This window comes from Nelumbo nucifera, chromosome 1 (genome assembly GCF_055504915.1).
Source record: "Nelumbo nucifera cultivar China Antique chromosome 1, China Antique-T2T, whole genome shotgun sequence".
In the NCBI taxonomy this organism is placed as follows: domain Eukaryota; kingdom Viridiplantae; phylum Streptophyta; class Magnoliopsida; order Proteales; family Nelumbonaceae; genus Nelumbo; species Nelumbo nucifera.
Window position 1 is genome coordinate 95,765,629 of NC_142649.1, and position 71,863 is coordinate 95,837,491.

General features: G+C 38.1%; 5 protein-coding genes and 1 long non-coding RNA gene across 8 annotated transcripts; 4 read left to right on the forward strand and 2 right to left on the reverse strand.

The window, feature by feature from the left end:
• Positions 1-1,508: 1,508 nt before the first annotated feature.
• Positions 1,509-2,651, forward strand: LOC104605570 (gibberellin-regulated protein 1-like). Its single transcript, XM_010270389.3, has 3 exons — positions 1,509-1,862; positions 1,954-1,996; positions 2,104-2,651. The coding sequence occupies exons 1-3, from the start codon at positions 1,767-1,769 to the stop codon at positions 2,283-2,285; spliced, it is 321 nt and encodes a 106-aa protein (XP_010268691.1). The 5' UTR covers positions 1,509-1,766; the 3' UTR covers positions 2,286-2,651.
• Positions 2,652-5,428: 2,777 nt separating this feature from the next.
• LOC148803581 (uncharacterized) lies at positions 5,429-18,469 on the forward strand. The gene is made up of 2 exons (XR_016077144.1): positions 5,429-10,093; positions 18,252-18,469. It is a non-coding gene; the product is annotated as an uncharacterized LOC148803581 (long non-coding RNA).
• A 14,765-nt stretch (positions 18,470-33,234) lies between these two features.
• On the forward strand, positions 33,235-34,778 carry LOC104605571 (uncharacterized). Of its 2 annotated transcripts, none has more exons than XM_088889319.1 (3): positions 33,235-33,439; positions 33,545-33,963; positions 34,067-34,778. In XM_088889319.1, exons 1-3 carry the CDS (start codon positions 33,250-33,252, stop codon positions 34,601-34,603), a joined length of 1,146 nt encoding a protein of 381 aa, XP_088745445.1. In that variant the 5' UTR covers positions 33,235-33,249; the 3' UTR covers positions 34,604-34,778. The 2 variants fall into 2 exon arrangements, with proteins under 2 accessions (XP_088745445.1, XP_010268692.1); XM_010270390.3 differs by having other exon boundaries at positions 33,278-33,443.
• Positions 34,779-34,919: 141 nt separating this feature from the next.
• Positions 34,920-36,908, forward strand: LOC104605573 (uncharacterized). Its single transcript, XM_010270394.3, has 3 exons — positions 34,920-35,686; positions 35,804-36,255; positions 36,343-36,908. The coding sequence occupies exons 1-3, from the start codon at positions 35,605-35,607 to the stop codon at positions 36,784-36,786; spliced, it is 978 nt and encodes a 325-aa protein (XP_010268696.1). The 5' UTR covers positions 34,920-35,604; the 3' UTR covers positions 36,787-36,908.
• Positions 36,909-37,036: 128 nt separating this feature from the next.
• LAP5 (Chalcone and stilbene synthase family protein) lies at positions 37,037-39,439 on the reverse strand. The gene is made up of 2 exons (XM_010270391.3): positions 38,323-39,439; positions 37,037-38,194 (listed from the first exon to the last, which is right to left on the reverse strand). The coding sequence occupies exons 1-2, from the start codon at positions 38,510-38,512 to the stop codon at positions 37,188-37,190; spliced, it is 1,197 nt and encodes a 398-aa protein (XP_010268693.1). The 5' UTR covers positions 38,513-39,439; the 3' UTR covers positions 37,037-37,187.
• A 150-nt stretch (positions 39,440-39,589) lies between these two features.
• Positions 39,590-50,753, reverse strand: LOC104605574 (AP-2 complex subunit sigma-like). 2 transcript variants are annotated; one of them, XM_010270396.2, is made up of 7 exons: positions 50,715-50,753; positions 50,491-50,637; positions 50,308-50,406; positions 50,118-50,168; positions 48,790-48,963; positions 41,128-41,187; positions 39,590-39,988 (listed from the first exon to the last, which is right to left on the reverse strand). In XM_010270396.2, exons 1-7 carry the CDS (start codon positions 50,736-50,738, stop codon positions 39,947-39,949), a joined length of 597 nt encoding a protein of 198 aa, XP_010268698.1. In that variant the 5' UTR covers positions 50,739-50,753; the 3' UTR covers positions 39,590-39,946. The 2 variants fall into 2 exon arrangements, with proteins under 2 accessions (XP_010268698.1, XP_010268697.1); XM_010270395.2 differs by having other exon boundaries at positions 41,090-41,187.
• Between the last annotated feature and the right edge of the window lie 21,110 nt (positions 50,754-71,863).

Here is a 71,863-nt window from a genome sequence, read left to right on the forward strand (position 1 = left end):
CATGGACACTCAACACACTACAGGAGAGTTTGGATCTGCCACCCACAAGGCCTCTATCTCTCCATGCATGACAATCCATAAGGCTTACACTACAGGAGGTATCCTATATTCGAACAGCTAATTGCTATATATATATATATATATATATATATAGATAAAAGAAATGTAATGCTACTGGTGACTGGTGAGGTGCAGAGGAGTTGGTGGTGGGATGGGAATTGGAGTGATTATTGATTACAAGGTGGTAAGTGGGTATCTAGTCAAACTTCGTTGACAAGTTTGATTAGGTTGAACCTTTAAGTTCAACTTTTTGGGCATGCAAGAGCAGTAGTTGGTCATCAAATTGCAAAGAAAAGAGTAGAGACGTAACCCTCACTCTTTTGTTTTGTCATCATCGCAACATTGCTTATGCTTACAACTTCCAACTTTGTCCCTTTCGTAATTTAATTTGATCTTGAGAGTTGTGATGCCATGCCATCCTCCGCGTATGAACATGAAAATAACCCAAAACGTCAAAACTGGTCGTTGAGGTTGAGCCACCTCACCTCTACATTCAGTGGTTGATTCACATCGCATCCAAGATTGTATTAATTATTGGTTGCTTAATTAACAAGACTCAGCAGTCAACACACCACCCGGAGTCTGGACTCAACACATCGTACAAACCTTTCATCAAATCAAGCATCACCTCAGGCTCAGGAGTCCTTACGCATACATTTCATTTTTAAAGGAGTACAAATCGTATGACTCTGAATCCATCGTTTTCAAACCCACGCACGGGCACTTATATTGAAAGTGGGGCCCACTCTTCAATCTCTCAGCTTCACAAGGCAGATCAAATGGTTATGGTTGAGAGTTGCTGTACTGTGCTCCAGCATCCAAATATGGGATGGGAGAGAGAATGGAGCAGGGAAGTGGCAATGGGGCCACCAAACCCCACACACATATATATATATATATATATATATATATATATATCCAGAAATCACACAGCTGGACAGCACTCACTACATTGTTTTTTTTGAGTAAAGTTGTCGGTCAAATCACAGCTGTCTTGAAAGGATCTAGATGATGTGGGTCCCATCATTCACTACTGAGACCGAGACTCGAGAGTTGTGAGTTGAGCTCTTCGGCCCAGGCCCCAGGGCCGGTGGGGAGCTGCCTAAACCTAAACCTAATTCCCACACCACAACGCGAACGGGATATCTCGTGGGCCCCACCCCAGCCCCCGGGTTTGGTCCCGTTGTAGTCGGAACGGGATAAACTAATCCCCACAACGCGACAAAAACTGCACGACTGTACCACCTTGGACTGTGCGTTGGGCCTTAGCGGCTTAGCCCTTTGCCCTTGAGCCGTCGTCGAGACTCGACAATACTGAATGGACTCTGCTGCTTTCTTCTCTTCTCTTCTTGAGCCGTTGCTCCTCATTAAATCTTGATTTCCGCCTTCCGCGTACAACGTACCGGACTACTGGGGGTGTTATTAAAATACGTAGAGGGCAAAACTATTTACATTTGTATTTGTATTGCTTTCGAACTGAGCCTGAGCCTCAGGGATTGGGATGGATGATATGATCAACATATTATAGGGGTATGGAGTACTTTGGGGGGAATTAATGTTGTCGATCGACTTCTGACTTGTCGTTCCTACGTACTCTCTGCCTATGGTGCTATAAATAGGAACCTCTCTCACTCTCATTTTGGCTCACCAAATTCTCTCGTCATCTCAATCTAAACGCAGGTTTCCATTTTCCCTATCTCCATCCCATGGCTATTTACAATGACAGGGCCGTTGTTGCTTCTTCACTACTTGTCATCTCCCTTCTCCTTCTTCATATGGTTGAAGCTGATCATCATCAAATGGTAAATTAATTATGCCTCATCTCATGCAACTTCATTCTGTGTTTCCTTTCTTTTCGTAGTTCTCTGAGTCTGAGTATTAATTTTGTTGTAGACGATGGACACAGAGGGCTATCCACTAACTCCCCCTTCCATAGGTACGTAGCTATAGGTGTACTCATAATATTACTAACAAGTGCAGAAGAAAATATATAGTGAAATGGTATTATTCAATAGTCCAACTTGTTTGTTGATGGATGATCAGATTGTGGTGTGGCATGTGCGGCGAGGTGTAAGCTATCGTCGAGGCCACGGCTGTGCAAGAGGGCGTGTGGAACTTGTTGCTACAGGTGCAAATGCGTCCCGCCTGGCACCTCTGGTAACCTGGAGGCCTGCCCCTGCTATGCCAACATGACCACTCATGGCAACAGACGCAAGTGTCCTTGATTCATCGATCATTCCATCCATTTTCTATCTTACTATCTCTCTATATTTCAATTTCACTTCTCTTCAATCAACAACCGATCAACCAGTCCTACTCGTACGTAGTCGTTCCAGTCTTGTGTAGAAAATAAGAGAGTAACCAGCATCCATCCATCCATCTATATATATCTTCTCCAAATGAAATGTTGTTGCTCTGCTTACAACTTTACAAGAACAACTGTTATAAATGTATAGAAATCAAGTTTCTTTATTCTTATTTCTAGCCTTTTCTGTGTTGTACTACATCACTGTCCAGTATCCGTGCCGTGTATAGGTTGGAATGAATGGTTTATTTATTGAAGCTTCTCTTTTAGTTAATAATAGAAATAATCCATTCATTATTGGGAAAGTTGTGGAGAGGGGGACAGAGGGTTTCGTCCTTTATTGAGACTTGAAGGCGTATAAATAATAAATTGATTAATTTTCATTTCATTTGCCCGTACGTGGTGGGTTTGAAGCCAATAGGGCTTATGGTGTATGAATCAGTGGTCGTCCGTGGTGGAGGCATATCTCTGCTATAGTCTATATAGCCTGTGAATCTGTGATTATCCAAATTAAGTTCTAATCTAATATATTTCACGGTTCCAGCTATTTATTTATTTTAACTAATTGTGCTACTTAAATAGCCTGAACTACCAATATTTGTAAAGCCAGATTTAACTACTCTAACTTGGATCAAGATTTAACAAATGAGATAACAACAAACTAATTAGGTGGTGACACCAGGTCAGAGATATCACTGATCATCCGGGGATGACAACTGTGGCCACACCTGGGGTTTGCTATTTCTTCTCAGGAATCTCCTTTTCCCTACCAAAAAAAGCCCAAACCCACTACCTTTCTCTTATTATTAGAGTTGTATTATAGAATAAACACCCGATTATTGCACTCCTTGACCTAGATGGATGATCTCACATAAATAGATTTACTTATTATTTGAGCAAGGGTAGCGCTGTTAATGGGTTGGGTCTGATTTAGAACAGGGTGGGCCAGCCTCTAATTGGACACTCAGGTCTGACATGATTATAGCCGATTAGACCCAATTATACGGGACATCTATAATTCTTTATCATAATAATAAATTGAAATTTCATTCTATATAATATACCCTCAATAATTGAGAAAATAAGTGGTTTAGCCAAATTTATCTTATATATCTATGGAATTTACCCTTTTGAAAATTAAAAAAAAAAAATCTTATATATTAATCGAGACACAAACGGAACCAATAGTTAAAATTTATTAAAATTTTAATAAATAGTGGGGACCTGTGTGAGGCACATGATTTATTAAAATTTTATTAAAATATCCTTTATAGTTTTATGGATTTACCAAAATCTACCCTATAGTTAAAATTTTACTAAAACACCACTTATAATTTGCAATGGATTTAATCAATCTTCCATTAGATGACAGTGGAAAATGATAGTGTTAACCCTAATATTCATTTAAATAAATTTAATCAAAAGAATATTAAAATAAAAATACCATTTTTGCCCTTTATAAGACACGGGCAACCACTCTATTGGCTATATTTTGTTAATTTTGTTTTCTGTACAAAAGAAAATGTTAAGGGTATTTTTGGAATAAAAAATTATGGGCCTAATGGCAAAACAAACTCATTAATGAAATGATTTAATAAAATAAAACTATAATGTAGGTTTAAGTAAATATGTAAAACTATAAGATGTATTCTAGTATACAATTGTTTTATATTTTTAACTTTTTAAATAATTAATAATTATTCATATTTTATATACTAATTTTAATAATTTTTTATAATACAAAAATAACAATAATTAATTTAAGTTAGGTTTATTCATCAAACTGATGAAACCGACCAACCCGATCAACTCGACCCAAGTTGGTTAGTTTTTCTACTATTTTAGGTTGGCTTTGGTTAAAAAATTTCCCAATTCGACCAAGTTGGATCAATTTCACTTTGGCCATTTGTAAACCAACCAAAATCGAATGACCTAACCATGGATATATATATATATATATATATATATATATTAATGTTTTATATTTTAAATTTAATTTTTAATATGAAAAAGTGGGAAATTTCCCATATTTCTTAGTCTAAAATGTTTTAATATCATAAATCTAATTTTTAAATTTATTTTTTAATAACTGCACTATAATTTTTAAAATTTAATTTAATTTTTAAGTCTAAATCTTTTGAACCGACTGACCAAACCAAAACATTGATCCAAACTGATAAAACTTGAGTGGGTCAGTTTTCACAAAAGGTCAATCGGTTTCAGCTAACCCACTCCCCAACCTAACCAGGTCAATTTTGTTGGCCAAATGGCCTATGACCGAACTGAACCAACCCATGAACACTCATAATTTCAACTAAATTAATAATCTCATCTCTAATAAAATATAATAGTTTAATCTCCAATAATTATTGAAAATTTATAGCAAAAAATACACAATTATTGAAAATATATTGATAATGAAAAATAAAATAATTACAAAAATACAATAAGTATTAAAATTATATTAACTTAGTCAATAAATAGTATAATTTATTACATAATTTTTTTTTATTTTAACTATTTAAAAACTAGCTACGTTAAATATTTTGTTATTTAAAATACCTAGTTATTTAAATACTTAAATAATATGTAAAATATTAGTTAATTATGGAATTTAATTATCCATAAAATCATAATTTATACTATGATTACATAATTTCATTATTAATTTTGTAATATATTAAATTATTATTATTTTCAATATAATGTTATAATCATTTTTCTACTTTAAAGAAAGTTTTTAAATTTATTACATAACTTCTTTATTTTAACTATTTAAAATCTAGTCATGATAAATATCTAGTTATTTAAATATTTAAATAATCTATAAAGTATTTAAGTGTTATTTGAATTTTATTTATTTAAAGATATTACATATTATTAAATGTTTGAAAAACATTTAAATTGATGATTTGAAAAAACATAACTTAAATTGTTAGTACATAATTTCGAGATATATTTTGTAAAAATATAAAATTATTTATTAGATAATTTCATTATTTTAACTATTTAAAATATAGTTATGATAAATACTTAAATAATCTATAAAATATTTAAATTTTTTGTTATTTGAATTTTATTTATTTAAAGCTATTACATATTATTAAATATTTGAAAAAATTTTAATTGATAACCCAAAAAAAATTAATTTTAATTGTTAGTACATAATTTCGTGATATATTTTGTAAAAATATAAAATTATTTTTTGTATTTTTAGTAAATATTTTAAAGTTATTATATAATTTTGTTAGAATATTTAAATAATTCTTAAAATTTTTTAATCCAAACGTTCTTTAGATAGATATAGATAAAAAGTAAGAGAGAGGATAATTAGGAATTAGAGATAATTCTGGAGAAAGTGGGAGAGGTAGTTTAGGATAATTTTTAGGAAAAGAGATTATTTAGGTTATTAGGAAAGTGCATCTCATTGGTTGTTTCAAAAAACGAAATGAAATAAAAAACAAAAAATTCAAAAAAAAAGGAGAAAAGACAAGTTTTGATTCATATTCAGTCGTCGAGATTGAAAGAGTAAAGACAAGTTTTGATTCTATTTGAACATTCAGTAATCCTTATAGGGTCATAATTGGGTAAAACCCTATAGGGTCGGGTTGGGTTCGAGAATCATGTATTTTAAGTCGGGTTGGATCAGGTTCGGGCTGGAGTGCTGGAGGATCGGGTTAGGATTGAGACAAACCCGTGTCAAACACGACCCGTTGACATCCCTATGTATAACCCTTGCATGTTTCTATTGTTTATCTTTAACTTAACAAATCCCGTACATCGACCCCTGCTAGTTAGTATAATAGGATGCTGTCAATTTTAATAATGGGCTTTCACATATTTTAAGTTCTCTTGGAATAGAACTAGTTTTGTCCTCAATCGGGACATATAACTATAAATTGTCTGTCCATTTTTTTAATTTATTTTCATGATTCATTTTTCATTTCTCTGATTTTATAGTCATCGGTTTGAATTGGAAAAAAATCCATTTTATCAACAAACACAAACATTTTTATGGATCATACAGAATTGAATTGACTCATTTTTCAATCTAATACATAAAAATTGTTCTGGAATTCAAAGATTATATTATTTTTACGGTTTGGGTCATGGTTTTGAAAACCAGACCGAATTGGATGCTCGGACTGGTTGACTTGGGAAATGGTCAAGCAATCGGTTTCGTTTCACCCTAAAACCACTCCTGTGCCAAAAACCATTGATTTGGTTAGTGGCTTGTTGACTTGGGCAGCTGAACTATCAACCCGTCTACCCAAACAACAAATTTTGGCTATTTTTTATTTTAATTATTTTTTAATTTTTATATTTTAAATCAGAATGGGTAATCTGTTCAAACCGGATGATCAGATCATTTGACCCAAGAACCGGTCCCCAAATAGTTGCATCTGGTCCGATTTTTAGAACCTTGGCTTGGGTCATAATAAAGTAAGGCTTTATATTATATTTGGGTAAATTACACAGATCTCCCTGTATTATGGGGTTAATGACAAAGGCCCCTACACTTTTTTTTGTAACAAAAGCCCCCTGCAACTTTTGCATTGCAACAAATGCCCCCTCGGTGGTTAAGTCAGGTAACGGAAGATGTTAAATTACTAAAATACCCCATTAAACATTTTAAATTTTCTTTTTTTTTTGCCCTTTTCTTTTCTCTTAAAACCTAGCTGGCCCTAACCGAACCGGAAATCATGTCAGGTAGAGAATCATTCATTCTCGGCATTCAAAACAGCCCAGTCCCTTCTTAGGGCCTGTTCGCTTCCTCTTAACTCTCATCTCTTAAGAGAAATCTTTTAACTTTAAGAGAAAAATTATCGTTCGTTTCCTCTTGTCTCTTATCTCTTAAAGCGCAATCATACAAAGTTTTATTTTCCAATGATACCCCCAAAAAGACAAACAAAAACTCTAATATATAGGGTCAAAATAGATATTTGATAATTTTCAAAATTCAGAATTCAGAGTTCAGAACAACATTCTCTGCATTCAGAGTTTAGAGGAAATAAAAGTTCACCTATACCAATATACCTCTTAATGTAATTATTGCACTTTTAGATGTTAGACTTTAGAGCAAATGAACAAGCCCTTAGCATAGCCATTGGGGATACCGAACACAAGATTAGCTTTCAGTTCGACGGGACAACAGTGTACAAACCTGTTACAAGCAGCACTCCTTCGTACCAAACTGAGATCCTCAGAAAAGTTTCTTGTAATTAAGTTGCTTCAATCTCTATCGTCTTCTTCTGTTTTTTTTTCTTTTTTATTATTTCCAATCCATTACTAAATCTCTTCACGTCAATATTTTGCAATTGTTTATCTATAACGTGCATGAGTTTCTATCGTTTCATGCATCTTATCTAATTGGGGTTCTAGAAAATAAGGGCAACTTTTGAAATCTAATATCAATAAAAATAAACTTTTTAAGATAATTTCTAGCATAGGTTAACTTTTTTGAAAAAAAAAATCCAATAAGGGAAGATACTGTTCACCTCCTTCTTCCTCCTAAACTACCAAACAAATCTTCCCCCCACCTCCGGTCTCTCTTTCCTTTTTTCTTCTTCTTCTTCATCTGAGTTGTTCTAAATTCAAAGCATATTCCCACCATTTATAGTAGGCCAAGAAGAGAGGGAGAGGTAAGGTGATTTCTCCCTCTCCGCTCTGCTCAGTTGTGAACGATGCTTAGGACCCAAATAGAAAAATGTCGTTAAGAGGTGAGTTTTGTTAATTTTGAAAGCTTAAGACATTAAACGACATGGTGGTCCTAATTGTTAGTGGAGGGTCCATGTATGCGAGTTCGAGAACTAGTGTGGAACTGTAGAACTCAACAAAACACATACTTCGTTCCCAATTGTGGGAAAACCCTAACTCCTCCTCTCTCATGCTCAATGCAATCGGAACCCCACAGAGGTCTTGTAGTTGAGCAAGCACTCAATGCCCAGATTGGTTATGACTTATGATCATCATTCTGACATTGGCTTGGTTTGATGCTATAAGTTCTCTCCAACGTGGAGTTCAATTCAATCTCTTATTCTCAAAGGTTCAATTTTATCTTTGAATTTTCTTTTTCTACTTTTTATACCTCAACAGTGAAAAGGTCTAATTTTTATCTATAATCCATCTTGGCTTTCACTTAAGGGTATTCAAGATTCAAGTTCTAATGCTAATACAAGTCAAGATTGTTCACCATGATTCAATCTTCATCTTTGCATCTATTGAAGATTTGGCAGGTCATATTGCTAGAGATAAATCCACTCTTTCCACGTCATCAATTGGATAACAATGATAACTAGTTATCTGTAGGCTTATCAACCCCAGATAACCATTATCTTGTTATCAACCTTTGATAATCATTATCTTGTTGTACTTATCAAGTTATCTGTATACTTAATTTTTGAATTTTAAATTTTGCATCTCAGTCTATATAAACCTCTATAATCTCAAAAAATAATATAATGAGAATTCTCCTCTTCAATTGATTCTTGCATGGTATCAAAGCCCTAGAAGACTAATGTCATGTCTGCTCAAAGTTCTTCAATCAACTCTCAAGGTGAGTCCTCTTCCAAAAATAATGGATTGGTTACTCTATCCAGTTTCATGAATGTTATCACAGTTCACCTAGATAGATACAATTATCTCTTATGGTCCATGCAAATTCTCCCTGCACTCAATGGGTATCGACTCATTGGATATGTCGATGGATCACTGCCATGCCCATTAAAATTTCTTCCCAACACTAACAATCAACATATCATCCCCGAATTCATCTCTTTGTATGAACAACATGTTCTTGCTCAAGTCGTAGGCTGCAAAACTTCTAAAGAAGTATGGAACCGGCTCAGCCGCTTATTTTCCTCTACTAACAAATCCAGAACCCATGATTTGAAGCTGGAGCTAGTGCATATTAAAAAAGGTGACCTGTCAATTGCGGGCTACATTCAAAAAATTAAAGGAATTTCTGATGTACTTGCTGCTTCTAGTTCTAGCTGGAGCTAGAACTCAACAAAACACATACTTCGTTCCCAGTCGCGGGAAAACCTTAACTCCTCTCTCATGCTCAATGCAACCGGAACCTCAGAGAGGTCTTGTAGTTGAGCAGGCACTCGATGCCTAGATTGGTTCTGACTTATGATTATCATTCCGACATTGGCTTGGTTTGACGCTATAAATTCTCTCCAACATAGAGTTCAATTCAATCTCTTATTCTCGAAGGTTCAATTTTATCTTTGATTTTTCTTTCTCTACTTTTTATTCCTCAACAGTGAAAAGGTCTAAGTTTTATCTATAATCCATCTTGGCTTTCACGTAAGGGTATTCAAGATTCAAGTTCTGATGTTAATACAAGTCAAGATTGTTCACCATGATTCAATCTTTATCTTTGCATCTATTGAAGATTTGGTAGGTCTTATTGCTAGAGATAAATCCACTATGTCCATGTCATAAACTAGATAACAACAATAACTAGTTATCTGTGGGCTTATCAACCCCAGATAACCATTATCTTGTTATCAACCTCTGATAACCATTATCCTGTTGTACTTATCAAGTTATCTGTATATTTAATTTTTGAATTTTAAATTTTGTATCTCAGTCTATATAAACCTCTATAATCTCAAAAAATAATATAATGAGAATTCTCCTATTCAATTGATTCTTGCATGGTATCAGAGCCCTAGAAGACTAATGTCATGTCTGCTCAAAGTTCTTCGATCAACTCTCAAGGTGAGTCCTCTTCCAGAAATAATGGATTGGTTACTCTATCCAGTTTCATGAATGTTATCACAGTTCACCTAGATAGATACAACTATCTCTTATGGTCCATGCAAATTCTCCCTACACTCAATGGGTATCGACTCATTGGATATGTCGATGGATCACTGTGATGTCCATCAAAATTTCTTCTTGGCACTAACGATCAACAGATCAACCCCGAATTCATCTCTTGGTATGAACATGTTCTTGCTCAAGTTGTAGGCTGCAAAACTTCTAAAGAAGTATGGTACCGGCATAGCCACTTATTTTGCTCCACTAACAAATCCAGAATCCATGATTTGAAGCTGGAGCTAGCACATATTAAAAAAGGTGACCTGTTAGTTGCAGACTACATTCAAAAAATTAAAGGAATTTCTGATGCACTTGCTGTTTCTAATTATTTTATATCATATTTAGATCTTATTCATTACCTTCTTGGTGGTTTGCCACTAGAATATCATATTTTTGTTATCACAATTATTGCTTGTTTGGATGATTTGACTATAGGTATGTATAGCTCACATAGACTCTTAAAGAACACTCAAACACCGAGAGTAATACCACAAAAGCACTCACGAGCAACCTACAGTTACTCCCAGCTGTGATGAACTTACGATCTATCGCTATCTTTGCAATGAACCCGCAATGCATTAAGAAAAACCACAATAAATCCGTGGACCATCAAGACTAGAAAGCATCCAAACTAGAACAAGCCTTAGAAAGACTCACCCAAAAGACTCAAGTGCACTTAGGTGTAAGATGAAGTCACACCTACCATGACGAGCAATAAACCCATGACTTGCAAACCCGCTTTGGGTAACAGGTCGAAGAGGGCAATGGGCCGAGCCCGCGGTGAGGCCTGCGCATGCCCAGACACGCGCGAGCCCCACGATAGCAAAACACTTCACGAACCGCCATGGGGAACATCTGGAATATCGGCTTCCGAATAGTGACATCATCTTCACCACGTAGGACTAGTCATGCTGTATGAAAAAGATAGTAGCACACGTGAGTAATGAGGGATCTTAAGGATAAGGGAAGCCGATCCTTGAGAAAATCTTCATGAGACATGTGGCGATACCCTAGTAGTGCACCCAATGACCGCCAGCAAACAATATATTCCCTTTCCCGATACGCAACGAAGATTCTTATCCCCCTACCTTTTAGAATCTTGGGATCTCCATAAATAGGGAGTCCTCACGTTAGAGGACACAGAACCCTGAGCATTTTATCTACTGATACCCCACAAGTCTCCACAACCTTCTCATCTCTCAACCACTTACCAAAAGGCTTTCACCTTCCTTGGAGGCTCTTCTTTGCCTTTCAAAGAGACTGCTGCCCAACCAAGCCTTACCCTACCTACAATAGAATCTCTGGTTCATCTTTGATCACGAACGATGACCTTAAGGAGGACCAACCTCACTACCATCCCCAAGGAACAAAGCAACGCTCAAGAAAACACCAACCCGAGAATTAGCCTGAGATAGAAAAACCCATTCTGGTCGACATTGAGATCTTGTCAGACAAGGTCTACGGGTTCAAGGCCTCCCTTCTGCTTTTCGAAGAGCGGTTCAAGAAAATCGGGCAAAGCATGGAGGAGACAAGGAGCACCCTCCAGATCCTTCTTAACTGTTCGGCCCAGGTCAAACAAACCCCCAAGCCTCCATCCCTGGTGTTCCATGTTCCAATCCCAATCCCAATCGCCATACTTTTGGTACCATACCCACCTTCCTTGGCGTTCTGGAGAAGCACAATAGGGCCTACTCGACCCCATCTTAGGCAGGCTCTATACCTGTCCCCCAGTTTCGCGCTTTCCTCGGTGCCGACCTGGTAATAGAAATTCCCCTTAGCAAAGATGAATTAAAAGAGTATGTCCATGGACTGGTGGCTGAAAGTCATAGCGGGCCCAGGACTCAACAGTCTTGCAAAAGTCTTATTCTGATTGTATCTTGTACAAGCCCTATCCTACCGGGTACACCTTTCCCCAACAATGGCCATAGTATGATGGGCAAAGGGGTAGCCCACAGGAACATATCAGCAAGTTTGAAGATTCCCTCGGTTCTTTCACCCCCGATGGGGACCTTAAAGTACGAGAATTCTTGAATGCATTGACCGGTCTAGCATACACATGGTTTGTGAGTCTCACCCCCGGAAGTATCGACTCATGGGGAGAGTTGGCCAAAAAGTTCCTATCGAAGTGGTTCACTTTGCAAAGAAAGCTGACAATGGCCGACCTGCGGAACGTAGAACAAGGGTTAAGAGAAGACCTTCTTGCTTATGTTATGAGAATCCAAAAGCTCAATCATTTTGTCTTCGACAAGCATGCTACTGAGAAGAGCTTTGTTGAACAGTGCATTCAGGGTATGTGCCTTGCATAGCGGATTGGCATCGAAAACGTTGAGGCAAAAACCTTTAGCCAGCTATGGAAATGCGCGGAGAGGACGACGCGAACTGTCAAAAGCACAACCCCGTACCACAGGGAAGAGACGTACGCGGTCGATAGAAGGTCGAGAAACAATGCAGGAACAAGACAAGGGCCATACCAGAGAGGCAACATCCGAGGAAGAAGAGATGCACCAGCACCTCCCCCTTTCCCCTGCACTAGGGAGGAGGTAATTATGATTATAAATAAATTGGTTGAAGATAGAGTCATTATTTTGCCACAGCCACCTTCGGGAGTGGACCCGGAGAAGGACAAGCATGGCAGTAGGTGGTGTAACTATGACCAAACACCACATCATGAGTTGATGGATTGTTTCACTCTCAGGAGGATATTTGCATAGAAAGTGAAGTTTGATCCGTTCATAATGAAGGAACCAGCTCATGTAGAAACCGACCCCCTCCCAGCCCACGCCCAAGGAGGCAACATCAACATGGTCGGGGCGCCCAGACAACACCAAGTTAACACCCTGATAGAGAAACTAGAACAGAGCGAAGAACTACATCGATTCTTCACTAAATAGGGAGCCAACGCAACAACACAGAAGTTGGTCATCAGAGCGTTGGCGGAACTGTTCCGGTATCCCTTGTAGCCTTACTGTTGTGATCGTGGCAGCGTAGAGTTCACAACGGATTGGAGGGTATGACATGTGCAGATCAATAGACCTTTGTACATCATGGCAAAGATTGGAGGGTATGACATGTGCAGATCAATGATCGACCCAAGAAGCTCTGTAAACCTCATCCCGGTCCACACATTAGAGTTGATGAATATCATAAGAGAGGACATCAAAGGGTTCCCATTAGAAGTAACGAACTTCAACAGTAACCCATCGGTTACTGAGGGGTCCTTAGAACTATAGGTGGCAATATGGCCATTTTGCATAACACAAGAATTCCAGGTAATCCGAGGAAAAACTTCCTACCACACACTCTTGGGGTGACCACTGATACATGACCTAGCCCTCGTCCCTTCGACCTACCACCAATGCATCAAGGCCAAACATTGAGGGAGGTCGGTTAGGATCCTAGCAATTTGGGCACAATTTGACAAGTCCAAGACACACCTCCAAGACGCCATCTACTTCACAGAGCTGGAAGAGGACGACAAAACGAGGATAGTTGAAGTCGAGGAACAAAATTGCCATAGCCGCTTAAGAATGAACCTGCTGGGACGTCGAAATGACATAAGAGGAGCAGATGCATGCGGGTGACAGGGGATGATGGGAAAGAATATTATACCATCATCGAGGATCACGAGAGTGACTATTTGCCTGCAGTGAAAAAGGCCATCGCTGAGGTTTGATTTCTATAAACTGCTTAACATAACTTGATCACAGTATATTCCGAGAGTGAAATCTACTTCTCAAAGAGGTTTTTTTTTTTCGTGTGTTTCAAAAAAGGATACATTTATTTGCTAAACAAATTATCACTTTTTTAACTAAAGACTCTAAGTAATGTTTCAATCAGCATTATTTCACCATGCCGCAAATTGATATTGCCACGATCATGCCACCAAGCGATGGCTCAACCGTTGAATTGAACATAGAGGTACGACATTCAGATCATATACTTATAAAAACATAAAATACCTAAGCCTAGAGACAAATAACAATTGAATAACCTCAGGAATCAAAAGAAGATGCACTAGAATACTGCGATGAAGTTAGGACACCCCCAAAGTGCATGACGGACTCCATCGACACAATCAAAGAACCCTTAGAAGAAATCACCCTAGTGGTTGACGGATCTGACAAACGACCCTTGTATATATCCACCAAGTTAGCAACCAAGGATAAGGAAAAACTCATCACACTTCTAAAAGGTAAAGGAGCACCTTATCGCAAAAATTTTAGCGCCTAGAGCCAGCCTAACTCGTGCTTTTCCCACAGAGTTTCATGATGTATTCACCTGGTCATACAACCAAATGCTAGGACTAGACCCAACACTTGTTCGCCATTCCCTTTGTATAGACCCAAAATTTCGACCGATGAAGCAACCACAAAGGATCTTTAAGCTGGAGATAACACTGAAGATTAAGGAGGAAGTCGAGCGGCTTTTGAAAGTAGGCTTCACCAAACCCATAGCACACCCCCAATGGTTAGCCAATGTAGTTCCAATAAAGAAGAAGGATGGACAGCTAAGGTTAGTATTTCTCACCCAATTCTTTAGTAATAACACGACGCCAGATACTAACTACACCTTATCACAAATGTTGCGTCGACTTTAGGGACCTAAACAAGGCCTGTTCGAAAGATGAATTCCCTCTTCCTAACATGGAGGTGTTGATAGATTCGATAGTGGGACATGAACCTTTTTCTTTTTTGGATGCTTATAGTGGGTACAACCAAATCTTCATGGACCTTGTAGACGCACCTCATACGGCCTTCAGGACACCCATAGGGAATTTCTATTATAAAATGATGCCCTTTGGATTGAAGAATGCCAGAGCCACATATCAGAGAGCCATGTGTTTTCCCTGACATGATCCACCAAGAAATAGAATGCTACGTGGATGACATAGTCGTCAAAGCCAAGAAGAAAGAGGAGCACTCCAAAGTCTTAAGGAAGATCTTTACCCGATGTAGGGAATTCAAATTGAGTCTGAATCTGCTAAAATGTGCATTTGGTGTACAACCAGGAAAGTTCTTAGGATACAAGGTAGACTAGACTGGGATTCACCCCGATGAAAACAAAGTTAGAGCCATCTTAGATCTACCGCCACTAGTAAACCAATCTCAATTAAAAACTTTCCTTTGGAAAAATTTTTATCTAAGGAGGTTTATCCCCGACCTCACACATGCATCCTTGCCATTGATGAAATTAGTCAAAAGGGCCATAGAGTTCAAGTGAACCTAGGAGCATCAGGACACCTTTGAGCGGTTGAAGCAAGCATTGGCTAAGGCACCTACAATGTTACCGCCCAAAGATGGGCGGGAATTCAAGATATACATCGCAACAGGGACAAAGGCCATAGGATGCCTGTTGGCGCAGGAGGATGAGAGCAAGGTGGAAATCCCCATCTATTACACCAGTAGGACCTTGAAGTCAACGGAAGTGAACTATTGTCACACGGAGCAACAATGCTTGGCCTTGGTCTTTGCCACATAGAAATTTAGACATTATATCTTGGGCAAAAGTGCGGCTCATTGCATGGAGTGACCCCATCAAATTCTTCATGGATAGACCTCCCCTTTCCAGTAGACTCATAAGATGGATGATGCAGCTCAACGAATATGAGATAGAGTACACACAACCTAAAGCCATCAAGTGTCAAGCAGTCGTCGATCTATTGGCCACCTTTCCATCAATTTCCAACTTCCCTATATCAGAGGAAATCCCCAAAGAGATACCCATGGTCACCTTGGCAGAAAATAGAGAGTAGATCTTGACCTTCAATGGGAGCACCACGAGCACCTAGGCCGGCGCTGGAGTGACCCTGACCTCCCTGGATGAGAAGATCTCTACGTATTCATTTAAGCTCCAGTTCCCCTGTTTCCACAATATAGCAGAGTATGAAGCACTAGTCCTTGGCATGATAAAAGGGATTGAAGTCGACACAAAGAAGATAAAGGTGATTGGTGATGCAAAGTTAGTAATTGGATAGCTTGATGGGAGCACGACAGTAAAAGAGTTCACCATCCTACCCTATAGGACCCTGATCCAAAAACTAGTCTGTGACTTGGATGTAGGCTTCGAACATCAAAGCAGAGCAAAGAATAGGTTTGCTTATGCACTAGCTACCTTAGAGTCTAAGATTTAAGCCAGCTCGAAGCCAACAAAGATTACTACCCAGACGGTCGACAGGCAATCAACTCTCATCCTAAAAGACCAGGTGGAAGATAAGGAGCAAATAGTAGCTGGCGATTGGAGATATGGGGTGATTCAAAAACTAAAAGGCCAGACCATAGGGACACAAGACATTAGGTTGATCGCAAAATTCCAGTTGGTGCACGGGGTGCTATATCATTGAGAGTCAAACGGTGTGAGGACAAGGTGCTTAGGCAAGCAGGAAGCGGAGGCAGTGTTGGATAAAATTCACAAAGCTACTTGCAGAGATATCACGAGTACCCTATTCAGTAAACTACAACGTTTGGGATATTATTGGCCTACGATGAAGTGAGACTCCACTGAGATGCAAAGAGAGTGCGATAAATGTGTCCCATAGACAGACAATGAGAAATGCTTAGTAGTTTGTGATGAGGATTGGAGGAAGATGTACATAGAATACCTGTAGGAACACACACTGCCCATCGACATTTGTTTGTGGAGAAAGTTACTATCCAAAATCAAAAGATTCTACCTCCAAGACGGGGTGTTGTACAGGAAATCGCACACGGGCAAGCCTCTACAATGCTTGGCCAGTGAGGAAATTGATGAAATATTAGAGACAACCCATAGCTCTGAACCTGCAACTCATCAAGGCCAGCTTGCCCTACAAAACCACATCCTCCACCTTGTCTTTTATTGGCCAACTATGATGGAAGACACGCAGCAGCATGTGCACCGGTGCCACAAGTGCCAAATCCATGGAGAAAGGATCCGCAAGCCCGCCAACGACTTGCACCCAGTTATCACACCTTGGCCCTTTCACACTTAGGGGGTAGACCTCATAGGAAAGATACACCCATCCTCTAGGGGGTATTGCTTCATCATCGTCGCAACAAATTACTTCACTGAATGGGTAGAAGTCGTTCCCTTATGATGAATCTGTGCCGCCAACATAGCAAACTTCCAGAGATAAAACATCGTCCACCAATTCGGGGTACTGATAACCCTGCATTTTGATGCCTTAAGGGCATCAAGTCAAGGGTATCTTCGGCCTTAGAATAGTCAAGATGTGGCATTTTCCCAGTTAAATGCAATGTTGTGGCCTCTAAGGGTCTCTGTGCAAATTCTGGGGAAAATTGGGATGTTTTCATGGATGAAATGCAGATTTTGGGAAGCTGGAGTGAAAAACTGAAAGCTGGAGGGCGCCTCCTAGCTGCTAAACCCAGTTTGGCGCCCCTCCTATTGTATTAGCATGCTCCCCATGCCTTACCAAACCCTAAGGCACCTTTTAACCCATTCTTTTCACTCTTAACAAACCCTAGCCACCCCTAACTACTAAATCCTCACCTTCCATCCCTTCTAATCTCCACCATCCATTCCAAGGCACTCTCTGTTTAGCATTTTAACCCTAGGAGCCACCTAACTTCTAATCTTCACCATTCAGTCTTTAGCCATTAAATTTCATCCCTACATAATATTAGGTGCCATCTCCTTTTCTTTTCATCCTTAGGATCACCTTATAACAATCCTAACCCTCCATTCTAAACCCTAGGGCACCCATATTTCTGTAAAAACCCAGCTGCCGCCCCCCTCTTTCTCTCTAATTCTAGTTATATCCACCCTTCTCTATAAAAACGTCCCAGGGGCCTTGTAGACGGGGTTGGTCAATTCACCCAGGTAAGAAGGAAGGCTGATCTTGATAAGTTCAAGGGTAGTGGAAGAGGAAGACGCCTAGGCAAGAGGAGGGGTTTCTACTTGCAGTTCGCCAACAGCACTACTGCCACATCTGGATTTGAATCCCAACCACTTTTTCTTTAGTTTTAGAATTACTTTCTGTTCTTTAATTTCCAGTTCATTTTTCCTTCCTGCAAATTTTACTTTTATTAGATTTAATTTGTATTTTATTTCTTTTCTATAGATCTGAAATTCGACCAAATAAGATGGAAGGCCTAGCTCGAGAAGTTTGAGGGTCGAAGAAGAGATCTGGAGACTACTACCTCTGATTGGATTCTCAGACATTTTTATTTCGTTCTTTTTATTTATTTGTTTATGTTATTTATTTTTATGCACTTGTTATTACCAGTACTGTTCGAATTTGGTTTTAATGAATTCCTTTTTTTCTTTTTAATTAATTAATTTTATATTTCTACAACTCCCCTTTGTGTTCTCTCTCTTGGATCTAAGTATGTAATAATTTTTCCCTCGCTTCCCTGTGGATATGACCCGTTCTCACCCATGTACTGCGTTAATAGTTGTTTGAGAATCAGAATAAAATTATAAATGTTTAAAATGGTTTTCTGGAGTGTTTAACGACACACTTCCGGACACACTAGGTACCAATGCAGATATTGACTGATAACGACCTGTCCGTAAAAAATCAAGAGGTTTGTGACCTTTTAAGGCAATACGGGGCGAGATTAGGGACATTTTCAACATATTATCCCCAAGGCAACGGTCAAGCAGAAGCCACAAACAAGACACTGTTAAGTATGCTGAGCAAAGTGGTAGCTGATAATTAGAAGGATTGGGCAGAAAAACTATCAGAGACATTGTAGGCTTATCACACATCAATCAGGAAGAGTACACAAGCGACACCTTAATCCTTAGTCTATGGCTAAGAAGTTTTACTGCCAGCGGAAATCAAAGTTGTGTCCGCTAGGATAGCCTTCGTAATGGGTAAAAAGATAAGACTTGAAGATTGGATAACCTACTCATAGACAAACTCGAGATAGTAGATGAAGTTAGAGACAGAGCTATAGAAAAACAAAGTAAATACAAATAGGCCCTAGCCACCAATTTGAACAAACACTTAAGGCCTAGAAACTTTAAAGAAGGGGATAAAGTATTGAAGACGACTCTCAACATTAGGCAAGGAAAATCTGCAGAAAAGTTTGCACCAACATGGGAGGGGCCCTACTTGATAAAGGAGGCCCACAATTCAGGTTATTATGTACTCAAAACTGTAGACATAGATGATGACGATGAAACCATAAATTGTTATTGGTTGAAACCTTACTTTGACTAGTCACACAAATGTGCATTTTTTATGCATAAATCCGTGATGAATTTCTTTTTTAATCTTTCTTTTCCCTGACGCGATATGGTTTCATATTATGACATTGGTGTGGATGTTCTCTTTCTTTTAAGAATATATACACTTGCCTAGATTATGCACCTGCTTATATATATTGTTCATTACGCTCTTAAAGCCCTGGACAACTCGGGAAGCCCTAGCCACCCCAGGCACACAATACAAAGCTCTGGACAACCCGGGAAGCCCCAACCACCCTAGGCACACATTATAAAGCCATGGACAACTTGAGAAGCCCCAGCCACCCCAGGCACATATACAAAGCCTTGGACAACCCGGTAAGCCCCGATCACCCTAGGCACACAATACAAAGCCCTGGACAACCTGGGGTATATCTCGATTGGCCTCTCAAAAAGCATGCGCCAATACCACGACATGCCTTTCAATCCGGCCCATACGAAAACCCATCGATGAAAAAGCTTTGCAGGCCTCCAGCTAGTAGGCGAAATCGGTCCATGACAATTCCTCTGACGGTTGGCCCATTATACAACTCATCAAAGTCACCGCCATATTCAAAGTAGGGCCCACAATCTTTGTGTGCAACTTTCCTTCTAGTAACCACCCTGCCCGAATTGCATGGGACGCAAATAAAGCGATGGCGCTGGAGATGTTATACTTGATGCCTCTACCCTGGACCAATACTAGTTCCACCACCAAGAAGTGCAGTAGTGGGATGTTGTGGTAATCGCAGTACCCCAACTCTTGCCATATCTGAAGCAACTTTTCTTCGTATGATAATTCTTCGGAAGGGAGAGTAAATTCGAGATCCACCTCATCACTTCTAGAACGATACTCTGGGTTACCGGAAACCTCTGGTCGAGGAGAATTACCCCCTGACATGCCACCCAGCTCGACATGGAACCGAGGCTCAGCATCTTCCCTCACCCCGACACCCTCAGAAACATTATCATCGGCAGCAGCAATAGCCTCCTCGCACTACATCGCTGCATCTGAACCCATCACTGTTTTCCTGACCTGGTGCATTCCACGAATCTAGAAAACATTTTCCTCGGAAGCTTGCAGAAACTGCCCACCCAAATCGTCATACCCAAACTGACACATCACCCAATCCGGACGGTAGACAGCTATAACCTCGGGCCACGCAACCAATCACATTATAACCGTCGCAGGGTCGCCCACATCTAGAGCACAATGTTGATCCATGTCACTAGGGATAGGCGTGCCAACGTAAAACGGCATGGCATTGCGAACCAGTTGGGAAAAAGGTCTCCACTTAAACCCGTCCAACGAGGCTAGCCACACACAGATTTCAGCTATCTTGAAGCTCTTATGGCAAATGGCCTGCAACTATCGCTTCCCCTACACACTTCAAAAATCTTATCTTCAAATTCGTCTCCGTCCAGAGTTTCTATAGGGACCATGAAGAACGTGAGCCGGTGTGGGGTAACTACAAAATCGAACCACTCACATAAATACATCAAAAGGAATGGCGCATAAATATAGCTAACACGCCGCTTGCAACTTGGATCCACTAAATGTTGCATAGTATCATCCAGCTGCTCATACAAATACCCCATGAACATAGAAGTCAGAGCAAGCTGATGGCTGGATGTGGCAAGGACGACAAGGGGCACCAAAGAAGTACAAACTCCGTAGTCTAGGGGACCCAGGAAGAGGAATCGAGAAACAACGTGCAAAACAAATGCCACGAGATGGCACTAATTGTCCCTGCCTCTCTCCATTACATCATGGCCGCTGTGGGATTCAAACCAGAATTCTAACCAGTGATCCAACGACATTTTTCCGTGAGACGTGGTCCGATCCTCTCGTGCCTTGAACAAACCCACTTCATGGAGAAGCTCATTGCATAATTCTCTATAATCTGCTGGGATAGACTCGACATGCTACAGATGGTGAGCAGATAGAGCACCACCAATGGTCAATGCCAACAAAGTAGTCGCATCCTCGACTGTTACTGTAAATTCCCCAAAAGCCCCAATGAATATGTGGGTACGACAACACCAATGCTCCAACAAGCGCCCCACGTATTTAACGCCCTCCCTACCAGCCAAACTCGTGTAGCAGTCCACAAAACGGAGTATCCGGAATCCTGCAACATCCGATAGTACATGGGGTTTTCAAAAATAAACTCTGCCCAAGCTGTGTAGATATTAGGGGTCTTTGAATTATCAGTCCTAGGCTCCTAACACTTATAGGAGATGGACTGGTCGGGGTGATCACAAAGGCACAACAATTTGTTCCCGTAGATGCTATGGAATATACCCTTTACGCCTCTCGACACTGGGACTGGAGGCCAAAAGCCCTGCACCCCTGTAGTGACTAGAGCGGCCTGGTTCTCAGATAACAACTCTACCATATCGACTTCCCTAATGAAATCAACATAAGGGCATTTAACCTTCCTATCAACCTTCTCAATCTTCTCTCCGACTTGTTGCTCGAACACTCTAACAACCCGGTGGCTACGAGGTGCCATAGAAGGAAAAGAACAGGAAGAGAAAGGTCACAAATAATGGCGATTACAATAGTGAGACAACATAGAAAATGAAAGAAATACTGACGGTGAAAAGAAATCCACCTGGGTCCCTTTCCCTGTCTTTATAAGGATTTCTTGACGTTCCCACGGGTAGCAGACCAAACAGCGCCGGCGAAGACGAAAAGACGCCTAGCCATTAGTCGAAATAATGCTTAGTTGAAAAGCAACTGGGGCAATTATTCAAATACCCCATAAAAGCGGGACCCAAAACGCAAATTAATTCAAACAAAGTGACACGTCAGTAACCGCCTTTGAACCATATTAGATATCAAATCCATCCACACGTGTGACTATCACGTAATAATTCTGAAGTAACAACCAAATGACTCTACCATTAAAGGTCACCACGTGGTCGTTCCCGACGAACCCGTTAGTCCTTATCAATCATAGGGGATTGATAGGAAATCAGAATATCTACATTCAACTAGGGATAGATACACAATCGACTTTATGGGCACAATGAGAAATTTCTTCTCACAATACGCTGTGACCCCTCCCTCACAGGGGTCTCAATCCGAGAAGGGCTGGTGACATAACCACTGTGCTGAAACTGGATAGAGAGGCTGAAGCACACAGCGGAAGTAAGGAACAATGAGCACCTTGATTAAGTGGTCACTGTATCCACACCTAGGACAACAATGTCGATGTATCCGACATTAGGAGTAAACATTGCTCAAGTTAGTATCAAACCCTACACACCAAGGGTGTCATCCCGGGTGTGGACGATTAAGTGCAATTGCAGTTTCATACAATCTTTTCCCACAGGTGCAAAACAATATAATAATAATAACAGAACAAGTACACTAGTATGAAGTTAGGTCAATTGCTTTCATTCAAAAAATTGATTTACATAGCTGCAAAACAAAATACAACATTCACAGAGTGGTCCACTCTTCCCTAATCGCTTCTATGTCCCCAAGTTGAGGTTCCCGAGCTACACCGAGATACATATGTTGTAAGCTCACCTATTTCTACCTCACACTCTACCACCATGTGGCGCTATCAAACACATTGTGCCTCGAGGTCCATGAAACTTCATGCAGCTACAGCAAGTCTTGCTTCTATTGCTTCCACACGATGGCGAACGTCCGCTAGAGATCACTGTAAACCAATGGTGAGTCCCCAAGAACTGCCCTCTAAAATACATGTGCTAGCCGAATAACACGTTCTTCGATCTCTACAACATGAAAACCCATTGTGGAGAAACTCTCGCAAGTGCTCAACCACTGCGCGAGGACTGTCCACGAAATTTGTTCACGAGGGAGGTTCACGACCTCAGACATCACCGCCGTGAGTATATTCAACGCCGGATTGACAATTATGGAGGGAAGCTCAACCGGAGGCAGCCAACCAAGCCGTACAAACATCTCTGTGAAGCTCTGTATTTCCATGGTCACTATGAACCTATCTCCTGGATGAACACCCGGGACGAGAACACCGTCGATTGCCTCATACCCCAAAGGGGCTACATCATTCTCCTCACAATGACGCTTGAGCAGTTGATGAACCATGACATATTCTAGGGATAACGCCGACCCTGCTAGGGATGGCGAATTAGAACCCACGGACTCATTGACAACCAATCTAGTGTTGTTTTGTTTAAAAGCCATTCCCACCTATAAGGTGTAAAAAGGAAACGCACACCAAAACTAGGAAGACAAACGAAACACAAAGAATGATACGAAACAGGGCACACCACGTCCTTTTATAAACAGCTTATGACCGAACGAGAGGGAAATGAACAGACACACCCAGACAGAACACCGCAGTATGACCTATGAATATGTCCAAAAGATGGGTCACCACTCGACGCATACCGAGATATAACTATGCATTTAACACCGTCGCTTAGAACGTTAGAAGCCCGATTGACACACGTGGCACCTTTTACACTCGATTGAGAGATATGTAGATTACGACCGCAACCTAGTCATTAGATCCCTTTCGGGCCCTCTATCAAACAGCTTCACCCAAGGTCGCGACCCTCATTGTCTTTTGGCGATTTCTTTCTTGACAATAGTTGGGGTGGGGGGGTGCTAGAACACATGATTACCAAACAATATTGACTGCTACTAGAAAACAAATCACCAAAAGTCAAGGGGTTAAGCCTTAGACCATGATGAGCCACCAAGCATGAACACAGGGAGCATGCAATCTACACAAAATATTAAAATAGGTAGAAACACCAGACCCAATACCACCGTAAAACGGAAAGACGAAAAAGATAATATGCTTATCGACAAATTATCACTTATTGATAAGTAGGGGGCTAATGTTAGTATGTATAGCTCATGCAGACTCTCAAAGAACACTCAGACACCGAGAGTAATACCATGAAAGCACTCACGATCAGCCTATAGTTACTCCCAGTTACGATGAACTTATGATCTATCGCCATCTTCACGATAAACCCGCAATGCATTAAGCAAAACCACGATAAATCCATGGACCATCAAGACTAGAAAGCACCCAAACCGGAACAAGCCTTGGAAAGACTTATCCAAAAGACTCAAGCGCAATTAGGTGTGCGATGAAGTTGCACCTACAATGACGAGCAACAAACGCACAACTTGCAAACTTGCTCTGGGTAATAGGTTGGAAAGGGCAGTGGACCGAGCCCACAGCGAGGCCTACACATGCCCAGACACACACATGCCCCGTGATAGCAAAACACTTCATGAATCGCCACGAGGAACATCTTGAATATCGACTTCCGAATAGTAACATCATCTTCACCACGTAAGAGTAGTCATGCTGCATGAAAATGGTAGTAGCGCACGTGAATAATGAGGGATCTTAAGGATAAGGAAAGTTGATCATTGAAAAAATCTTTATGAGATACGTAGCAATACCCTAATAGTGCACCCAATGACCTCTAGCAAACAATATATTCCCTTTCCCTATATGGAGCGAATATCCTCATCTCCCTTCCTTTTAGAATCTTGGGATCTCTTCCATAAATAGGGAGTCCTCCTCATGTTAGAGGGCACAAAACCCTAAGCATTTTAGCTACTGATACCCCACAAGTCTCCACAACCTTCTCATCTCTCGACCCCTTACCAAAAGGCTTTTACCTTCCTTGGAGGCTCTTCTTCGCCTTTCAAAGAGACTGCTCCCCAACCTAGCCTTACCCTACCTACATTTACCATGCCAGATGTGCGGAGTCTGCTTCTTACCTTTGAGAAGCGCTTAGATCGCCATGCTATTTCTGTTGATTCTCCCTCTGCTAATGTTGCAAGCAAAAAAGGGGGGAATAACTTTGGACACTCACAGTAGTATTATTCAAATAAGCTCCAACAATCTTTTTCTTCGGACAACAAGAAACATCCTAACAATGGTTCTAAACGACCCAATGGTAAGGATACTTCTGTTATTTGTCAGATTTATGGATATCTTGGACACATTTCTGCTACTTGCAGGAAATACCTAGAGCTTCTAGGGGTCAAGAAGTTTCCCAACAAGAATGCGAATGTAGCCTCTCGCACTACATCATCTACAGGTTCTTCTCGTGACTCAGTCTGGTATCTGGATTCTAGCGCCACAAATCACCTTATTGCAGATCTCAATAATTTGTCCTTACATAATCCATACAATGGTTCTGAGGAAATCACTGTTGGTAATGGTATGCATTTACCCATCTCTCATATTGGTTCTTCCACTATTCACACCTCCTCTAGATCCTTTGATTTACATAACATCTTGCATGTGCCTCAGATCACTAAAAATCTTTTGTCAGTAAGCCAATTCTACAAGGGTAATGATGCAGTGTTTATATTCGATGCCTCTGGTTTTCTTGTAAAGGATCAGATGACGGGGAAGACTCTCTTCAAAGAACCAATTAAAGATGGCTTATACAAGGTGCAATCCCTTTCTTCTAGCAATCCTACAGCTTTGATTAGAGAACACACCTCCAAGGATGTTTGGCATTTGCGTTTAGGACATCCCAGTCATAAGATTACTTCTCATATTATTTCCAAATATGATTTACCTATTTCCAATAAAATTTTTTCCTTCTGTATGGCCTATCCTAGAGGGAAAGCTCATTCTCTTCCTTTCTCTTTTAGTAGTTCAGTTGTTACAAATGCATTAGAATTAATTTGGAGACAGGTTTAAATCTCATGGCTACGACCTCTATTCCTCAAAACAAGTGGTATGATGCATTTGAGGCTGTTATTTTTCTCATAAACAGATTGCCTACTCCAACTCTTTCCATGGCTTTTTCGTGGTTAAAATTATTTGGAACTGCTCCTGATTACAATTACTTAAGGTTTTTGGCTGCTCATGTTATCCATATCTCAAACCCTACCGGCATTCTAAACTGGAATGTCGTTCTGATGAATGTGTCTTTATGGGTTATAGTCTTCATCATAAAGGCTATAAGTGCCTTCACTTGCCGATTGGCCATTTGTATATCTCTTGCAATGTTATCTTCAATGAAGGGCACTTTCTGTTTGCCACTACCCCTACAAATGGTTCTGCATCTCCTCTCACTGCGCCACCAATTCTTGGGCCTCCACCACTTCGGCAAGCCTCTCACAACTCCTTTAATGACAGGTACAACTCCACCCTCCTCTGAGATTGCACCTCTCACTGAACCTCCGGATCCTCCCACAACCTCAGCTCCCTCTCTTGAGAAGGCACTTCCTGCTATCTCCACTCATCCTATGGAGACTCGGTAAGCGTAGAGTTTTTAAGCCTAATCCTCACTATGCATTACAGACTAGCACTCTCAATGAGACTGAGCCAAGCTGCTATTCTCAAGCTCAAAAGACCCTCTGTGGGTTCTCGCCATGGTAGACGAGTATAAAGCATTATTATCCAACAATACTTGGTCGTTGGTTCCTCCTCCTCCCAACAAAAACATCATTGGCAATCGTTGGGTATATAAGATCAAGCGGTGGTCATGCTACTCTCCTAGCATTGGTATATAAGATCAAGTCCAGTACAAAAGTAGAGTATCGGTGCCTTGCCTCAATAGCTATAGAACTCTCCTAGCTCACCATGCTACTCTCTGAACTTGGAGTAAAGCTCTCTCCCACCACTATTTGGTGCGATAACATGAGTGCCAAATCCTTAACCTACAATTCTATCCATCATGGCCGTACTAAACACATCGAACTTGATGTTCATTTTATCAGAGACATGGTTGCAAACAAATTGCTCTCCATACACTATGTTTGATGAGAATAAAAATTATCATATTTTTATCCCTAAATATACAGTCTTTTACACTTAATTAGTACTTAATTGGACTCATTATGCTTGTATTTCAATTCAGGGCATGAAAGAAGGCGTCAAGAGAAAAACAAGGCTAATCGGGTAGTTTTGCACAGTTTTTGTGCCGTGTAGTAATCTGAGCATAACTCCCCCATCCAGATTCCGATTGAGATGATTCAAGATGTATTGGAAAGATAAGGAAAAACTATACAACCTTCATGTTTTGCATTTTAATAGATTCGGATTGCATCAAAGTCAAAATTGGGCCTGAAGTCTGAGTAAATTCGTAGGGAAGCCGAATTCGTTGAAGAAGCCCAATACGAATACAAGAACAAGGAAACTGCAAAGAGTCCTATTAGATTTAATTTTCTGATATAATTCTAGAAAGATAAAGGAGATTGAGATTACTAGATGAGAGATATGATAGGATTAGATCTAAAAGAAACAACCCCTCCTCCTAAAGCTATAAAGAGGGGGGGGGGGGGGACTAGTACCAAGGCATCAATCAATCTCTGGAGCAATCAAGGAGAAATCCTTCAAGAAAGCTTCAGCCTTCAAGAAGACATTCAGCAACGTAGGAGGAGAAAAGGAGAAGGTGGCAGCAAGGAGAAGACAAGCTCATCGATCTCAACCTCAAGGGCGACGTCATGAGTTCTTTCTTATACCTTGTTTGTTTAAATTCATTTATCATGAATTAGTTTATTTATAGCTAGAGCTATGGAAAGCCTAACCACGACCATGGATTGAATTTTATTTAATTCAATCAAGTTGTTTTTATTTTCATATTGTCTATGAGTTATTATGCATAATGTGATTAGGAGTTTGGCCACCTCTTAGTTGATTTGGTTTATGTGGATGAATCAGAAGAGGAATTCATATAATAGACTAAATAACTCATAGTGTAAATTGAATGGTATATAGGAATATATATACATGATTCATCTGATGATATAGGTTTTTCATAGAACTTAATGCACTTTCTATCTCGAGAACTCTAGTCGAGGAATCGAAGGGTTACTTGATAGAAGTAGGTTTGATATATCCTGGGAGGGATATTAAATAAATTAGGAAAAACTTCAGCTTATGAAAATAACAAATTATCTTGGTTAATTTAATAAATTGATGTTCATTGGAATGGTTAGGTGGATCAATAGTCCTAGTGCTTTCAATTAGATCGTTGCAAGTTCAGTCATTGATTGCCCTTGTTTTTATTTCTTTTTTCTGTCTTTAATTTTTAGTAGTTAAATTTGTTAAATCCAAAATTCGGTTGTCCAAATAATCAAAGGGAAACTATAGTTTTAGTACTAATTTTGTTAAATCCTCATGGGAATGATATTTTTATACTACTTGATAGCTAGTGCACTTGCTAGGGTTATATAATTATAGCTATCAATGTTCCCAGTGGTAATTAGCTCGCTGACTTGCTCACTAAACTGCTTCCCTCTACACGGTTTCTTCATTTCAAGGACAAGCTGACCATTGGTCCACCCCTGTCCAGCTTGAGGGGGGATGCTAGAGATAAATCCACTCTGTCTACATCATCAACTGGATAACAACAATAATTGTTATCTGTGGGCTTATCAACCCCAGATAACCATTATCTTGTTATCAACCTCTGGTTCTGTTGTACTTATCAAGTTATTTGTACATTTAATTTTTGAATTTTAAATTCTGTATCTCAATCTATATAAGCCTCTGTAATCTCAAAAAATTATATAATGAGAATTCACCTCTTCCATTGATTCTCGCGCTTATGCATGTAGTGTCAAAGGCCCACCAATCGTTGCAGTTCATTACCATCCCTTCATCGGTGCTTGATTGAACGAGTGTCTCGAGGTTCGATTGCTTCCGAGGAGGAAGGAGATGAACTGCCTATATTTGATATTTAAAAAAAAAAAGTCAACTTCTTCTGGAAATTATATTAAAAATGTTATTTTAATTGATATTAGGGCTCAAAAGTTGTCCTTATCTACTAGAACCCCCATCTAATTCCCTGCTTTTGTTTTGATTTTTCGGCTTAGGTCCTGTCCAAAATGCGGAAAGGTCCTTGGTGAGGAATTGTTTTTCAGATATCTCAGACGTGTTTGAAGGTATATCTCTAGTTGTTCTTTTCTTTTTTATTTTGTTGGATGTGTAACAGACCAAAATCGAAAAGGTCAATATTGGATCCTAGTTGTTACAAAAGAGTAGACATTCCGATCAAACATAAAGAACTTGACTATTATATTTTAGTGGGTAAGGAAATATTTAAGGCCATGCAACCAGAATTAGGGTTGTTATTTAACCACAAGGTCTCGTGTCTGATCTCTTTGCTGAAGGCAAGACAGTCCATGCTACCATGGTCTGATCTTTGTCATTGGTTTCATCTTTTCTCAAGGCCAGAATAGTTCGATTTGGGTTGTTCTCACTTCTTTCCTTAATCGATTGATACGATTCAAAACTTTCTGGTTTTGTTCTATCTTTTCATCGCTCAATATTGGACTGTTTTCAGTAGCCTTGGTCCTTGGGACTGAACAAGATCAGTTCATCGTGGCATTCATGCTGAACTGAACCACCCATTCTTCAAGAATTAATTGTACGCTTGCTTAGTGAGTTGTGAAGAACGAATTAACTGTTCAAGCCTTCTATTAAGATTTACTGATGTTGATCTTCAAATATACTCAGTTCTTTATGTCATGATTTGATTGCAGTTCCAGAACACGGGGAATGAAAGTAGTGAATAGAGTCACTCTAGAAGGCAAAACCAGGAGGATTTCAATAATCGAGGAGGCTTCTTCAATCTTAGCGGTGGAGGTTCTAGTGGTGATGGCTTTGCTTGGTGCGATCGTCCAGCACTAACTTAACATGAACCGAAAGCCAAAATCTTGGTCTCCTTGAGGTGTTGAAAAACCAATTGGCATCCTTAGACAACTTCTTGGGCGAGAGATGAAGATGACAGAGAGTGGATTATCTGGGACGGGACTGAGATGTAAGAGAGCTTCTGCTTGTTGTTCTTCAACTTTGCCATCACAGCCATCAGAGGTACCCCCTTCAGAAGTTCTCTGTTTTTGTTCTTAGTTTTCTTTCTCTGTACTCTAGAGTTTAGACCAGAGAGAGAGAGAGAGAGGAGTGTAGTTTGAGCAAAGTAATGGGATGAAGAAAATAGCAGAAAAGGAGAAAAAGGTAAAATAAATTAGAAATGGTAGTTTACACATTTAGAAAACTTAAAACATTAAAATCAGAATCTTTTTCGAAGTTAACTGATGGAACACTAATGGAGGGGTCTTTGTCTAATGATCAAAAGTTCAGGGAGGGCCTTTGTCGCAAAAATAGTGCAGGGGTCTTTGTCACTAATCCCGTAGTACAGGGGATCCATGTAATTTAGCCTATAATATTTAGGGTAATTTGTTAAAACCTTCCATAAAGTTTAGTAATTGCAATCATCTTTCTTGAACTTTTTGACATGGATGAAAGTAGACCCCCTTAGTTACAATTCTCTAAAAAGAGTTATAAAATGTCGAAAATACCCATGTAATTACTATTGAGACTAGTTTCTTATTGAAAAAATAATACGAACTTTATGAACAACAAGAAAAGGAAAGTATAAAGTTACTTTACCTATGAGCATTTGATATGAAGGGCAAATTTGAACATAAATCAATTTCGAAAAAGAGATTGAAAGGATTTGAAATAGCATTGATATGAAGAGAATTTGGAAAATAATCATTTTGGTCAAAAGTAATGGGATATTTTAGACATTTTCATGCCCCTTGTTAAAGTATTCTAATAGAGGGGTTTACTTGCAACTATTTTAGAAAGTTTAGGGGAGGTGATTGCAATTACCAAACTTTAGGAGAGCAATGGTTGAAAGCTTTAGGAGAGGTTTTAGTAATTTTCCCTAATATTTATACATGCAAATATAAAGTTAAATTGAAATTTGATTAAGTCGGGTTGGTAGAACTAGAGGCCTTAATTCTAGCCCAAATCCAAAGTAAGATCAAGTTTAGATATTTCAACCCAAACCCTAATCCAAACTTCAACCCAACCCTACTTTTTCGAATTGGATTCAAGTTAACTCAGCCCTACAATCAATCATATCTATATCTTTATCTATACCATACTAAAAAAATGAGAATGTTGCAATTCGTTAAGTTAAAAGACCCTAATTTCACTTTCCAAGTTTTTACCCTTAACTTTTTATTGTTCCCATTTTTATGTTGTCATTTCATTCCATTAAAGAGTTGATTTTAACATGTCATGCATATTGGTGTTTCAATATATTGGCTTTTAATCTCACTAGAGATTAAATCCAATGGGGTTTGATTGGTTAATTATATGAAGAAAAAACACACTTGCATATTTATCTTGGAAACTAGTTTTTTTTATACTAAAACCATTTTCCAACTTGTCCCACATTGGGAAATTAATAAAGATGTGTTGAATTTTTAAATAGGAGTTTGTTTATACTCCTTATAATTATAAGAGGAGAGTATAGAGGCTTACTACCGCACAACATGCACGTATGTGTGCGTGCGACGCAATGAGGCGCACTTTGTGCCCAAAGCAGCTTTGACTTTTGGTGCGAGGCTAATCGTTGATGTTTCAACATTCACGATTCGATTAGATGTAATCAAGAGGCGTTATTCGTAGTTAATAGTCATTACCTTTTAACAGTTATAAGGTTTGAAATTGTGACCATTCAAAGAGCCTTTTCTAAACTAGCATTTTCTTCTTCTCCATGACTCTTCAGAAATTATATAAGGAGCATAAATCAAGCAAATGAACACAAGTTTTTTTTTTGAAAACCACTCTTGTCTCTCTCAGTTCGATCTGCTACTCTCTCATGAAAGATTTCTTCGAAGACTCTTCAACTTTGCTGGTTGTAGATTCTCATACAAGACTCTGTTATATCATGGGAAAGAAATTGCCTATAACCCAATAACAAACTCAATAAAACTAAGTGAGGGGCAAATAACATTCTAAAGACGATGTTTTTAGACATGGCTCAAAGCTTTTCCTCCAAGTTTCGGTGACCCCAATTCCAAACACAATATTTACTTAGAATTCGGTTCATTTTCTTGTTGCTTTCTGATAATAAGGTTGAACATTGTAGAACATTTTCTTCTTTCTCACTAAAAGATGAGGGTTCGATGAAACTTGGAAACTTGACAAGTTTCATCTAGTAAAATGATCTAGATGTGCATAAGAATTCTATTTCTTTGATTCCTTGGCTTTAGGAAGTTGCTAGGAAATACGATTGCTGTAGTGAATTCCCCGTTTCCTTCTTTAGTTTACTTTCAATACTATTTTTGATCCGTTAAGTTTCTTGTTCCAAGCAGAAACATATTAAATTCATAGTTTAAGGAGATCGGAAGATTATTTGTGCTTTTTTGGCCTCTCCGGGAAGCTAGAGTGATGGCCTTTTGCAATCAAGTTCATTGTTAGTTTGGGAATTCTCCATTCTCTCTAGACATTTTCATAGTTAGTTTTTTTTTTTTTTTTTTTTTGAATTTTGATTGTTTATACTTGGCATTGCTACAAACTTGTTTTCTTTTTGATATATTTTGTTGTGGGAAAATGTATGATACGGAAAAGATATATTCACTTTATTCGCTACGAGGCAGACATACCTTCTAGCGCCCCACAGAGGATATCACCTCTCACCCGTATATTGTGAACATTTTCCAATGATAAATACCGAAGATATTCCCAATGCACGACGAAATATGCATGTGGAGCGCCAATGTGATCTCACCTGCTACCAGCATTCCAGATACGTGGTGTAAGATTCACTTGTATCCGCTAAGAAACAAAGAACGTGGATGATTACGTTGGTTACGGTTCGTACTCTATGTATTTTGATTCGACGCGTCAGGGCCTTATGTCCTAAACTAAAATCACCAATTAAGAAACACCACGTCAGCTCATATACTGGGGTCCAAATGAATCTTGCGTGGCATATGTTGATAGGTCACTGAACCGTTTGATGCGCCATGCGAGGAGAAAAGGAGCAAGAAAACGAAAATCCCAACCGCTGCTTTCGAGAAAAACGTAGGCAATTTTGAGCCGTCGATACGCTCTAACGGTAACTTTACCGTTGGAGCTAGGTTTCAAATGTCTTATAATCTCACCCATTTGTGCCAGGGAACATCTCTCGTTCGTTGCTTGTCGCTCCCCGCTCCCTGCTCTCCTTTTCATTTCTTGCCGACCGACCGGTCAGAATACACAGTTCTCGGGGACCCAAATTCTTTCAATGGAAACCCCGTCGTCAACAAGAAGAGTTACAAGATCACAAACCTCCATTGCAAGTATATGATCCTCCCTTTTAGTATTCAAAACGAATGTATCAAATGTTTACTGAAACAAGTCGTACCGATGTGTCGCATTTCTCATCTCTCTTTGTTTTCAGGGAAGAGCGAAGAATCTGAAAAGGCGACTCTATCGAGACAGAGAAATGGGAGATCGGATAGATCAGCGCTCATTGACATCACCAATGACTCCCCCATTGTTGGGCTCGCTTTGCAGAGCTCACATGCAACTCCTTCATCCCTCGCCAAGAAGAGGGACCGACCCATGCAAACACCAGGTTCTGGCGAGGCCTTGCTCCGAGGTCAGGTTAAGACCCTTCTACAGAAGGTCGAAGAAGAAGCCGAGCTGTCGAAGTTCTCTTTCGAAAATCACCTTCTCCATCTACACAACGTCGTGAGCTCTCCATCCGGGCTTCTACCGACTCCAGCAAACACACCCCAGGTCCCTAATCTATCGAGCAATGACGACATGGATGCGCTATCGGCTTCTTTCACGCTCTCTGAATCCGACATTTCTCAGGTTTTATTTGATTTCAGTCGCTTAAAATTTTAACTACATATTCCATTTGGGACCTCCCCCCCCATCCTACTGAATTCTAAAATCTAATCTACTTTGTGTTCAGTCCGTCACAGGGATGGATGGAAAGAACGAAGAGGCTGCTGAATCTCATAAGACTGTGGTCACTCGGTCATTGCTGTTTGATTTCTCTGATAATTCAGAAACATCTGATTACTCAGACTGCTCCTCCGTGTTGACATACCAAGATGAGAGTGGAGGACGAGGAAAACCAATTGACGAAGATGACGCATCAGTCTGGTCTATACAGGTTAATGCAAGTCCTCAAGATGACGATGAAGACGACGATATCATCAATGAAGATGATAAAGAAGAAGATTATGAAGAAGAAGAAGAAGGCGAAGAAGAGGTGGGGACATATAGTATTGACGAACTCTGTGAAGGGCTAAGAAAGATGAACGTGAATCAGAAGAAAATGCCGGGGTTTACAGGGAAGCACACTCGGTTCATCTACAACAGCGATGACGAGATAGAAGGAGAAGAGGTTGCAGAAATGAAAAGTTTATCCCCTGGTATCGTTCGTTTGAAGGGTATGCCCACTCCGGAAGGGAAGCATCTTCGCTTCCTCGAAGAAGAGTATTAATATTGTAGGAGATAATTATGATCTATTTCGTTTGTGTCTACCTCGACGCAATCTATCTGTTGAGGGAATAGTCTGTTTTATACTTAGTTTACTGGTTGTCTTTCAAAGTATAACTTCAAAACGAGTTAAATCAATTCGCCATGAATGAAAAGCAAGGCCAGTAATTGTTTTGTTACTAGACAGTCTTGTAGTTACCTGATCAACCGAAGTAGATGAACACAAGACTGATATAAATCACACTCCCAACCCTCAGTTAAAAAAGCCTTCTCCTTCCTGCTGAATCTCCATGTCAATGACAAAAGAAATAAATCAATGTTTCACAGACCCTGAAGGATGGACCTGATCAACCGAAGTAGATGAACACAAGACTGATATAAATCACACTCCCAACCCTCAGTTAAAAAAGCCTTCTCCTTCCTGCTGAATCTCCATGTCAATGACAAAAGAAATAAATCAATGTTTCACAGACCCTGAAGGATGGACCTGATCAACCGAAGTAGATGATGAACACAAGACTGATATAAATCACACTCCCAACCCTCAGTTAAAAAAGCCTTCTCCTTCCTGCTGAATCTCCATGTCAATGACAAAAGAAATAAATCAACGTTTCACAGACCCTGAAGGATGAAACAACCGAAGTAGATGAACACAAGACTGATATAAATCACACTCCCAACCCTCAGTTAAAAAAGCCTTCTCCTTCCTGCTGAATCTCCATGTCAATGACAAAAGAAATAAATCAATGTTTCACAGACCCTGAAGGATGGAACTGAAACGAATTGATCAGGCGACTCAAAATTTCGTAATTTTGAAAATCTGGACGGGCCCTAGACCTTTATATAGGGGCTAGTTTCAAAACCTTTTCGGCAGATGTGGGTGTCTATAGAAAAGAAATATCATCCCCATTCGACATTCATTTCCTACTAAGGAACGGAATCTTTTAAAAAAAAGCTCACGGTTGTTCGACGACTAGTTTCCGGCAATCTTCTTTGATTTGATAAATGGGAACTCCGTCGTCAAAAAGAAGGTTCGCGCAATCACAGACCAAGGTGTCATGGAACAACAATCCCTCCTCCGTTTCTGGTAAGTTTTCTTTCTCTTTTTCTTTTACCTGAAATGAATGCAATGGCCAAAAGGTCCCTGTACAAAGAAAAAACAAGTCATTGTTCCCAGCTTCTTTTTCCTGTGTCAATCTCTCAGAGAAAAGTGAAGGCACAGAAAAGGTTCTTTCAAGACGAAAGAACAATAAATCAGACGAAACGGTAGGGCCCCTCGCCGAAGTGACGAATGATTCACCGATTGTTGGGTTAGCCATGAACAACTTGGAAACCCCTTCGACCCTGATCATGAAGAAGATTAAACCAAAGATGGCACCCGGATCTGGCGAGTCCTTGCTCCGTAGGCAGGTTAAGACCCTCCTGCAGAAGGTGCAAGATGACGCCGATCTCTCGAAACTCGCTTTCGAACATCGCTTTGATCTTGGTTTACAAGGCATCCTCCTAAATTCCTCGTCAGGACTTCTTGCCCTCACTCCCGCCAATACACCCCACGCTCCAAATTTCTCCTGCAATGGCGGTTTCGACATCACACCCAATCACCCGACATCTACAACAACAGCCTTTGAATTAGAGGAGGGATCCAAGGCTTCTAAGGTATGATTTATTTCTTTGCAAAAACTACAACTGAAACAATATTTGAGCTTCTTTTCTTAATTAATGATCTTCTTATCATGCTTTCAGGACGTAATGATCACCGAAGGATTGAAGCAAGAAACTCTTGAACTGGAAAAGATGCCATCAACTCCGTTAATACTTCTAAGCATTTCTGAGGAACCCGAGATATCTGGTTCGTCATCATACTCCACTATGACGATAGAACAAGAAAGCAAGCTGCGGGTTTATAGGCATGTTCAGGAAGACGACGAAGAAGGAGATTATACTGAAGAAGAGGGAGCATTGGTGGATGAACTGTGTACAGGGTTGAGCAAGGTACGCATACAGGAGAAGAGAATGCCTGAATTTCTGGGTAAACATATCCGATTTCTTTACAACAGTGATGATGAGATTGAAGGACAAGAGGAGGTCACCGAGAGCTCTCCTGTTTCCCCTAGCATCTTGCGATTGAAGGGTATCCCAGCACCACAGGGCAAGCACCTACGCTTTCCTGATGAAGAAGATGATTGAAATTCTGGAATTGGGCCACATGAAGATGAATGTGTCTCCTTGACACCATTTTGTGTTTCATTTCTGATTGTTTAGAAAGAAAGACAAATTGATTGAAGGGTTACAGGAAATGCTTGATCATTGATGTGCTGCTGTTCGCTGAGAGTTATTTTGAATTACTGGGTCTATTAGTGATGGCTCAGAAACCAAGCGATTGAATGTTTTCTTTAATCACTTGGCTCAGAAACCAAGTGATTGAAGGCTTTAAGGAATCTGTGATCGGTGATCACAGAGTTCTGCATAAGTACCACAACAGACATTAAAATACTTGAATATGTTCCTTAATAAGAATCATTGAATTGGTTCAGTTTAGCATAAAATGAAAGAGAAAGCAGGGAAAAAGATAGAGAGAGAAACTACTCTTAGACAAGGAGGTTCCTAGCAAGAATCCCCTCAAAGGTAATTCCAGGTCCAAAAGCAAGTATGAGACCCCACTCGGAGTCTTGTTTTCCTTCCTTCTTCATCTTCAAGCTTTCTTCCACCATATACTCAAGAACATACACAATCGTGTTGCTGCTTGCATTCCCAAAGTTCATCAGAGCTCTCCTACTAGCACTCAGCTTCTCAGGCAACAAGTTGAGCCTCTTTTCCAACCGGTTCAAGATTGCCGGCCCACCCGGATGAACGGCCCAGAACATGTTGTTATAATCGTTATCATCGTAGGACGACCCCGACCCAACTGCCTGGATCAATTTATCACAGAAACCTTGTACGTGATTTTCAATTATATTAGGAAGGTCCCTCTCTAGCTTAAAGTTGATTCCTTCTTCTGTGAGCCGCCCGTCTATCGTCTTCTCAGTGTCGGGTAAGAAGTTTTGTATTGCAGTGTGCAACTCAAAGAGAGGCCTCTCGATGCCAGGTATGGGGTCTCTGCCAAGAATCATGGCTCCAGCACCATCGCCAAAGAGGGCAACCCCCACAAGATCATATGGGCGGTTGGCACTTGGAGGTTTGAACCCTATAATGGTTGTCTCAGAAGTTGCTAGCAAAACACGGCTGCCGGGGTTATTCTCTGCAATGTCCTTGGCAACGCGGAGGCCTGCGACACCTCCTGAGCAACCCATGAAGTAGAGCATCACTCGACGGACCTCGGGGCTAAGCCCAAGTCCTCTGGCAAGGTAGAGGTCTCCTCCGGGCAGCCGGGCTTCGCTTGAAGACACATAGACCAAGTGGGTTATGTCTGAACTAGGCCTTCCCCAGTTCTTGATGCAAGCTTGTGAAGCTTCAATGGCCATTTGTGTGACTGCCTTGTTTGAGATATCCAGCCGCTGCTTTACAGTGGGCAGGCCTTCAACTGCAAGCTCTGGATACTTGGCCAGAATCTCTTCTGACATGACTACGTACCGTGTTTTGACTGTTGTGGTCTTGCCTGAATGTACATGACAAATAAATAATTAACGGAAAAGTTAGCTAACCTAAAAAAGAAATATTTAAGTTAAAAAAGTTAGCTACAAATATTTAAAAAAAAAAGAAGACATAGAGAGAGAGAGAGAGTACATAGTCGGGCAAGCTTTTGCTTGAGGTCAGGATCATCACAATTGGTGTTCCTGAAGTAGCCATCAACAAGATACTCTTGGATCACAAGTTGGTTGGGAAATGCCTTGCCAAGTGCCAGAAGTTTAGTTTTCCCTGGGCTGACCTTCTTTGGCAGCAGACCTCCTTGTATGGTATCTCCCTCACTCCACATTTCACAAGAGATGGCGATCTTGTTGCCGGAGCTACTCTGTTTCCTTTCAAGTTTCAAGAATTCTATAATTAAGCTTGGGCTGCTTGCCAATATATACAAAACCACTGTGCTTTTAATTAGATAGAAATATGAGAAAAACTCAAAGAAGATGGGGGTATTATCATTTTATGTGAAGGGCATGTGAAGTGCTGTTACATTTGCTAGAGTTTTTAATGGATTAGTTGAGAAGCGAGACATTCATGTTGGCTTACAGGTAGAGGTTTGGTGTGGAGTAGTGAATTTGGTACTACTCATATATATACTACTGCCCTTGATCGGTTGTGGTTGTGAGCCTTGTCGTGGTGTGGATCTCTGTTTTATTTAAATCATATACAATGTGATTATTCAGGACTCTACTTTTTCCATTTATAATTTTCCATTATATAAATTATAAATCATACTTTTTCCATCATATAATTTATAAATTATATAAATTATAAATCATACTTTTTCCATTATATAAATTATAAATCATACTTCCATCATAGTTGGCAACACTTGAGGTTCAAGTAGGTCATGTCTGTTTGATTTCCATCGTCTGTTTGATTCAGACAGGAAATCAACTGGAATGGAATTTCATTTCCAATGGAAAGAGAGGAAATGGTCATGTCATTCCATCTGAAATGAAAATGAGATTTCAATTCTATCCAATCAAACAATTGGAATCTGAATGGCCAATTCCAATTCTGGACCCTATTCCTGTGAACCTTACAGGCTCTAAGTGCAATTTTTACATCCATCGCTACTCATTAGTCATTACTCGTCATCATGTTTATTTATTTATTTATTTTGTCAGCCATTCGTATTTCGTACCCGCGCTCCCTGGTGAATCATGATCGGACAACCTCAGCTACATATTTTTTGGTTTGATAGAAAATAAGAGAAACAGAAAGTTGGGGGGAATTCCGTTTGTCTTATTTTCTATCAAACCAAACATAGCCTGAGCGAACCATGTAGTGATGCAGACAAATCCTTGGTCTTGAGTTAATTGTACGGGATTGCCAGACCACTAGAATATTGAGTTCTGTGCTGCTACGCTTTTTCAAGGGAAATAAAATGAAGACATCTGAAACAAAGATCATTCGAGATACAAATGAATGAAATTACAAAAAAATCTTCTGGAATAATAAGCTCATCCCAATTCAAGCACGTATACATACAGCTACTCCCACATGTTGGCAGTCATTCCTCCTACCACCACAATCCACATATATGACAAGGAAATGAAAGAAAAGGAATGAAATAACAAAGAAACCATGATTCCCCACCATTTTTGTTGCACCTCTTCCTGGCACTGAGGCTGATATTAACTGTGAAGATAAATAAATGACTGAACAATGAAGCAACAAGGCGGAAACAAACTGCTAAACATCCTTCTCTACATGATCAATTCTCTCACTCTAGCTTTTCCAGCTCCCCCATTCTCTCTATGATCGCCTGCAAGGTTTAGAAACAAATTCAATCACCAGCTTCCCATTCCTCAGAAGTACCATTACAACAGCTTTAAAAAGACTAGTGCCACCATTGCACCAGGTGTGCAAAAAGCCCAAAGAAAAGCCTTTTGGCTTGGGAGACATTGCCATGATGTCATGGACGTAGCTGAAATATATTATTCGACAGCCAGGTAGAGGTTTAGACAGATCATGTCATTTGGTAATCCCATCCTAGGGATATGGCATTTTTCCCCAACAAAATAACAACCTAAATTTAGTTCAATTACACAACTAAATTAAAAAATAGTAATCAACAAAAAAGGGTGAAAGACTTAAACCACCCCTGAGATTTCACCTAAATACTGAAACATCCCCTAACTTTTCAAATTGGACTTAGACCTCCCCTCTTGGGTAACATCAGTAGACAAAAACCTCCCATTGGTCGACTCTCCATCCACATCTGTTAGCATGTGGATCTCAGTTTTTCTTGAAAATCTCAATTTTTCCCTTAATACCTCTTTGATTATATGGATAAAAAAGACCTTTACATCCATCGTTATTCTTCAAATTTTCTAAGAGAACAACAGACTAGCTGTACATGAGCTCTCTCTCTCTCTCCATTCTGTTTTTTTTTTTTTTCCTTCATCTTCTCCCTTCTTTCTCCCCTTCTCCCCTCTGTTTTTTTCAACAGAACCAAGCTATGAAGAATTGCTACAAAACCAAACATAAAAATACCAAAAAACAAAAAAAGAAGAACAAGAGATGACGAGAGTTGATCTTAGGATGAGTATTTGTTTCCAGAGAGAAGAAAATACACCTGTATGACACTACTGGAGCTTTGTTGGCGGCAAGTGGATGCAGCCATGGTGTGAACAGCAGTAAAGTTTTTAATGTTCCAAGGTTGAAGATGATGGGTTTTTCTTTCTCTAAATTAATTACAGACAAAGATAATCCCAAATTTAACCCAGGACCATGTTAGTCATTTTTCTTCCTCCTTAGAGATAACAGTTTATAAATACGAGAGGGGAAGCCTAAGTCCAAATTGAAAAGTGAGGAGATGTTTCAGTATTTAGGTGAAATCTCAGGGGAGGTTTAAGTCTCTTACCAAAAAAAAAAGACTAAAATATATGAAAATATAAAGACCTTCTTGCTTGTTTCTTGGAGCTCTCCAGCTAGAATGAATTCATCAAGTATCAGATAAACCTGTCACAGAAACCGAAATAAGCATGCATAAGGAACTGTTAAAGAAAAATATAGCCGTGTAAAGCTTATTGTTGACTTGTCATGAGAAAAAGTAGCATTGACGCATTCAGAACTGGCAATTTATAGTCCATAAGGCATGTCCTTGTATGCATATGTGAAAATAAATATATACTACAAAATACAATACAGTGAAGACAATCATATCCCCTTAGAAGAGTTTTTATTATACTGACCATATGGGGTCAGCTGTCTCATGGGAAGAGTTCCTAGCCACTAAAATCATCTTATCTCACCATCTACAATCCCTTGAGAGCAACCGAGGTACGAGTTTTTTTTTTTTTTTTGATCAATAACACTTTCATTAACTCATCAATAGAAGATTTACAATAGGAAGACAAACACGCTTATCTTCCAAGAGCAACAAAGAACCTCAAGAAATGGAAAAAAAGAAAGAAAACACACTAGTTACAGCTTAGCCCAAAACAGTGAATCCCTTTCTGCCCCTTATTTAGCTAAACCATCAGCTAGGGAATTAGCCGATCTTTTAACCCAACGTATCTTAACTTCCATCTCCCGCACCAACCACTTGAATTTCCTCCTCTCATTATTGTACTTCCATAAGCTATTGTGATCTTTAACTATCACCACCTCTGAATCCCCTTCAATTAAGAGTTTCCTGATGTTCAACTCCTTAGCTTTCTGGACTCCTTCCATAACTGCAAAGATCTCAGCTCTAAGGGAGTCACTCACTCCAATTGGGCCTGAGAACATAGCAGAAATGATCTCATTTTCATCCCTAAAAACACCCCCAATCCCTGATTGTCCCGGATTTCCCCTGCTACACCCATCAAAGTTTAGTTTCACGAATCCACCAGGTGGAGGGGTCCAAGCCACACTCATTACTGACTTGGTCTGTGTGCAACTTGCAATTTCACCCCACTTCCTCAGCATGTCATCCACAGTGTAATCTGTGAAAAGCTCCAAAGATTTCAGCCATTGTACCGCCCTAATATGAATGATAGCCCCTCAGATCTGCTGCTCCTCTTTGAGCTTCTGAGAATATCCTAGAGTTTCTTTCTTCCCAAAGTGTCCAACATACTACAACCCTTAATCCTCTCCACATTGCCCTTCCCCTTTTTATCCGCCACCTAAAAAAAGAAGGGGAAGAAAGGCCCTGCAAGTCTGATGGAGGATTCCAGCTACATCCAAATAGGGACAAAGCCCATTCCCAAATTGACCTCGCAAAATGGCAAGACACCAGTAGGTGAAAACCAGTCTCCCCATCCGCTTTACAAAGAACATACCACTGAGGTGACAAACAAGTATTGAGTCTCTTCTTTTGGAGTAGATCACCAGTGTTGATTCTTTCCAGATAGGCTTCCCAACAAAAACTACCAACCCTAGGAGGTATTGCTCTGCACCAAACCTCATCAACAGGAAAAGGGGAGAAGGTAGGACTGGTGGACTGACTTAAGACTTTGAAGAAAGAAGCACAAGAAAAGATGTCGTTGGGGGTAGGTGTCCAAATTCTAGAATCCGCCCTAGTGGGGTCTAAGACAACATTATCAAGAAGTGCAATAAGGCTCAAAATATTGTCAAAGTCTAAGTCCCTCAAATCCCTTCTTAGACCCAAGTTCCACCCAATCCCAAAAGTGGAAAAGGACGGGGTGGTGAAGGACGAGATTGGCTCATTTTTCAAATCAGAAAGAGCATACAAAGAAGGAAACTGATCCTTTAGAGGGGCACTCCCCACCCAGGTTTGTTCCCAAAATTTTATGGAGTTACCGGAATTCAAATCATACTTGATATTAGGGAAGAAAACTGGTAGCTGATCATGAATGGCTTTCCAAGGAGAATTGCTTGTGGTCCTAGCTCTGATTCCAACGTCCCATCCATTATGCTCCAACCCATGTATACTTGCCACTATTCTAGTCCATAGCTTCTCCTTCTCCAAAGGGAATCTCCACAACTACTTTCCCAACAGAGTCATATTCCTTCTCCTAATATTCCCAAGCCCCAAACCACCACAGGTCTTACTCCTACAAACTATCTCCTAGCTAACTCTATGATCCCTCTTTTCCTATCCCGGTTCCCACAAGAAATCTCTCATTAGCTTCTCCAATCTATTAGCAACCTTCACTGGGATTTTAAACACCGACAAGAAAAAGATAGGTAAATTAGCAAGCGTGGCCTTAATAAGTGTAATTCTCCCACCAAGAGAGAGGTAGTTCTTTTTCCAGGAAACCATTCTTTTTTCAAACCTTTCCACCACCGGGTTCCAAAAGCTCTCTCTCACGGGATTATCACCTAAAGGCAACCCTAAGTAGTTCAAAGGCCACCCCGAGACTTCACACCCCAGCACTTCAGCACTCTCCCTGATCTCTCCCTCCTCCAAATTCACTCCCACAACACAGCTTTTCCCAAGGTTAACCTTCAAGTTAACCCTGATCTCTCCCTCCTGTATCACCGAGGTACGAGCTTTTACCATCCAATTAATGTTTAACCATAACATAGAGTTGGTCAAGCCTTTTGCCAATACTGGCATAAACAGAGATACACTCAGAAGTCAAAACCCTGTACTTTCCTGCTCTTTTCTGTCTTTTAATTGCTTAATTAGTTATTACACAAACCCTATCATATGCATGCATACAAACATTATTAAATACATCAATTAGTTTTTCACATATTTCATAATTATCAGGACTTTTAGGCAATTTTGACAAGGTTCACAAATCAACATTATCTACTTTAAGATCTACAGCAAGAAATGTTTCTCACTTCTAGAATTAACTTATCAAATAAACAATCTCAAGAAGAGATCAATCAAATGACTCATACAAAACCAAATGAACTGGACAGTCAAATCAAACAAAATGGAACAAGTGAACCAAGCAAAGAAAAAGAGCTGAGTATATTCAAACAAAAAACAAAATGAGTGTGTTTCTGTCCCAATACAAGTTACTTAGTAAATTACCATACCGCAGACAAACTATATCAAATTTGCTGGATCAGTATGGAGTTTGGAGGCAATGATCCTAAGTATAAATCCAATTGAAATTTCAAGCCACATTAGAACCAGTTGAGGATTGGTATGGAGTTTGGAGGCAATGATCTAAGTATAAATCCAATTGACATTTCAAGCCACATTAGAACCAGTTGAGGGTGTATGGTATTCAAGACAAAAATGTATAGCATTTAATGCCTCTTCTCTAATTACTCCACAGGGCATGATGCTATTTCTATCAGCCAATAAAATATTCAAAATAGTTTGGATTACACATGCAAGCAGAAATTAGAAGCTTTTTGCACCCTGAGTTATATCACAATTTTCTATTCTCACACCCACTCTTGTTTTATCTCTTGCATTCTGAGAACTTGGTTAAGTGTGAATTGAAAAAATGCACATTCAAAATAAAATATTCATGTTGACTATGAGCATGAAATAAACTTTGCAAAGCTGTTTTCTTTTCATTTTTTTCTTTTTTTTTCTTTTTTTTTTTTGAGAAACAGTAAAATATAGTTGTATTAAAGATATGTAAATGGGAGAAACTCCCATTACAGTGAATGGCTGTACAATGCTATGAATATTCAAAAAGAGCAAAAAGTATAGTAATTACAAAATAATAGTTCCTCTGTAATGTTAGTTGTGCAAGTCCAAGAGAATCTGCAAAACTGTCAATTATGCTAACATACTTAATATAAATTAAAAGCTTATTTCTCAATAAAATTGAAAATTGTATGTGGCAAGAGACATAACCTAGAAGTTTCAGTTCCAATGTTCTTCTCAAGGGAAAAATATGTCCCCAGAGATAATCATCAATGCCATTATTTATGGAATTTTTCCTAATAAAGGAATATGAACTGAATGCTGATCAAGATTTGAGAATGAACACTACTAAGAAGCATGAGAAGTCACATAAGTAGGATTTATTTGTAAGTAGGTACTTTTCAGAACCATAATATCAAACAGAAAATTCAAGGTGAAAAAAACTACCACAGTACCACTTATGCCATATTTTCAATCCTTTAACAGAAGCAAGTTATTTTCCATAACATTTATATTAAAAGAAATTAAATGAGATGGAAAAAAAGTTTCTGCTGCAAATATGGTGGAAATAATGGATGAGGTATTTAAAGTCCGAAAAGTCTTCCATCTTTTTTTCATTAAAAAAAAAAAAGTGGAGCCTTGAATGCAAAAAATAATTGTTGTCAAACCCGTATTGAACATCAAAAACTCATTTCTACTGGGCCACAAGTCAATGGATCAACCATCTGAGCCAACACGCTCAAAGAAAAAATATGATTATTAAAACAACAATACATCATAAAACAACTATTAAAAGGTCTAACACCTATAACATGGTCACTATATAGCATCTTAACCAGTTTGGCATTTTGGGGAACCAGTCATTCTAATAACTACCTTTTCATTGGGTCATAATCCAGACTGTTCTAATGCAAGTCTGACAACACTGTCCAAAACCTATAAATATAATATGCAAAACAGATGATCTCAATTATTTTTTTTTTTTTTGAAAAAGTAAGGTAATTTTATTCAAAACAAAAGCGCATGCAAGCTGGATTCAGACCCAGAAGGGCAGCCTTTAAACCACAGCAATTACATTCTCCACCAGGAATTAGAGCAAGGGAAAGAAGACAAATTCAGACTTTTGAATTCCTCAGAAACAGAAACTCAAGATATCAGCTTGCCCACAGCTCTCTGAATGATACCTTCAGGACTTTTAGCTCTATTACAGAAAATCCCACTATTCCATTCAGCCCAAATGGACCATAAGACAGCAGCAGGAATAGTCCTCCACACCAGACTCCCTTTCTTGTTTAGCCCTTTAACATTCCAGCAACAGAGAAGCTCCTTAACCGACCTAGGCATAACCCAACTGATATCCAAGGATTTGAGAAAGTGTCCCCAAATCTGAGAGGAAAACAGACAATGAATGCACAAATGATCTGCCGGTTCAGTTAGGATCCCACAAAGACCACAGGAAAGATCCATAATATGAATGTCCCGCCTCACAAGATTAATTCTGGAAAGACATTTGTCAAGGGCCATCGTCCAAATCAAAAAGTTGGCTTTTGATGGACTTATAGAATTCCAGATCTGTGAAGCAGGGAAATCAGTGAGGCCCAAACAGCAAAGCTTAGAGGCAAGGGATTTGACAGTAAACTCACCATCTGGATTCCATTTCCAGCACCATTTGTCTTCTGATAGCAGATCAATCTTCTGCTTCTGAAGAAGAGCCATCAGATCCACAATCTCTTCTAACTCCCAATCAAATAGATTCCTCCCAAAGAGGGCGGGGGCGGGGGGCATGTAACAGAACCACCAGTCGAACAACAGCCTCAGCTAAGCTTCTTGGTTAGAAGCACACTGAAAAAGTAGAGGAAAAGACTCCACTAGAGTCCCATCCAAACACCAAGGATCCTTCCAAAATTTAGTTCTATCCCCTTTACCAATCTTGACTGAAATCCCTTCCATGAAAACAGAGAAATTCTTCATGATAACTTTCCAAGGGGAACTACCCCAACTTGGGAGAGGATCCCTAGATCTCCAGTTACCCCACTCCACCCCATATTTTTCAGTTATGAGGGATCTCCACCAGGCCTCTCTTTCAGCCGACAACCTCCAAATCCACTTGCTAAGGAGGGCAGAATTAAAACTCTTCAACTTCCTAATGCATAAACCACCTTCGGCCTTAGGAAGACATACTTGGTCCCAACTTACAAGGTGAACTTTTTTCTCCTCTTCCCAACCCCTCCAAAGAAAACATCTCTGAATCTGCTCCAATCTTTTAGCTACTTTGTTAGGGATGGGGAAAAGAGAAAGGAAGTAGGTAAATTGGAAAGAGTGCTTTTTATCAGAATAACCCTACCCCCAAAAGAGAGATACCTTGCTTTCCAGGATGCCAATTTCCTCTCCATTCTTTCAATAATTGGATCCCAAATCGAGGAGGCTAATATACAATGGTGATTAAACTGTCAAGGTCAATTTTAGGCCCTAAAACTAGGTATTCTAAAATCTGGAACATGATAAAACCAAGGTTCAAAATTTTGATACGATATGCCCCGTATCAGGCATACCGTATCGTATTGGTAGCTTCCCAGAACCCCAAATAAGGAGTCTTTCGGAATTTGGAAACTTTCAGGGGGTAGGCATGCCTAAAACCAACCCCTTGAAACAATTTTGAAAAAGAAAATAAAAAAAGTTATGAAGTATCAAAACACCCAATATGCCTATACATGTGTATTGGGCGTATCAATACTTTAAACCATGGATAAAACAACAACAAGAAGCCTGATGGAAAAGCCTGATAGGGGAGCCTGGTGGAGAAGCCTGATAGCTTCTAAATTCGGGGTTGAGTGGGGAAATTGGAGAACAAGAGCCCCCCTCCTAACTGGGGCTACTCTTAATGAAAAAACATCATGAAGTTCTTCCCCTTGTTTGATGGGGGAATTAGTCTCAAAGTTGGTAAAGGGGATAGGGTTAAATTCTGGAAAGATCATTAGTGTCTGGACCATACCTTGGTTGAAGAGTTTCCTCTCATCTATCAGTGTGCTTCCAACCAGAATGCTTCAGTGGCTGAGTTATACACAGTCTTGGGCAATGAGGTGACATGGGTTCCCTAGTTCAGAAGAGGTCTTTTTGATTGGGAAGTCTGAGAAGCTATGAGGTTGTTGGAAACTTTACAGGTTCAAAACATTGACTATAATCAGGATGATCAGTGGAATTGGGTCTGGTCCAAAGAGGGTAATTTCTCAGTAAAATCTATGGCTAGTAGACTCAGTAGTAGAGTGGCAGTGGGGGACTTTCCTGCTGAGCAGGTTTGGAATTCAGTTAGCCCATCAAAAGTTAATTTCCTTTTCTGGACAATGGCCTTAAAAAAATGTCTGTCCAGAACTAATCTTGAATGAAGAGGCTTGCAGATCCCGGATAAGTCTTGTGCCCTTTGTGATGATCACCCTGAGTCTACAGATCATCTATGCATTCACTGCTCGTTTGCTGCCCAGGTGTGGTACCACTTCTTGAAGGATGTGGGGATATGTTGGGTCATGCCAAAATCTGTTAAGGATTTGTTCTGTAGCTGGAAGATCAGTAATTTGAAAAAAAGAGGGAAACTGGTCTGGACCTCCATCCTGGCAACAGTGATTTGGGCTATTTGGTCTGAGAGAAACAACAGAATTGTTAAACAAAGAGTGAGAAGGCCTGAGGAAATTTGTCAGATGGCTGTTGGTAAACTGATATCCTGGATTTCAGTCGCCCCAGAATTCAAACATATAAATGTAGCTCAGTTACTGAGAAATCAGTCAATTTGGTGCTTATAATGAGGGGTTCTCAGGTTTGCCTTGTTGTTGGCAGGTTCTGTTTTGTACTCTTAAAAGTTTAATCTTATAAATTTACCTTACCTTTTCAAACAAAATAATAATAAAATAACAACAAGAAGAAAGAATTTCTACCCCTGTTAGTCTAAAAATAAAGCCTACAACCTATCAGATGGAAGCTAACTTGAGCAGAGAAAAGAAAACCATTTTTTATGAACAAGAAAAGAAAAAAGTTCAACATAAAACAACAGGCACATTACACACCTTGTGAAAATTAAATACCAAATCCAGCTCACACACATTGCTGAAGAAATGGTCTAATATCTCCACAAATAAATGGATGCACTCCAAGTATGCTAATTCATTGTCTGTGATATCAACACAAATTGAAAAGAATAATCCAGCATAGCGCCTGTAGATGACCTTGTGTGTGCGGAACTGCAAGATAAGATTTACAGAAACTCAATGATCACTTTAAGGAAAAAGCCAGAAAGATCATTCTATTAATAGCCAGAGTAACTCATCCCAGTAAAATAGTTGAATAAAATAATACTGGAACAGAGGCAGATATTGAGCTTTCTATTGTAAAATGTAGAATACCTTTTTAAGTATTGTATTGTAGTTCATTGTAAGCAATTATATCATCTCATGTGTATTGATGTACACTGGGAATATACAACAGTATAATACTATAAACCCATAGAAAAAGGAAAACTGTTGGACAGACATTATCAGCCAATCAGAATATTTTTTTCCTCAAAAAAAAAAGGCCGAATTCTATAACACAAATGATCACATTAAGAGACACTGCAGAGCATGACAAGAAAGCTAAAGAACTCATGTTTTGTACTTATACTGCACACAACACTGACAAAATACAAAATAATATTCAACTCTATATCAACATTGTAGTTTGTACTACAATTCCAGATATGGTTTTAAACTCAAATCCATTTTTTACAATAAGTAATAATGAAAATTATGTATCAAACATGATTGGTAATTTATTGAATGGCTAAGAAACATAACAAAAAATATTGGGAGAAGTATATTAATAAGCATCTTCATATTTGAGTTCACATGAGATGAGAGAAGAGGAATCCAGATGGGGTTTGATCCAAAAAGGATTTGATCCCTCTTCAGTCAACTTTGGATCGATTTCCTACCAACTCTTGTAACAAATAGGTTTTGTAATCTGAAACCAAGGGTACTCACTTAACATATCATATGAACCGAAAGAAAACATAACTTTTAGACATTAAAATTGTGGACGATACTAATACAACACCCCGTAAGGATAACATACGAATTTGGCCAAACCCAAACACTGTGACAGTACATCTTAATCCAACATTTGTTAATTGACCCTGTGCAGATCTCCCCGCATATTTACACAAATTTTTCTTATTCTTTTTTTTTCTCATAGAGCAGATTTTTAATGCGGTTATAATAAGATTAGAAAATCTTGCCTAATATCCCCGAGCATGGTTACTAAAATGAAGCCTAAAGTAAATTATCAAAATGAGAAACGACGGAGTTAATTTTATGAAACAGAGACGGGGGAGGGGGGGACAGGGTGGAAGATCACCAACCTCGACGAAATTCGTGAATTTGGGATCCCTGTTGACAACCAAACGATGAACCTGGAAAGGAATCAGAAACGGAACCCTAGATAAGCTCAGTACCTCTTCGTATCGATGGCGTAAAATAAGAAAAAAAAAAAGAAGAACTATAAAGAAACTGTCAACAAAAATGATTCATGAAGAATCAAGGTAATCTTACCTCGTATTCGACCTTGTGCTTCTCAGATTCTTCTAGAGGAACGTAATACTTGGCGAGACGGGTCTTGCCCTGCCTGTTCTGTAGCAATATAAACCGGATCTGCAATAAAAAGTATAACATTTTCAGACCTTAAAAGTTAATGAAAATCCCTTCTGCAATTAAAACAAAAAAAGACGAGATTACCATTTTCGAGAGAGAGAGGGAAGAGGCGAAGAGAAATATGATCAATGTATGCAGGAAACGAGGATCTAGGGCAAGGAAGGAGGACGAACTTGATCTTGGTTCTGCTTTGGGTTGGTCTCCTCTGTCGAACAACACCAACGACTGAACCTGGTACGGGAAACAATGTTGGAACTCGGAAATTGGAAATTTGGAATAGATGGACCGTTTACCTGATCACCTCAGACCTGTTCATGGGCCGGATACACCATCGGGCTTGGTCACGGCCTCGGGCTCAAGCATAAATTTTAGGCTCGCGATCTTAGGGCCGGGTTCGGGCTTAGACGTATTCTGTTGGTGTGCTGAAGCCCGGCTTGAATAGGTGTGATCTACGGTAGTACGGCCTACCCTCGTCTGATGAAGTCAAGACTCAAGACATATGTGACATAGATATTCGACGGAGCCATCTAAAGCTGTGTTTGGGCGGGCTTTTAAGTAGGCATGTTTTGAACAAGTGTTTTTTAGGCGTTTGTTTGGCATCGATGCCGTTGCTCCAGAAAACAGAATGGTACTCTAGGAAACGCCTAATTGTTTGGAACTGTTTTTTTATAAAAAGTGAGTCATGGTTTGGAGTAATGCCGAATTTGGCATTTTCTCAAATTGCAGCTTGTTGCTGCCAATGAGGACGTGATGTGGCAATAATGTGGACTTCCTGTAATGGGTACCAGTGCTGACAACAAACATGGAGCACTGGTACCAAACAGAAAGTGTTGTTGCTCTAGGAAATGTCCTACCTAGCAGCAACGTTCCCAAATAGAAAAAAAAAAGACAGCATCGATGCCAAACATATACTAGACAAGTGTTTTTTCAGTGTTTGATTTTAACCTTCCTTGATGGGTTTCTTCTTTAATACTAGTAGGACCTATGCTTAGTTAAGCGAAAGTTAAAAAAAATGGAAACACATAAGAGGACATAATATTTTTATATTTTAACTCTTTAAATAATTAATAATTGTTTATTTGTATATACTATTTTTAATAACTTTATTACAATATGAAAATAAAAATAATTAATTTCAGCTAAATTAATAGTCTAATCACTAATAAATAACAATAGTTTAATCCCCAATAATTATTGAATTACTATTAAATAACAAACTAAAAGTAGATATATACATAATTATTGAAAATATATTGATCACAAAATTACAATTAATAATTACTGAAAATACAATAAATAATAACTTTAGTATATATAAATATATAATGGATATAGATAAAAATTTTAAAACTATTATTAATAAATATTAATTTTTCAGAATATTTTTATTATGAAATTTATTACATATTTTTGTTATCTAGAAGCTCCAATACCTCTAAATTATTTAATCTATTTTCATTACTTCAATAATATTTATAATTTTTTGAATTATTTATATTTTACTTTCTTAATAACAATTATTGTTAAATATATTTTAATTATTTCTCCGCTTTTAATAAATTTTTTAATGTTATTACATTATTTTGTTATTGTTAAATATATTTTATTTGTTAAATTTTAGTTACGTTTAATATTTCGATATTTAAAATATTTAGTTATTTAAATATTTAAGTAATATTTAATTTGTTAAATTTTATTATTTAAATAGAATTTAAATAACAAAGTTATTATACTTTTTAAAATATTATTTAGTTATTAAATTGAATAAAACATAAAATTATAATTTATATTGTTATTACATAATTTAGTTAAGAATTTTGTCAAAATATAAAATTATTAATAATCTGAACATTTTTTTTGTATTTATAATAAATATTTTAAATTTATTATATAATTTTGTTATAATGTTTAAGTATTTCTTAAATTTTTAATTCAAACTTTCTTTAGATAGATATAAATGACAAAATTGGAGAGAGGATAAATAGGAATTAGAGGATAAATGTTTAAGTAATAACTAAGAATTTTTAATTCTTAAATTTTGTTATAATGTTCCGAAGTATTTCTTCTCCTATTAAAGTTTTGTCATTTGATAGAAATACTTTCTATTTCTATCTCTTCTTCAACCAAATTTCTCTTGATTTTACTCTCCATAAACTTTCTTCTTGAGCCATCCACATATTATATTCAGATACTAATTCATCCAAATTTTCACTTTTTCTTCATTGTTCACTTTCTGCTAAACTTTTTGTTTTTTTCTTCAAGAAATTTTAACTTTACCTCCACTTTTCCAAATATTTATTTGTTCTACTCCTTCAGCTTTTATTGGCATTGTTTTAATTTCCAAACAATAAGTGAGTTTTTTGCTCTATATTCTTCCCTTTCTCCCATTATTCTATGATTAACTTCTTGCATTCCTCATCCTCTGGCCAAATAGGCAAAAAATGGAATTGTTTCAGTCTAAGTCTTATACTTGGGTTGGTATTTAATATCATCAATGAATGGTTGGTGTATAAGGATTGTTTTAGCTTATTTTTTTTCTTTGGGAAATATTTGCATCCATTCCAATGAAGCTAATCCACTACCTAATTTCCCTTTCACTAGCCTAGGACCACTTTGACCATTCGACCAAGTGAAAAAACCTCCAACTATTCTCAAATCTTGTAGATTATGCTCATTTACCAAGTTTCTTAGAGCCTTTAAAGTTTTATTCCTTTTCCTAGTTATTAGGGCCTTCATATTCTTCATTGTAAATATAATAAATTAGATCTCCCATTAACATCCATTTTTCATTATTTTTTCTTTTGATCTTTTCAGATTTTCCCAAAACTCCTTTATGCTTCTATAGTTTGGGTGGCCATAAACAAGACATGCCTAGCTTCCACTTCACCTCTACTGGATTATTCTCAACTGATAATAGGAAATAGTGTGAAGTTTTTTATTCCATAGTAATTTGCATATCATACTTCCAACAACAGAACAAACCACTAGCTAAGCCCTCTACAGCCTAGGGGTGTCAATTGGATTGGATTTGGTCTAATCCGATCCAGTCCAATGTGAGTCCATTATAAATGAACCAGGTCCAATTCAATCCAATGAATGTTTTGGACCAATTTGGACTAGTCCAATTCAATGTCTAGACCGTCCAATCTGTTTCAATTCATTTTGATTTAAATTTGTTTCAACCCAAACCTAGTCCATTGATACATCTATTCTTATCTTATGTCAATGGACTAGATATTGGCTTAATCCAACCCAATCTAATATAAATTTTTTATGGACGGACTAGGTCCAATCCAATCTAATAAATATTTTGGACTAGATTGGTCCAATTCAATATGTCTTGTTGGTACATCTGATCCATCCAAAATGATTTTGGACTGGATGGGGTCCAATCCAAAACCAGTCCATTGACACCCTTATAGCTACCCAAACTACTTGGGTATACCCAAGAGTTTTCATTAATTTTTTATGCCCCTCTTGGCTCAATTTTGTTTATGCCAAAAATAAAATATCTGGACTGTTTTCTTTGATGGGTTTCCTTAAAAACATGACTGAATGAGGATTATTATAACCACAGATATTCCAAAAAAAAAAATCCTTTTTCCTTTTCAGTGTTCAGCAAAGAAGAAAACCACCACAAAAGGAAAATGAAAATGAAGTAATTGGTGGTAAGGTGAGAAAAAAGTACCTAAAGATTATAAGGGGTTACAAACAAAATGCCGATATGGTGAGTTTCAAAATGAGTCTCCTTCAGATCTACAGATCGGAAACTGACATGATGCCAAATTCTTCTAACTACATCTCTGAGATCCTTAGGTTGAAAGCATGAAACCGGATTACAGGTTGGTTTTAGTTTTCTTGACCCAGGAACCAATTATATGGCTATGACTTTTTTTGAATAGTTAGGGTGCCCAAAGAGCAGGACAAATCAGGATGATGGAACTACAAAAGCTACTTGACATCAAATCTGATGTACTTCAAATATTTATTCTCTAAACATTGACTATCTTCCTTATTCCTTGGTTGAACATCGCACTTGCAAGCGCAAAACTTTAGAATAGCATGTTATCATAAACATTTATAAGTATTGAGGGGTTGGCCGACCCTAGCTCTTCCATTCTTACCAAGGAAAGCTCCATCCTTCCTGCTAAAGAGAGCTCCAGCCCACTTACCAAAGAGAGCCCTAGATCTCTTACCAAAGAAGGTTCTAGTCTTCCTATCAAAGAAGGACTAGTTACTATACAGAGGACACTTACCAAAGAGAGATCAATCAGAGCAAAAAGGAAACTCTCCTCTTAGCAAGTTTCCTACCGAAGACCATTCCTTATTTTTCTATTTCTGTTCTTGTAATTATTTCTAATTTATTCTTTATTATTGTGTATAAATGTTCAGCCATGTACAACCATTCAATATAGTGAAATTCGACCCATTCTTTAATCTTCGTCTTTCTAACTTTGACTTGGTATTAGAGCCATGGCTTACAACACCCCAATTGTTTATGAGATAATGAGCTTAAGCTCAACCTCTTCCCAGAATTCTTCCCTACCAATTAACATCAATTCTATTCCTAATATTTCACATTACCTGACAATCAAACTCAATGGCAAAAATTTTCTTCTCTAGAAAGTTCAATTGCTTCCAATACTTTGGGCCCACAAGTTGATGGAGCTCATTGATGGATTGGCCAAGCCTCCCTCAGAAGTGATTCCATATTCTATTGATAGCAGTAAGAGAATTCTGAACACCTGGGTACAGTTACATCAGCTGGTCCTAAGTTGGCTTATAGCTTCTTTAACTGAAGGAGTCTTAGCACAATTCTTTCGACTCTTTACAACCGCTGAAGTCTAGAATGCTCTAGAGAAATCTTTCTCTTCTCATTCTTGATCCAGGGTACTTCAACTCAAACATCAACTTCAAAATCTCAAGAAAGGGAACCTATCCATCAGTGATTATGTTCAGAAAGCCAAAACAATTACAAATAGTCTCTCTGCAATCTCAGAACCAGTAGCAAAAGCATATCTGGTTTTATACATCCTATCCAGCTTGGGCAGTGAGTATGAATCCCTTATTACAACTATTACAAATTGAGCTGATCAGCTCAAATATTAGTGATGTTCTTGGATTACTTCTAAGTCATGAAACTTGGCTTTTACAGCACAATTTTTCCAGTGAAAATCCTAATGCAATTCTTGCAATAAATAATAATAAAAATTTGACTTAACATTTTTCAGCCCTCTCACTTACGATCAAGGCAGGGTGGCAACAATCGTGGCAGAGGCAGGGGGCGTGGTGGTCAACCCTCAAGCCATGGACAAGGTCGTGGAAGAGGAAATAGTATTATCTGTCAGCTTTGTAACAAACGAGGCCATGGAGCACTGAAATGTTACAAAAGATTTGATCTCTTGTACTAGGGAGAGAACACTACGCATCCGGTAGACCCTATAGCCTTTCACAATGGCATCTCACACAACGGCTCTACGTCTGGAAACCGGATTTGATCCAATCTAGTATCTGGATAGTGGCTCCATTCATCACATGACACTGGATGTTGAGAATTTACAAGTCCGACCTGAATACTAAGGTTCTGATAAAGTCAAGATTGGTAATGGAACAAGTTTGACTATAAACAATACAGGGTTGGCATCTCTAGTTTACAATCATAATCAGTTTGCCCTAAAAAATATCTTTCATGTTCCTTCTCTTACTAAAAGTTTGCTATCTGTAAGTAGATTTACCAAGGATAATAATATGATTTTGAATTCCATCCGAATTTCTTTGTCTTGAAGGACCATACCAGGAGAATTTTACTCAGAGGACCCAATAGAGATGGGCTCTATTAGTTTCCTGGAGCAGTTCAGCACAAGATAGAGAACTCGACAGGTTTTGTAGGTGAGAAAACTTTTGTGGCAAAATGGCATCAACGACTTAGTCATGCATCTCTCTGAGTTGTGAAAAATATCATTTCTAAATTTGGTTTACCTTATTCTAGATCTTTGAGTTGTCCTTTTGTGTGTGAAGCTTGCCAAATGGATAAAACTCATCGTTTAAGTATACCGTCTTCAATTACCACTTTTTCTGCACCACTTGAACTCATTTTTTCTGATGTATGGGGACCTGCCCCAACTGTGTCCAATAAGGGATTCAAATACTATGTTCTATTTATGGATGCATATTCTCGATTTTCATGGATTTTTCCTCTTGAAAGAAAGTCAGACGTGTTTAATACTTTTATTAACTTTAAGAATCATGTGGAAAATCTTTTCTCTATGAAAATTAAGATGTTTCAAAGTGATTGGGGTGGCGAATTTTGCAATCTCTCTCGTTATCTTGATAACGTTGGTATTCTTCACCGCCTTGATTGTCCTCATACGCATGAGCAGAATGGTAGTGTTGAGCGAAAACATTGGCACATTATTGAATCCACATTGTCTCTACTAGTGTCCTCTCTCCCCCAGTCCTTCTGGGCAGATGCTGCTACAACTATCGTCTTCCTCATCAATTGACTGCCAACTCCAGGCCTTGGTAATCTCTCCCCTTATGAGAAATTATTAGGAAAGCCTCATGATTATTCTATGCTAAAGGTTTTGGGTTACAAGTATTACCCTCTTCTTCGGCCTTATAATGCACACAAGATAGATTTTCATTCTGTTCCATGTATCTTTATTGGCTATATCAACAGTCACAAAAGGGTATCGTTGTTACAATCCTGCTACTGGCAGAAAAATAATTGCGAGACATGTATTCGATGAGCACTCCTTTCTTGGAATAGTAGAGTCATCGCCTCCTTCTATCCCTATTACCCCTACTGGAGTTCTTCTTCCCTCTTTGGGCACCATTAGTGGTGACACGTGCCCGACTCCTGCAGCTTTTGAGGTACCCTCTTCTCTACTACCATCTATATATGTTACTAATGAGGCATCTGCTACTCCCTCCTCTAAGCCAAAATAGGAAGTTTCTCTTAGTGCTAATTCCCTACCAGTTCTGCGCACCCGCCCTATTCAGGAACTATTGGACATGACTCCTGTTGTAGACCCTCCAGTGCGCACTCATACAATGGTGACAAGGTCTATGACGTCTAGGTCGGCTCAGGCATTAACTGCCACTCGCCATCATCTCCTAGTTGCTTTACTGCATGATGTTCATACTCATGAAGAGGAACCCACCTCCTACAGACAAGCTTCCAAGTCTCCTCACTAGCGGGCTGCCATGGCTGCCGAATTTCATGCCTTGCTTCAGAATGGTACTTGGGAATTGGTTCCCTATGATGCTTCTATGAATGTGGTTGGCTCCAAATGGGTTTTTAAAATTAAACGGCACCCTGACGGTAAAATTGATCACTACAAAGCCCGTCTTGTTGCACAAGGCTTCACTCAGGTTCCGGGCGTCGAGTTCATTGAGACTTTCAGTCTTGTAGACAAACCTGCTACTGTGCGCACTATTCTTGCTCTTGCAGTTTCTATGGATGGGACATTTGGCAGCTGGATGTTCATAATGCCTTTCTTAATGGCTTCATTATAGAGACTATTTTTATGTGACAATCGAAAGGCTTTGAGGACAGAAATTATGCCCATCATGTCTGCAAACTTCACAAGGCCCTCTGTGGGATCAAATAGGCTCCTCAAGCTTGGTTTTCCCAATTGAGTAATCGTCTATATGACCTTGGTTTTAGGGGTTCTCAGTGTGACCCCTCTTTGTTCATATACAGTCGCGAACAATTTACCATTTACATTCTTGCTTATCTTGATGATATTCTTATTATTGGATCCTCCTCTGTTCATGTCTCTCAGCTTATCAGCAATTTATCTCAGACCTTTGCTCTAAAAGACTTGGGGTCGTTGCACTACTTCCTTGGGGTTGAATCTCATCATGATGCAACCGGATTGTTTCTTTTTCAATGTAGGTATATTTTGGATCTACTATTGAAGACTAACCTTGCTGTAGCCAAACCTGTTTCTAGTCCAATGGTCACCTCATCTCAGCTTTCTCGGTTTACTGGTGAACCGCTCCCTGATCCCACTTAGTGCCGAAGCATTGTAGGTGCTCTTTAGTATGTCACTCTGACACGACCTAATTTCGCCTTCGCAGTAAATAAGGTTTGTTAGTTTTTACAAGCTCCTACTGATGAACACTGGGTGCAATAAAGAGGATTCTGAGGTATCTCAAAGGAACCATTGACTCCGGTTTGTTTTTCTCGGCCCACTCGTCAAACACGTTGACATCATACTCTAATACTGATTGGGCTACTTGTCCTGATGACAGACGTTCTACTGGCGGCTACAGTATTTTTCTTGGTTCTCATTTGATTTCGTGGAGCACTAAGAAGCAACCTACAATAGCTCGGTCTAGCACAAAGGCTGAATTTTGAGCTCTAGATAATGCCGCCACCGAACTCTTGTGGCTTAATTATCTTCTCTCTGATTTGGGGGTCAAACTCAAGTCTCCACCAGTTCTCTACTATGATAATGATGGGGCCATGTATCTTGCAACTCATCCCATTTTTCGGGCCCGTACTAAACATATTGAGGTTGACTTTCACTTCCTTTGGGATCTCATCATTAAGAAGTGTCTGATCGTGCGGTTCCTTACCACACAGGATCAACTTGCTGATATTTTCACTAAGCCACTTTCGTCTTCCCGATTTGAATGGCTATGGTCCAAGCTTCAAGTGCTTCCATCCCACTTTCGCTTGAGGGGGCGTATTGAGGAGCTGGCCAACCCTAGGTCGGCCAGCCCTAGCTCTTCCACTCTTACCAAAGAAAGCTCCATCCTTCCTACAAAAGAGAGCTCTAGCCCACTTACCAAAGAGAGCCCTAGATCTCCTATCAAAGAAGGCTCTAGTCTTCCTTCCAAAGGACTAGCTACTATACAGAGGACACTTACCAAAGAGAGATCAATCAGAGAAAAAAGGAAACTCTCCTCTTAGCAAGTTTCCTACTAAAGACCATTCCTTATTTCTCTGTTTCTATTCTTGTAATGATTTCTAATTTATTTTTTATTATTGTGTATAAATATTCAGCCATGTACAACCATTCAATATAGTGAAATTCAACATATTCTTTAATCTTTGTCTTTCTAGCTTTAACTATAGGTAGGTCGCTGGGATAATATAACATCAGAGACGAGATTATAGGCTGGTTGTTGGAGTTTTCACCATTGTTACAGGCTAGTCGTTGGAGTTTTCATCATTACAGATTAGTCTCCGTAGTTTTCACTATTAGGATTCTCTATTGCAATGGTAGGTTCCTTTAAGAGACCACGTTGAAACCCTAAATATATGTCCTCCTTAGGCTTTATTGGGTTGCACTAAATTCTCAAGGCTGAATGTCTCCAAATTGTAACAATTACTTAGAGGTAGGTAATAAAATTGCACTAAAAATAATAAAGTACTGATATAATAATAATAATAATAATAATAATAATAATAATAATAATAATAAATTGTTAGTTGATTCTGATCCTAACTCCAAATGAACCAAAAAACAAATAAGCATTGGGAATAGACAATTCTGGTTTGGATTCCAATTCCAATTATAATCCTAATTGGGAACCAAACAAACCCTAAAGAATTTAAATTCATTCCACCTCCACTTGTATATATAATTTGGTGGATCATTGTACTTTGTAAATAATACATTCTTAGGAGTAATAGAACTAGACTTAGGTCTCTTCGAATAATGTTGAAGAGACCCTGTTGGCTTGTGATAGTGGGGACTAGGACTTGGGATTAAATCTTGCATTCATCAGTTGGATTGGAGCTACCCCCGTTGGCCATTGGGGTTCTTGGGAGGGGCTACCCCTATTGTGTAGCCCATTCATCTACCCAAAAACAATATTTTTAAGAAACAATTCAGAATCGGAACCACTTTAACCACCAGTTTTCGAGTTAGTGATTCAACCATTCAGTTTGAATGGCCCATTGCAATTTAAACAAATAAAAAGCGACAAAAAAATCGTTGTCTGGATCAAGTGGGTTTTTATTACAAAGAAACAATTCAAGGGTGAAACAGAACCAGTTGCTTGTATGGTTTTTGGCCGAACTATCTGACTGTTCAACTCAATGACAATTCGAAAACCATGGTGAAAAAGAAAGTTCCCTTGAAAAGGGGTCCAAAACTACTAGATTGACAAAATCTTGCTCTAAATTTCCCATCCGTTGCAAATGTGGTCATAACACTCTCTTGGGTCTTTCTAATGAATAGCCAACATACCAATGGAAATAAATTCAAGACTGCTTCATTTCCACTAGTAAGTGTGCATGTGCTCTGCATGTTTCCAAAATTTTCTACAATTTCATTATATTTCTATGTCTATAAAAATTATTCTTATTTGTCACACTTATTTTTGTTTAATACAATGAATATATGATATTAAAAAGGTGTTCAAATGTTATCTACATTTTTTTTGTATTTTTATCATTCTGTGTATTTTTATTTTTTAATTATTATTATTATTATTATTATTTAATTATGACATCAAGGGTTTACACATTTGGCCCAAAAGGTTGAATTATTGATTCACCATCAATGAGGAAAACAACTCCATTTTTTTGTGTTGGTTTTAAATTTATACTTTATTCTATAATCAATAAAATCACTTATTCTTTGTCACACTTATTTTTCTTTAATATATTTAATTAATATAGGATTCAATGAAAGAATGAGAGTTGATACTCTAAATACAAGACTTAATGAGATGGAATTAAATATGGAGAATGTAGTAGTTCAAATTACATTTTATGGCCTCACAATTAGAAAGGGATCGAATTCACAAAATAGGGGTACTCTAGTCAAGAATAGAATTTAATCAATGCCATGGGAGTTAATTACTTAAATGTAAGACTTAAAGAAAGGGATTTGAATGAAGAGAAAAGCGGTTATTCAAATTAAATTTTTGTCTATGCCCTCAAGAGGGACCAAATTCATAAATAGGGGTATTCTAGTCAATAAAATATAGGATTCAATGAATGCCAATGGGACTTAATTCCTTAAATGTAAGACTTAAAGAGAGAAATTTGAATGAAAATAAAGTGATTGTTCAAATTCCATTTTTGTCTTTACAATTAGAGAGCAATCAAATAAAAATTGGGGTATCCAAAAGGATGAGGCACATTTTTTGCCTATGGCAACTGAAATGGTGAATCCAAATGTTTTATGGAACTTCAATACTTTAACAACCAAGTTTAAGCAGAAGATATGTTTGTCATGTAACACATAGGGGTACAACTTGGTTTGAACTGGGATTGGCTTGAATTGAATATAACCCTTAGCCCCAACCCGAGTTGTGATACATTGGATTCGGGTTGGCCCAGCCCGAGTTGCACCCACAGCCACAGTATAGCACAAAGTAAACCCTTGGGCCTTGGGCATCCTTAGATTAATAGAGTTCTGCATAGAAGCAGAAAGTTGTACAAGAAAAAAAAAAAAAAAAAGTAGGCCTAAGGAGTTTTGTTGAGAGGCCGATTAAGCCAGCAACTCCATTAGTCTCATGTCACTCAATTAACTAAGGGGGTGTTAGACAATGTGAATGGTTTTGTCAAAGTGGCGCACCCAGAAGATTCACTCCATGGGAGTAGAGAAAACAACAACTAGAAGCTGAACATGAGCTTTCAAGTATAAGGGAAAAACACCACAATGAAATTGTTTTAGGGGTTTTATATTCTACTAATGCAAATCTTAATTAAGTTAAAAATTTATAATCTGTGATTGACATATTATGCTTTTCTTCTAACAGATACAGGAGAATAATACTCGAGCAGGCATGAAACCAAACCGATCACATTTTTGCTTTTTTACATTCATACATGCTAGGGTTTTCTTCTAAAGTACAAATAGGCTGAACACTTGGTATTCTCGTCCAGATTAACAGACAGAAAGATATAACACTTAAGCAACCAAGTCCAACTGAACCCACCTTTTCCAACCCAACGAGTGTATAATATAGGATATAGGTGGGAGCAACAAACTAAGCAAAGCAAGAGAAGTTATAAAGAAGAAGTCTGAAGTATTGTTGACTATGTATAATTTCATTCAAACCAGTGCATCAGATTTTCTGCCACCAGTAATCCCCTCCTGTGATGATCTATTGAAGAACTCTATGCAATCAGAAATAGCTTCATGGTAATGCGAATTTGGCGAATAGTTATACGAGCTGAATGAAGTCTTTGGAGGGTCATCAAATCGGTCTCCGGTTCTCTGACGAGGAACTCTGGACGCCGACGGTGACCGAGATGGGAGAGCGAAGATGAAGCGCGTTACAATCTTCCGAAAGCGGCCGAAAAGCTTCATGGCGGAGAGGTTCAGCTTTGGTGCAACCCCGGCGTAAGGTAGTTGAGCTTCGCCCCTTATTTGTATGACGAAGCTCTCTCTTTGAGGCCTGTGCATCTCACCACTGAAACAAATTCTCTCCGGGAAGTGTAATGCTATCATGTGCATCGTTTGCTTGTGAGGATATAAAAAGGAAGATGTCATGCAGGCCTAATAGTTGTTAATTATATGGGAATAGCATAATTAGAAGGAAAAGATATAAGAAGTAAGGATGCTTGTCTAACCCATGTGGCCAAATTATAATGTGGGCTTCACTTGTCCTTTCCCAATGGTTAGTTTACTAGGAATGTTGATCATTTCCAACTAAAAGTAAAAGTAATCCCATCTGACCTGCTTTGTCCCATAATATATAACTAGTTGGGAATCTTAATTAAGTGGGTCTGCATGCATGATAACGGCTGAAGTGGCTGATAAACTGAATCATTTATTTCTTTATTAATAAAATATTTAGGGGGGTATGTGGTAATTAACCCATTCAGCCATTAAGGGGTTCTTAACCTACCTAATGAAGCTTGATACTTAGGTTTTGTTAAGGAGTTGTTGGGATAAGCCTTGACAGCAAGGGTGCTTTTCTGCTGAAGGATATATGATAGGATAAATATATTGGTAAGAGTGTATATATGGAAAGCCTAGCCGACCCAAGTGGCATGAATTCGCCTGATGGGTCTATATATATGCCCACAGAGTTAGTATTATAGCACAGTAGGTTTAACAATATTCTTTTATCTTAGAATAAGTTGAGCAATTAATTAAGGAGAATGGTTAACATGAGGCCTAGAAAACGAGGAGGATTAGATGCGAGAGGGGTTAATGATAATTCGGCAAGACATGAGAGAAATATGCTTTGGATATGTCCCCTAATAAAATAATAACAAATATTGTAAGGGATCTGCTTTTAGCATTACATTAGAATCTAACAAATTATTTGATCACTCCTCTCTCACTTTTTGAGGTAAATATACTGAGCTTTGTAATGCATGAAGTTTGAGAAGAAACACGGGAGATTTCTCTAGGCCAAACAAAACCAAAAAATGAGGTGGTTTTTAACATATATTTTGTTCTTCTGTTCTATCAAATATTGAATAATCTCAGAACAGAGTAGTCTACAAATCAAGTCAGTTATGGCATATATGTTTCCACCACATCACATTTTATTTCTCCCCTGAACTCATTTGGTAACTCAAGTCCAGTTTCCTCTACAAGTTTTCTTTGTTTTGGTAAGTTACACTTCATTCAAATGAATACTGGTATATATATTCTCAGAACTTCCCCTCACTAATAAGTTCTTCCGTTTTTTCGGTAATCCTCTCATCACTAATGAGTCAGTCCAGTATATCAACTCTGGTATACCGGTATTCTCGGAACTCATTTAATTTGGTAACGCAAGTCCACTTTCATCTATATTTTTTCTTTTATAATTATTTTGGTAAGGCTGTGTTTGGTTGCAGTGCAAATGATGCAAAACTATGGTAGTACAAATGATTTGACTGCAAATTTTGATTTATTTTTGTTTCAAATTTTATCTTACTTTGTTTGGTTTAGGGGTGTTCATGGGTCAGGTTGGATCGGTTTGAGTCATTTTTTTCAACCGACCCGACATAGTCGGTTTATTTATTGACTAAAACGAAATCGATCGACCTTGAAGCAAAACCAACTCAAACATGAAGGGCCAGTTTGGGTTGGTTTATTTAACCTCTTTTTCTCTTCTCTTTTCAAAATTAAAGAGTAAAGACTCCGACAGTTGTCTCTCCATTTCCAAGAGTCCTTGACAGCAATGCTTGCTAAATCCAAAAAGATAATAAATTAATTAATAAAGGTAATAAATAACTTTATTTAACATCTCTTTTTTTCTCTTTCCAAATTTGAAGAATGAAGACTCCAACAATCCAACATATATGTCCATTCCAATTTCCAAGACTCCTTCACATCAATGCTTGCTAAATCCAAAAAGGTAATAAATAAACATTACTTAAATTTAAAGTTAACTATGATAGGGAGTAGGGCTGAATAGGGACTACTTAGTAATTACTTAAAAGATATATGGTCAGTTTGGTATTGGTTTTCATGTATAAAAACCGAAAACTAAATCGAGTTGTCGGTTTATTTTTTCACACAAACTGGAACCAACCGGTGGTTTTGAAAAATCGGTCAACTCGGGTTGGGTCGGGCTGGTTTGGTCGGTTGACATTTAATGTGAACACCCCTAGTTTGGTTGCATTAAAAGTGAAGTAAAATGAGACTTAAAGAAGAATAAAGTAAAATCCAAAACAAAGTTAAACCAAAATTTGTATTTTTTTTTTCATTTGCACTCTCATACATTTGTACTAGTGCAAATAAAATTGCACCGCAAGTCTGCAACCAAACACAACATAAGCTATGTTCATCATTCAATGAGTAGGTGGTTGTCTAGTCAATTATCGTACATAGACCTATTCATGGGCTGGGTACAACCCAACAATATTATTTATATTAAAAATACAATATATATAAGTGGTTATCTAGTCAATTATCATACTATATATATGGGTTGACTGATAATTACAATCACCTCCCCTGAACTTTTTGACACAGTTGCAAATAGAATCCCTCGTTAGAATCCTCTAACAAGAGGCACAAAAATGCCCAAAATACCTATGTAGTTATTTTTTTACCAAAATATTTATTTCCAAATTTTTTTCTTCATATCAATGATTACCCAAGCCTCTCCAATCTCATTTTCAAAATTGATTTATTTTCCAAATTTGTCCTTCATATCAATCACTCAAAGGTAAAAATATAACATTAAACTCTCTTTTTTGTTGTTCATAAAGCTTGTATCAGAAATCAGTCTCAGTAGTAAATGCATGGGTATTTTGGATATTTTCATGCAAAATATTAGAGGACTTTTAGAGGGGGTCTCTTTGCAACTATGTCAAAAAACTTAGGGGAGGTGATTGCAATTACCAAACTTTAGAAGAATTTTCAGCAATGGTCAAAAACTTCAGGGGAGGTTTCAGCAATTTATCCTAATATATATTATATAATAATAAAATTAATATATATATATATATAATATTATAAAATATTTATCCAGATTGCTGGGCTTGGGGCTCAAGATTTAGGACCCATGGAAAGGCCGGGCTCAATCGGATTTAGTAATTTTCTGTTTAAAAAAAAGGAAAAGCCCAGCCTGGCCTGGCCCATGAAGCTGAAACCTGAAATAAGGACAGTCTCCAAGCAAAGAGATCTGAACGAGAGAAATTTAGGAAAACATTGCCCCAAAAGTTGTTCAGATGAAGGTGCCAGCTGCTTGTTGGTAAAGTCTCTCTGGCTGTAGCGGAAAAGGGAATGTTCCCAATATATGGTTGGTCCCAACAGCTATTGCAGCTGTATAGCAAGAATATCTTACCATGAAGGACAAGGGACAGCTATTGCACTTGTTGGGGCTGTATGTTGGAATCCTTTGTTGGGATCAGATCTGAAGTCAGGTTAAGGAGGTTTAAGGGAGGGCTACCCAGACTCAATTGTATAACCCACTTGCCTAAAAAAAAGTTATCTAATATTCTAATCAATTGTCATCCTAATGTTCTCCCATAATCCAAGATTACTGTCATGCCTATTATCCAATGAGTATTGAATATTTTCTCTTAGATCTCTTCAAACACAACCAATCCACTTGATGTCGAGTTGATCTCTTCAACCACAAGTGGATCTCCACGTTGTATGTCACTGGACCCTATATTGCACCCTGTCACTAACTCATTGAGTAGGTATACGCATCACCAATACCAAAAGATAGGAGTGAGAAAAAAAACCCGAAAAATCGGTTAACTGAATCAGTCAGTTCAGTGTTTTTAAAAAATAGAAGGTATCGATTCAGTTTTGGTTACTAATATAGAAAACCGGTGGTTAACTGAACCATCCGGTATATATATTTTTATATATTTTATATAAATTTATGTATATTATATTATATATTATAAATTAATAAATATGCATTATATATAAATATATATACTTATGATATATGATATATTATTTATTATTTAAAATATAATTTTTATAATATATATTGTAAAAATTAAAAAACCGATAAACCGAACCGATGGTTAATCGATTGACTTCAGTTTCAGTTTCGGTTATCAATTTTCCAAAAACCGATAGTACCAGTTTGATTCCAAAAAAAACCCCACGATTCAATTAACCGAACCGTATGCACCCCTACCAGAAGGAGAAAAAAAAAACACAGCATTATCATTTTTCTTGCTCTAAAATTTTTGCAATTCCAATTTTATAAGAATATAAAAACCACAAACCTCTCAAGTTTTCAATGAAGCTTTGCCTTTTAGGCATTAAATAAAAAGGGAACTTCCTTAAAGCTTCATCATCGCCTTTTATAATAAAATCCTTCTGAAAGTCCCCACCCCAATAGTCAATTTTCCTAACCTTCCTCCTCCCCCATTAAATCTCTTTGAATTCCTCTTAATTCTATCAAATAAAGTAGCCAAGGGCCAATTGAAGTTTCACCTTAGGACATGGGCGTTGAAATAACCAGATCCAAAACAGAGGCCAAAGTCCAAGCTTGCTAATCCAATTCTTACATAAGCCCAACCCAACACAACTTGTGATATAGGCGTGAGTGGGTATGGATGGGCTTGGGCGGGTTGGTCAAAATCATCTCATTCATGTTTTGCAGATTGTCTTTTTATTTTGATTTTATGATAAAATTGGATATACAATTAATTGTAAAGCTCAAAGTAAAGCTATCATGAGGAACGATGGTTTTTCCCTTTTCTTAAGCTATTTGTTTATACTTCTATAAATATTAGTTATATATCATAATTTATTTTGCTTCTCATATGAAATTGCACGATTGCTTTCTTAAAATCTTCCATGATCGTTAAACACTTTTTTTTATTAATTGATATACACAAAATCCTTTTCTAGTGGCAATATTGGGCACTCACAAACTGAAGAGAAGCTTTATTAGCCTTTGTGCATACTAACAAACCTATACTCTAGAAAAGTTTTGTTGCGGTTATTACTTTATTAGCAATTTCTTATCCAATTTCTCCCAGAGAAAAGTATTATAGTAATAGTTCTAACAAATATAGGTTAAGTAAATGTGAGAGGCTAGTTAAAATTGAAATGAAAAGAAGTCTTTTTAGTTCAAAGTCAAAGAATACAAGCCTAGTGTTTACCATTCTATAGAGCCATCGGGCTTGAGCTTGACTTTATACTCTAGGGTTATTTACCTAGAGCTAATTGAGCCAAGTCCCAAGTATGATTTCGATTAAGAGCTTCAAGCTCATCATTCATTGCTTGACACCACTTTGGATTTCCAACAGCTTGAGTGTATGAACAAGGTTTAGTGGTGTGTAGTAGGGAAGTTGCAAGGCAGATGGGTGTTGTTCATAAGGTTTAAAATTTCGAAACGATATGCCCAATACAGGGCGTATCTTATCGTATCTTTAAAAAATGGATACAGGATACGCATGGAAATTGGACATTTCATCTTTTTTCATGCGTATCGAACCCATATCGGGGGCGTATCGGGGGTGTACCGGGGCATATCGGGGTGTATCAACGAAAAAGATACAGCCAAAAACTAAAAAAAAAATTAAGGAGGAAAGCAAGTTTCTTTTCCCCAAAATAAGCCTTCTTTCACCCCTCAAATGACTCAAAAACTCCAAACCTCATTCCTAGAGTGATAGATTGCAAAAATTTGCAAGAAACAAGTGTGAATCATTTTTTTTTTTAAGATTTTTCAAAATTTGAAAAGATATGGCAAAAATAGGTAAAATTTTTCAATCTTTTATAATATCTTGTGATTTTTTTTTCTTGAATGTTTAAATTTATGTTGATCTAAATTTCTTACATTCAAAATCACAATTTTTTTTTGTGTTATCAGTAGATTTATGGACATTTCATGAAGATATTTGGGGAAAATATAAATTAACAAAAAATTTGAAAATGTAATTTTTTCTCTACCTATAAAGATTAAATATGTTTTAGATCTATGGATTTATCTATCAAATCCATAGAGAAATTTAAATTTCTTCTTTAATATATATTTTTTATTTTTTATATTTCAGAATTAAAAAATAAATAATAATTAATTATATTTTATCATTTGATCACAACAATTGAATATATTATAATTCTAGGGATGATCTATCATATCCATAGACCAATTGAAATTTCTTCTTTAATAATTATTTTTTCATTTTTATATTTTTAGAATTAAAAAATAATTAATTAATTAATTATATTTTATCATTTGATTACAATGGCTGAATATATTATAATTCTATGGATAATCTATCATATCCACAAAGTAATTGAAATTTCTTCTTTAATAACTATTTTCTGAATATATTATATAATATTTATTTATTTTTTATAATTTTTGGAAATGAATAATATATAATAATTATTCAAATAATAAATAATTGTTAATTACATTTTCACGTAGAAATTGTGCCAATGCATGTTTTATGGTTGGATAGGAAAGTTGGATTTTTCTCATCCCATAAAACATTAAAACTTAAGAATTATAATTTATAAATTATAGTTAAGCATAGGATTTTTTATGAAATTATAATTAGCTATAATATATTTATTCATAAAACCATTAAAATATATTAATTTAATGTATATAGACCTCATTGAGGTCTTATATTTAGTATTGTTGCTGCATTTTTATGATTTATTAAAGTATTTATAGTGTTCCCAAGTGTATCTATACGTATCTTAGTTTTTCGCCGATACGCATGCGTATCCAAGGCATATCCCGATACGTCTCTTAAAATTGTCTTTTTGATACATTTGGCGTTTCTGATACTTTGAACCTTGGTTGTTCAACAAGGCCTGCCAACAGATGGGCTGTAGAAAGATTGGTGGTTGGTAAAGTAGGGAAAATATAGTCTTCAAAATGTTTGGGAACTCAGGTGGTCCTAGTGGATCTAGGATTTGACCAAGTGAGTTCAGGTGATCTTAAAATATGTTGAGGTGATTCAGGTGGGTCTAGAATGGGCTGAGTGGTGTTCTCATTACAGGACTGGGCTATAGGTTCAGTCAATGAATGAGGAATTTGGTTGTCATCAAAAAAAAAATTGGATTAGGATCTGGGGGAACAACCATGTTGGGTAGATTCAAATCAACTAAACTGTCATCCCCAAGAAACGGAAACCAATTTTCACAAAATTTTTCATCATGGGACACAAATATTTGTTTGGTGTCCAAATCATAAACCTAAAAGCCTTTTTGAGCATGTGGATATCCAAGAAATATGCATTTGGTTGCCCGTGGAGAAAATTTTATCTGTCTAACAGAATATGTTGCTTCGATCTGAGGAGGTCGTTGATTAACGAAGATTTGGTGTCACTCTTTTTGCATCACTACAACATACACCCGAATGACGCTAGGCAATGGATCCATGCTCAAGACATTCGAATGAACCGTATTGTAGCAATCATTCAAACCAAGAAGGAATTTATACACCTTTTCACGTTACTTTTCTGTGGCAAATTCCCTTACAACTATTAGGGGTGCAACTTGGGCGGGCCCAACCCGAGCCCAAACCAGCCCAACATGGAATTTTACATGGGATGGGCTTGGACGGCTGGGCTTAGGCCCAAGAAGTTGGGTTTCTTTTATTTTTTGGGCCGGGCTCGAGCCTAGCCCTTAGGTAGCCCAAGCCCGGCCCAATTATATACATTTATGCATATATATGTGTATATATGTAAATGTTGCATACATATTTACATATATACAAACATATTTGTATATATAACATTTGTACAGATATTTTGCATACATATTTACATACATACATAAATATATGTATATATATTTGCATAAATACATTTATATATGTATAATTTTAGAGTGGGTTCATTGACCAACCCGAGCCCAACTCTAGTGCATCAAATTACAGGGCGGGTTGGACTCGGGTTAGGAAAATCTGGCTTGACCTCGGGTTCATGCCTTAAGCCCAAATTTTAGGGTTGGGTCTGGGTTGACCATAAACCCAGCCCAACCCGCCCGACTTGCACCCCTAACAACTATGCATGTGCAATTGCCGTAGGTACAGTTTGGAATAGGAATATACACAAATAACTCGTCCAGTAAAAATTTTAATCTGGTGAAATAGGCTAATACAAATAGGTTTTCTTGTTTGATCAAGGCCAGTTCACGCCGGAGGTGAAAGATCCATCATGTGTTTCTTTGTGAGAATCTATCTTTAAGATCTCATCAAATATTACCTGCAGACTTCACATATTCTATGCTCTCATATAAATCTTGAGCAAGTAAATTAAACAGCCAGGCAATGACCATTGAGTTGCATTAGTAACTGCGGTGACGTTTTATCCGGTTTCTTGGTGGATCCATCAACGAAACCAAGTTTGTTCTTTGCAAACAGGGCATTGCTTATCGCCCTCTTCAAAGTTGAATAGTTTTCTCTGTTGAGAAGAAACGAAATCAGCACAACACTTAAATGATCAGACAGGTGGATGAAATATGGTGATTTTGGATCAAAAAAGATGTCAATGTTGCCAGTTACCATTGATTATGGTACAAATCGAACTCCACTAAAAATCAACCTATTATTAGTTTAAAATTTAAATCCTATTAGAGGATTGATGATCCCCTATTCTAGTCTAAACACTACAATTGGGAAGATCAGATGTTGTTATAGTTAGTGGATAATAATCATTTATGAGTGTAAATATTTAACTGGTTGATTTAATTCAAAATTGATATATAACATAAACACCATGCCAACTTCTTCTTCATGTAGTTAATAGGTAAGTTAATGAAGACTATTTAGCAACAAAGGCTGATAGTTCAAACCTTGCAACAAGTTCTTTTATCAAGTCTAAGTTAGTGACTAATTCCTTATTTTTCCATTTTCTCAAATGTTAAAACTACAGAAAATTCTCTTACTTCTTATCTAATTTTTAAAGCAATATAAGGTCAAATTTTTGCAAGTCACAAAATGGCTTCTTGTTCTTGTCCATTGAACTAGTTTAGCAGTTTGGAGTTTTCAATGTAAGTTACTGGTGATAAAATAAATAAACTATATAAGGTTTCAAAGCTACAAGATCAAGTTGGTTATTTAGATGATACAAGAAAATGCGAACTATAGTGAT

Bases quoted from the DNA above. Each gene is read 5' to 3' on its own strand.
- LOC104605570 (XM_010270389.3), top strand. From the start codon at position 1,767: ATGGCTATTTACAATGACAGGGCCGTTGTTGCTTCTTCACTACTTGTC. The intron at 1,863-1,953 runs GTAAATTAATTA...ATTTTGTTGTAG, and splicing joins AAGCTGATCATCATCAAATG to ACGATGGACACAGAGGGCTA. The intron at 1,997-2,103 runs GTACGTAGCTAT...ATGGATGATCAG, and splicing joins ACTAACTCCCCCTTCCATAG to ATTGTGGTGTGGCATGTGCG.
- LOC104605571 (XM_088889319.1), top strand. From the start codon at position 33,250: ATGTCTTATAATCTCACCCATTTGTGCCAGGGAACATCTCTCGTTCGT. The intron at 33,440-33,544 runs GCAAGTATATGA...CTTTGTTTTCAG, and splicing joins CAAGATCACAAACCTCCATT to GGAAGAGCGAAGAATCTGAA. The intron at 33,964-34,066 runs GTTTTATTTGAT...CTTTGTGTTCAG, and splicing joins CTGAATCCGACATTTCTCAG to TCCGTCACAGGGATGGATGG.
- LOC104605573 (XM_010270394.3), top strand. From the start codon at position 35,605: ATGGGAACTCCGTCGTCAAAAAGAAGGTTCGCGCAATCACAGACCAAG. The intron at 35,687-35,803 runs GTAAGTTTTCTT...TCAATCTCTCAG, and splicing joins CAATCCCTCCTCCGTTTCTG to AGAAAAGTGAAGGCACAGAA. The intron at 36,256-36,342 runs GTATGATTTATT...TCATGCTTTCAG, and splicing joins AGGGATCCAAGGCTTCTAAG to GACGTAATGATCACCGAAGG.
- LAP5 (XM_010270391.3), bottom strand. From the start codon at position 38,512: ATGTGGAGTGAGGGAGATACCATACAAGGAGGTCTGCTGCCAAAGAAG. The intron at 38,195-38,322 runs GTACTCTCTCTC...ATGTACATTCAG, and splicing joins GCAAAAGCTTGCCCGACTAT to GCAAGACCACAACAGTCAAA.
- LOC104605574 (XM_010270395.2), bottom strand. From the start codon at position 50,738: ATGGTGTATCCGGCCCATGAACAG. The intron at 50,638-50,714 runs GTCTGAGGTGAT...TTCCCGTACCAG, and splicing joins TGTATCCGGCCCATGAACAG to GTTCAGTCGTTGGTGTTGTT. The intron at 41,188-48,789 runs GTGTGTAATGTG...TTTCTGTGACAG, and splicing joins TGGTATTTAATTTTCACAAG to GTTTATCTGATACTTGATGA.